Source organism: Adiantum capillus-veneris, chromosome 5 (assembly GCF_014529385.1).
Source record: "Adiantum capillus-veneris isolate H3 chromosome 5, ASM1452938v2, whole genome shotgun sequence".
Classification (NCBI taxonomy): Eukaryota; Viridiplantae; Streptophyta; class Polypodiopsida; order Polypodiales; family Pteridaceae; genus Adiantum; species Adiantum capillus-veneris.
The window spans coordinates 55500232-55572320 of NC_140935.1; positions in this window are offsets into that span (position 1 = coordinate 55500232).

The following is a 72089-nucleotide window of genomic DNA, read 5'->3' on the forward strand; positions in this document are numbered from 1 at the left end:
ATGTTTAACCTTACCACCATATCTTATTGAAGTATTAGCGAGAACCACGATTAATTTGTCAAACCATGGGACGAAGCTGACTCGACTAGTGCATAGAGGCTACAAGAGGTTGTCAATCTCTCGAAAAACAACTAACAACTCGCATCTAACTCAGGCTACACTCAAGTGACTGAAATCACCAAAAGCCAATCGCTCATCGGCAAGCAAATCACATCCGTTACAGTATCAAATGGCATCCAAACATAACGAAACTTCTAGGACAAGTTTATAAGAACAAAGCACACAAGCTTATGGTCTCAAACCCATCTTTAGGTCAAGTTCCAAAATCGCGATTATTAATAGCAGGGTGAAAGCGTGTTAACCTGTCATGATTTTTCATGTCTCGGACAATGCTAACTAGCACAATTTTTGCATATGCTAACTAGTACAATAACTTGAGCTACATCTCCAAGATCTATGACATATGATATATTAGTAGAAAGCACTTGAAACAAGGAATCCAAATGTACAACCTCCGAAATTTTTTTATATTATTTGTAATAAATTTACCGGATGCCCAACTTTTCGAAGATGTGCTAACTTGAAACTGCTAACTAGCACAAAAAGCGCGACAGGTTAACATGCTTTCACCCAGCATTGGATTTTTGACCTAGTCTTTTTCGACCTAGAATGCATCTAAATGCTTAGCAATGATGCCCCAATACCCCGCATATGCTTAGTTTTTGATTTAAAAGTGTAAATTCCTAGTTATGATGAAATTATCGACGACGCCAAAAGCTATGAAATACTATGAATGGATTACATCAATGCGTAGAGCTCTGACCTACGATTGCAATGCAACAAACACAATCGCAATGTGACAACCGGAGAGGGATTAGGGAGCGCGAGAAGGAGAGAAGTGAGCGTTGTTAGGTCACGTTGTGTATTTCTTATCCAAAAACTACACAAAATTGGCCTTTATATCTTAGCCAAGGTTTTTGGGTGGTCAAAACTAATAACCTGGAGTTCTACCAAAGCTGGGAAATGATTGGCTGATACAATATGGAAGCTTGTAGCCCCGGCTCATTAGTTACAAAGTTTATCTGAGAAAATAGGAGTTATAATATTCTCGATTTATCAAAATAATAAATGTTTTACAAAGAGAGCTCTAAAAAATGATATACATGCTAGCTTGCTGCTAACAGAGAGCTAGAACACCTCCAGCGTACGTAAGCCAGACATAAGCTGAGGCCGCATCGCCTCCCTCCATGAACCCAAGCTCTAAAAGGATCCCAAGTACCAGTAGGTGGTAGGGTTTCAGCAACAACCGCACCAGTTTAGGTGCCACGCTTCTTCGATACCCAGCACTGGGTGTTTAGGGAAAGCCAAGGCAAAATACCTGATGCGTTAGCCGTGTACATCATTCAACCCTGTTACACTAACCATATAGATGAGCCTAACAAAAAGAAGAAGACCTATGCAACACCCCTGATCCAGCAAAACCCCAGGTCAATGACCCATTAGTCTAAGGCTAAGCGATGTAGGTGATCCTAGTCTTGTAGCAACACTTCCATGAGAAACACAATACATGAGTACAATCACACTCGCACTTCCCATATGCACAAATAATCTTTTCCAAGCAGTTAGACTGTACAGGGTCTCTACCCTTATACGTCTACCATAAACCATCTAGATCACTTCATGATCCAATCCCAAAACCATAGATCATAATCCAATCATATCACATGGGTGAGCACTCCACCCAACTTGGGTGAGGCACAACCAATCTTGCATATCCACTTTAGAACATAACATGGCCGCAAAAATTTTGGCAGCATAACCATATCCAAAAAAAAAACCACTATCCACACCAGCTTACACCATCAAAGCACAACCATAATCCATGAGGAAATCTCAGCCCTTAACCACCAATCATAATCACACTAAACCAAATCCCACACTTGGAGTTTTACATAACCCCTACAATCAATCGGAGTCCATACACATGTGACTCTTAGAGCATGATTCTTTCATGCATAAAAAGAGTTCGACCAAAAGCTAATCATGATATAAAAATCCAATTTTGATAACATCCAACCATGCAAAGTTGATGCATCACATCTGCATTTCACGTCCCTAGCACATAGAGCTAGATTTTTACCTAGAAAGGTGGAAAGCAATCATAACCATGCATATAGGGCATCCACATCAATCCATAAGGTTTCATACATCATATTTTAACATTCCATCACCATAAACATGATGCAAAACAGCTCTGACCCTAAGGTCAACACACACACATATGCAAAAAGCAACTTTTTGGCATTTTTGAGAGCATGCAAAACTTGAAAATGAAATTATTTGGCCTCAAAACAATGCATTAGCTCATATCCATAATATAGACTAGCCCTCTATTACATCACTTCACCCATATGGTACTCACACAGCAAACGGTAACCCAAAAAGAAGCAACTTTAATCATATCTGCCTATGCGGTTCGCGATGTCTAACCATATACTGTCACATAAGTTTATGGGCATCTATCAGCTGAAATCAAATCACCAAAACAAACCATAAATCATCCATAAACGGCTTGGTTAACTCACGACATCGTATGGTACTTCCCCTCGGTAGCACCCCTACACGTACGTGTAGGTAAAACTAGTTATGGAACGATTTATAACTCTCATTCTCAGGTGATAACAGACACCTAAATAAATTTATTATCAAGTTTCATCAATATTTTCAATGGGTTAAGTGGGTTTGCCCATCTAGTGAATCTATATAGTGGTTCTTCAAGGAGCCTCAAGTCAAAAAAATTGGTTGTGCAGTGGGCAGTAAGCTATTTTTTGACCATATCTCTTAGCTCGTGCATGATTCTTACATGACACGAAAGAGAGAAAATTTTCTAAATAATGTGTTTTATCTTTGGTATAAAGGGTTTAGGCTGATTCATAATGGTTTGTGAGTTATGACCAAAACAATGTTTCTACCGCCTCTATGACGTGAAACGAAAAGCGCTTTTTATGCACGCACGTGATCATAAACGCATCATGTGCATAAATCAGCGTGTTAAACATGATGAAATATTAATGGGAAACTTCATACGTACTCGATTAATCCATACATGCACTCACATATACAAAAGAACAATCACCGAGAGGGTGACTACTCAGAAAAATGACATACAGAGAGAGATGATGATGGCTATGGAGTTTAGAGCTTCTCATTGTGCTTTATAATCGATTAGAGACTGTCAAAAGGCTTCTTTCTTTGCCGCAAGAGAGCGGTGATGAGAGCTACGTAGAGGTATCCCCTACGAGAGCTTCCGAAGAGCGCGTACACCGTGAAACGAGAGAGGAGATAGTAAGCAAGTAGAGACAGAATATCCTTCTTCTTCTTCTTCTCCTTGAGAGAAGAGCTTATGGAGATGGTGATGACGCTCTTGCACCACTACGTATAATAGATATGTATAGCCTTGTTGTAGTAGATACAACAAAGGGCACTGAAAATTGAGCACTAATTGGCAATTTATAGGCAAGTGCAGCAGGTGAGAGTGATGTCTAAGCAAAAAACTAGCGCTAGTTTTTGGCCCAAGAATAGCTTCGTGCTTTTGGGAACTTTGCTAAAAACATGCCTTTGCTTTTGGTGGTCAACTTTCTCACCTACCATTCAATGTTTACAGCAAAATTGGCCAATTGAACAATATCTGGCTAACTAATGGAAATCATAGCCAGACAATGCCGCACAGTAATGTCCCGACATAATTATGACTTTCCCCTATTGCCCCGACGTATCTACGATACCGCTTTTCATAAAAATAATTCCCGTAAAATCTCGTTTGGTCCCGTTTTTGCTCCGGGTGATCATTTTTAAATCCCACGGAGACTAAGATTAATATTTTTATGTTTAGGTCATCACAAAAAGCACATTGCTTTTCAAAAACACAAAAAAGCTAAAAATAGTGTAAAAAGAAAAAAAAAATCTAAAATTGAACCACGGGCTCCCCTCGTCCACTGGAATAAGAAAGCAGACTCGTTTTTCACTAAAAAGCTCTAAAAATCAAGAAAAGCTAAAAATAGCATGAAAAGCACTGAAAAAGCAATTTTTTACAAAATTGAGCCATAGCTTTTCTAGAACACGTAGATCAAGGATCCGACCTTACGTTTTTCAAAAAAGCACCTAAAAGCATAAAAAGCTAAAAATAGCTAAAAATAGCGCATTTTTCCAAAATTGAACCAAACATCGGTCTAACCTACTGGAACATGGAAACGGCCTTGCTTTTTAGTTTAGAACCTTCCAACACTGTCAATCAAGCATCTTAAGTCAAAATTTGGTAAAACATATATTGAAAGCTATTTTTCTTATTTTTATAAGAGACCCAAAAATTGGGGATCATATAGAGAGGGACAAATTAAAGAGAGTTTGATACTTGGTGATGGTTGTTGGAAAACCATCATATCACTCACGAAAAATTCAATTGAGCTATCAGGCTACTACAAGCGGTAAGTGTAGACAATGAATACTATATTAAAAGCTTATTTGGGTTATTGATTTATCTAATTTGTTTTTGGTTGGTGTGAAGTCAAAGTAATCCTATGTATACAACTTAGGACGAGGACAAGGATGAATGCGAGGACGAGGAAGATTAGGATAGATAAAAATTTGTTATGTACTCCTCTTTTACAAGTGTAGATGTGGCACAAAACACCATCATATTTTGTATATAGAACTCATTTAAAAAATTTGTTTTAATTGTAATTTTTTAAAAGTATTGTTCTTTTTTGCCTCAATTTATGAAGGTAAGGTATGAGTTCTAAGTTTAAAGTTTATTACTATTATTTTTACACTTTTCCAAATACAATTGATATTTCATATATTTTATGTTGGTCAAAAATAAAGATGCTCATTTGGGTCACCCAATTTTGGGTGGCCCAAATGAGCATCTTTATTTTTCAAAAGACGTATAGCGATAATAACCGGGGCAAAATATGCACGGTAATAAATGTGATAATAGTTGTGGATATATTGCCTCATCTATTATTGTGCATATTACAAATAGGCCATTATTGCGTGCATTACCTCACACAAAAGAAATCATCTCTCTATTCCTTTGTTAAACCGCTGCAATGCTTGCGAAACTGGAGTTTTACTCTTATGGTGGTGGCGGTGACTACAATGGTCATTATGCCATATTTCTAGTCAAGTGGTTGTTGTTGCAACAAGCTTCAACCAGAGAGAGGCTTGTGAGCAACAAAGATGAGCAAATAGATCTCCTTATACATGATTTGGACTCATGTGATAAGAGTTCAGGTTATTGGTGTTTGAACTCGTGGGTTGGAGTTCAAGCCACATGCATCTCACAAGGAACCAACATGATGTATATTAAACACTACGGATGTGATGCAGACAATCCATTGTTGTTGGCCCAATTATGGACAGGATGTGTTCCAAAAGTTCAGTCTCGGGGGGATCACTTAACTTATTAGGTGATTGTCATGTGAGTGCAGCATAAGGGTTTATTAAATTTTATTTTTTCTCATAGTTTCACACAGAGAAAGGTACTATAAAAGGAGACAAATTTTTACAAATTGCACAAGAAAAGGGTGTTCTTTATTTGTCAAAAAAATCAAAGATAAGGAGTTTTATAAATAGTCCTGGAATGCATGTGATATACCCAATTTATATACAATGACCCCTTCGAAAGTTCACTCTTGAGGAGATTTTTTACATTGTTAGCGTGCAAACGGTAAGGAAAATGAGTGCCTCTATAGCATTGCACGAATCACATCGTCGGAAGGAAGAACTATGATGCTGCCGAAAACACCTGTGGTAAACTTCTGTAAAGATTAATGAAAAACCCTTCAAGGACGGGACACACTCAAAATCAGGAGAATTTGAGGACATCATGACAAAGCTCCTCTTGGGAAGATGTCCATAGAGTATCCATAGACAAAAAATAGATGAAGGATGAAAGAGTTATGGCCGCCCGAACATAGGGGTGTACTCTTTCTTGCTAAAAAATGAGCTCTCAGGAAGTTGTGTAGGTGTTGCAGATATTAAAATGGGGATTTATTATCTTTTATCCCCAAGGATTTTCTCACCCTTCTTAGCCGACAATGCTCTCTATCAAGACACCTTTTAATTAGTTCAATTTTGGCCTTTTTTGGGCAAAAAATGACCTGTCGGTGACCCTTTGATGAAGGAATGGGGTGGGGGCAAGTGGCGGAGGACCAAAAACTTGTGCCATGCACTTGTCTAGCTGATTAAACTCCCAAAATTCACCCCCACTTCCCCATGATCCCACGAGCCCCTTCATGGTGGCAAGCCTTGAGAGCCTCTCACCAAGTGACACGCCCATAATGGGCTCCCCCTTTAAGCTATATACCCCCCACCTTCCACTTTTTCCTTCCCATGTGGGATAATCCCCCCACAACATGGAAACTTCCCCCCTCAATCCTCCCAAACCCCTTGTGCCCACAAATTTCCAGATTTCCCCCAAAGCAGGAGCACTTCTCAGACAAACTTCCCCCAAGCATAACTTGCTGCTCCAGTCACCGAATGACTTCCCGTACCCACACGGCTCGAAGCCCATCATCTTGGCTACATCTAAAATTCTTAAACCTTAGTATTTCTAGTTCCGATTGTCAAGTTGGCCCAATTGCTCTTGTTGCATGCACCTGCAATCACCTTCTAAGTTGAGACTGCCCACTTTGAATGCCCATAACTCATGATGTATAAGTTCGATTCACAAGCTATAAAGAATGGCTGAAAATAAACCATAAAAACCATGTTTTGGAGACTCGAATAGCTAAAAACATCAGCACCCAAGGCTGGGAAAATATTACCTTTGTACATGAAGTTTTACAGATCCACTTCCAAAACTTGCAGGGCTACGTAAACAATTTTACATGAGGCTAGTGGGCAAGCTTTTTTGGCATGACTTAGTGACTTTATGCTCATCCAAAAAATGCATGACATAGCTTGCCAACCCCCCCTAACCTGCTTGATCATTCATGACAAGCAGAGGTTCCTAGGGTGAACAAATGCTGCAGCTCATTCCCAGAAACCTCATTTACATTTTCAAATGTCTCCACACTATCTTCCTCTATTGATATCATCTCATTTGTCACAATCATCATCAAACGTGCCAGATATTTCTTCAATCTCTAACCATTAACATGATATTTATGCTGTGCACCACTCAAATCTGCCAGCTGATATGTGTCATTATCAAACTTCTTGACAACAATAAAAGGACATTCCCATTTGATTGTATTGCAATACCAGATCACCCTTTTTATATTCCTTTATCCTCTACGCATTCATTCGCCTTCTTTTTCACTTCTTCATAGTAGTTCAAAGCTAATATTATGTCCAATTGCAAACATTGTAGATCCAACAACCTTTTTTGCGAAGCATTTGTTTGCTCTTCATCTCCCAATGACAACAATTTGAGTGCAATAATTTCCACTTCAATTGGCAATAAAGCTTCCTTTCCATAAACCAAGTGATAAGGTGCAAATCCTGTCCTCATTTTGATAGCCATTTTGTAGCCCCATAATGCACAGGGCAACTCTGAATCCCAAATCTTCCCATGTGTTTGGGTCATCTTCGTTAAGATCTTTGCTAACTCTCCATTGAACCTCTCATTGAGACCATTGCATTGTGGATAATAAGAAGAATTGTACCTATGCTGTAAATTGAGCTTCTCGCATAGGAAATTGAACAGCTCCCCTCTAAATTGATGAGCGCGTGTAGCGCGTACGGAGTGTGTGCAAGAGAGGGTAAGAAGAGAAATGGGGAAGGGGGATATGCACAGGCAGCCACTGTGTGAGTTAGTGGAGAAGAAAGAGAAGATTCAGTGCGCATGAGTGGTGTCGATGTCGATGTCGCCTTCCGCCGCCGGGCGGAAGTGGCTAGCCGAATAACCGTAAAACGCCAACACTCGAGTGGTCAATATCGAGTCGGATCGTGTTAAGTATGGAGCCTGATTTACCCTTGTAATTTTCTGTGGTAAAAGCGCACATTTGTAAGGCCCCCATTATGAGGAGAAGCCATCGTGTGTGAAGGAAAATCACTCACCGGAAACCAAAATTTTCACGGACAAGAATCAGGGGCAACTTTAAAGGCCTCGGGGGCGGAGGCCCCCGAGACCTTTTTTCGCCGGAATATTCCTTTTCGCCGGAATATTATGGCCGGACGGCGGTCGGAAAGTGGTCGGAAAACAACCGGTCGGTTGGCCGGTGGCCGGTGGTCGGAAGTCAATGGCCGGTGGCCGGTGGTCGGAAGTCAATGGCCGGTGGCCGAATTCAAAAGCGGACTTGTCTTCTCAAGGGCGGCCACACATGGGCGGATTGGAGGGTCCGATTTGGACTTATTCGCACAAGGGCGGCTACACATGGCTGTCTCTCATAAGAGAGGGCAGCCCTTTTGGCCTATAAAAGGAGGCCATTTCTACACACATTTCATAGTGTGAAGTTGATGCAACAAGGTGAGTGTGAGGTGGTGAGAGTGAAGCAAGGCGGGAGCTCCATTAAGGGTATAATCCCTTTGTAAACTACTTTTTGTTTTGAAGTACCAAAGCCATTGAGTGGCTGCTTTCCCGTGGACGTAGCCCACATTGGGTGAACCACGTATATCGTGTGTACTCTCTCTCTCTCTCTCTACACTATAATCTCGTGTATATAAATTTGTCTCTCTCCATTAAGTAATCTACTCAATTATCTATTTAGCTACGTCTTATTTCCTAACAACTGGTATCAGAGCAAGGTTTGCTCGTAGCTAAATTATCTCAAGGAAAGGATTCCTTGAATTGAGTGGGAGTTATGGCGGAGGAGGGGAAGCTCAAGATTGAGAAGTTCAACGGCAAAAACTACCAACATTGGAAGATGCAGATTGAAGACTATCTCTACCAGAAGGACCTCTATTTGCCACTAGGCGGTCTTGCGAAGAAGCCCGCAACAATGGCAGATGAAGCATGGATTGTCCTTGATCGAAAGGCACTGGGAACAATCCGGTTAAGCTTGGCGTCAACGGTGGCCTTCAATGTTTCGGAGATGAAGACCACGGAGGACTTGATGAAGTCACTTGACGACTTCTACGAGAAACCATCGGCATCCAATAAGGTATTTCTTATGAAGCGCTTGTTCAATCTAAAGATGGCAGAGAATGGTTCAGTTGCAGAACACCTAAATGACTTTAACACAAACATAAGTCAACTTCGATCAGTGAAAATCAATTTCGATGACGAAGTGCGAGCTCTCCTTATACTATCATCTCTACCGGATAGTTGGGACAGCCTTGTGATGGCTGTAAGTAATTCTATCTCTGGCACAAATACTCTTAAGTTTGATGATGTTGTGGGTGTTCTTCTAAGCGAGGAAATGCGAAGGAGAAGCACAGGAGAATCATCAAGTGCTGCACTATCAGTGGAAACAAGAGGAAGGCATAAGGAGAGGTTCAAAAACCAAAAGGGTCGTGATCGCTCAAGACGGAGCAAATCACGAACAAAGTCAGTTCTTGAATGTTGGAACTGCGGCAAGTAGGGCCACGTCAAGAAGGATTGCTTGTCCAAGAAGAAGAAGGAGACAGAGTCTCAAGACAACAAGCCAACATCGGAGGCCAATGTGGCAGGTAAAGTAGAGCAAGATGCTCTAATTCTCTCATTAGACAATGTGTCTAATTCCTGGATAGTAGATTCCGGGGCTTCATTCCATGCAACACCACACAAGCAACATTTCCAAGACTACACCAAAGGTAATTTTGGGTATGTATACTTGGGAGATGATGAAGCTTGTGAGATTGTCGGCAAAGGTACAGTTTCTATCAAAACTGCTAACGGAAATGAATGGAAGCTGAAAGATGTTAGGCATGTTCCTTCTCTTCGCAAAAATTTGATCTCTACAGGACAATTGGACGATGAAGGTCACAACATTGCATTCGGAAACAAACGGTGGAAGATCTCAAAGGGATCTTTGGTGGTTGCCAAGGGTGAAAAAGTCAGTACACTTTACTTGTGTGCTGTTAGCACGCAACCTTCAGCTTGTGCAGCAACTACAGAAGTTGACAGTGCGGTGTGGCACTACCGACTTGGGCATATGAGTGCCAAAGGAATGCAAATCCTTCAAACAAAGAAGCTTCTACCAGGTTTGAAAGAAGTGGACTTAGAGTTCTGTGAAGATTGTGTTTATGGTAAACAAAAGAGGGTAAAATTTCAAAAATCAGGAAATGAAAGAAAAAATAAAAAACTTGAGTTGGTTCATTCTGATGTTTGGGGTCCTGCAAGTACACCATCACTTGGTGGCTCATTGTACTATGTAACATTCATAGACGATGCGACTAGAAAAACATGGGTTTATGTCATGAAGAATAAATCCGATGTATTTTCCATATTTCAAAGGTGGAAAGCCTTTGTGGAGAATGAAACAGGTACCAAGGTTAAATGCCTCAGATCCGACAATGGAGGTGAATATTGCAGCCAAGCTTTTGAAAGCTTTTGTGCTAGCAATGGAATTCGGAGGCAAAGGACAACCCCAAGGACACCTCAACAAAATGGGATTTCGGAAAGGATGAACAGGACAATTATGGAACGAGCACGAAGCATGCGGCTACATGCAGGCCTACCGCTTGAACTTTGGGCGGAAGCTGTAAGTACGTCTGTGTACTTAATCAATCGGTCACCCTCAACGGCATTGGATGGGGGAGTTCCAGAAGAGGCATGGACAGGTAAACCGGTGAATTATGCATTTGTCAAAGTGTTTGGGTGTGAGGCTTTCATGCACATAGATAGAAGCCTAAGATCAAAGTTAGATGCAAAGTCCAAAAAGTGTTTCTTCATTGGCTATGGAGAAGGAGACTTTGGGTATCGCCTATGGAATCCTGAAGATGGTAAAATCTTAAGGAGTAGGGATGTAATTTTTAATGAACAAAATATGTACAAAGATTACTTGGAAAGAAAACAAACAAAAGAAACAGGTGATGAGTACATGGAGCTTGAGGACGGTGAAGACTCAAGGACTGCAAACGGTGACAATGTGCAACAACATCAACCAAATGAGGAGCCTCAACCTATTCCCCGAAGATCTACAAGAGCAAGTAGACCTCCAGAAAATGTTTGTTCCTTCCTTCAACCATCTCTTGATCTCAGATTCTGGAGAGCCGGAATCATATGAAGAAGCTATGCAACATGAATCCAAAGAAGAATGGACGAAGAGCATGCAAGTGGAGATGGACTCACTACATCAGAACCAAACATGGGAGTTGGTTGAGTTGCCTAAAGGTAAGCGGGCACTTCAAAACAAATGGGTGTACAAGATAAAGGAAGAAGAAGGTGGAAAGAAAAGGTACAAATCTAGGCTTGTGGTAAAAGGTTTTTCTCAAAAGAAAGGTATTGACTTCAATGAAATATTTTCTCCTGTTGTAAAAATGAACTCAATTAGGCTTGTCTTAAGCCTTGTGGCTGCTCATGATCTAAATCTCGAGCAAATGGATGTAAATACGGCATTCCCTCACGGTGACTTAGAGGAGGAAATCTACATGCTTCAACCAAAGGGGTATGAAGTAAAAGGTAAGGAGAAAATGGTTTGCAGATTAAAGAAGAGCTTGTATGGTTTAAAGCAAGCATCAAGACAATGGTACTTGAAGTTTGATCGATGGATGTTGGATCATGGATTCACAAGATGCAACTCGGATCACTGCGTCCACACGAAGAATTTGGGAGATGGGAAATTCATCATCCTAATGTTGTATGTTGATGACATGTTGATTGCAAGTGCTAACATGCAGGACATCAAAGACCTAAAAGAGGAGCTGTCCAAATCTTTTTCAATGAAAGATTTAGGTGCTGCAAAGAGGATACTTGGTATGAAAATATCAAGGGACAGGACGAAGAAGACAATAAAGCTATCTCAAGAAGATTACATCAAGAAGGTACTAGAAAGGTTTGCAATGCAAAATGCAAAACCAGTTTCTACACCTTTGGCTGGTCATTTTAAACTAACGAAGGATATGTGTCCAAAGACACAAGAGGAGATAGCCTATATGTCTAAAGTTCCATATGCTGTAGCGGTAGGTTCTCTAATGTATGCTATGGTCTGGACAAGGCCAGACATTGCACATGCAGTGGGAGTTGTGAGTAGGTTCATGGACAACCCAGGTAAAGAGCATTGGCAAGCTGTGAAGTGGATACTTAGGTATCTAAAAGGGACAACAACAAATGCTTTGTATTTTGGAGGAACTGATATTTTTCTAGAAGGGTATGCTGATGCAGATATGGCAGGTGACAAAGATACTCGAAGGAGCACTACTGGCTATGTGTTCACGGTTGGAGGCACAGCAGTAAGCTGGGCTTCAAAGCTGCAGAAAGTGGTTTCACTTTCTACCACGGAAGCAGAGTATGTAGCAATGACGGAGGCAAGCAAAGAAATTCTGTGGCTTCACAGATTCTTAGAAGAGCTTGGATTCAAACAAGACAATTGTGTCTTGTACAGTGATAGCCAAAGCGCTATCCATCTTGCGAAGAACTCAGCCTTTCATTCAAGGACAAAGCACATTGAGGTGAGATATCACTTCATACGCACTCTTTTGGAAGAGGGACAACTAAAGCTAGGAAAGGTGCATACAAGTGAAAATCCTGCAGACATGTTTACAAAGGTGGTCAACAAGGAGAAGTTGAGCTTTTGCTCATCTTCAATCGGCATTCAAGGATAAAAAGCCAGAATGGAAAGCAGTCACAGGTTTGGTTTGGAGATCAGTCTCCAAGTGGGAGATTGTTAAGTATGGAGCCTGATTTACCCTTGTAATTTTCTGTGGTAAAAGCGCACATTTGTAAGGCCCCCATTATGAGGAGAAGCCATCGTGCGTGAAGGAAAATCACTCACCGGAAACCAAAATTTTCACGGACAAGAATCAGGGGCAACTTTAAAGGCCTTTTTTTTTCGCCGGAATATTCCTTTTCGCCGGAATATTATGGCCGGACGGCGGTCGGAAAGTGGTCGGAAAACAACCGGTCGGTTGGCCGGTGGCCGGTGGTCGGAAGTCAATGGCCGGTGGCCGAATTCAAAAGCGGACTTGTCTTCTCAAGGGCGGCCACACATGGGCGGATTGGAGGGTCCGATTTGGACTTATTCGCACAAGGGCGGATACACATGGCTGTCTCTCATAAGAGAGGGCAGCCCTTTTGGCCTATAAAAGGAGGCCATTTCTACACACATTTCATAGTGTGAAGTTGATGCAACAAGGTGAGTGTGAGGTGGTGAGAGTGAAGCAAGGCGGGAGCTCCATTAAGGGTATAATCCCTTTGTAAACTACTTTTTGTTTTGAAGTACCAAAGCCATTGAGTGGCTGCTTTCCCGTGGACGTAGCCCACATTGGGTGAACCACGTATATCGTGTGTACTCTCTCTCTCTCTCTCTCTACACTATAATCTCGTGTATATAAATTTGTCTCTCTCCATTAAGTAATCTACTCAATTATCTATTTAGCTACGTCTTATTTCCTAACAGATCGGTATTGATTGCAGATTTTGCTCGATCTACGAAGATTGCCTCAAATATGTCGGACTCGGTCGCTTGTGCTCGCTCGCAAGCATGGTGTCAAGCTCTCTGTCTGTCTCTCTCACTCTCTCTCAAGCTATTGTCTCCAAGGTGGCTGAAAAGAGTGCTTCTTGTGGCTGTCAGCTGTGTTTCAAGCGGGATCAAGGAGTCCGGGCGGGGGGGGGCTCGTGGACTTAACTACGAGGTGATTAGGGGAGGTTGTTTGAGGTCTCGCATGGGAGAGAGCCCTTGCACACAAAGAAGTTTTATGGATTTTTAAAGAAAAATTGATTTCTCAGTCAAATCTGACGAGCTGCAGGGGGTTATGGGTGTGTGTGTGTGTGTGTGTGTGTGTGTGTGTGTTTGTACCACCACCATCACAAGCTCGCTGCCTTGTGGCATTGTGTGTGTGTGTGTGTGTACGTCTTGCTCGGCCCTGGTCAGCGCTGCCTGAATACACACACATAGGCTCCTCTGCTCACGGCATTGCTGCCCGAATTACTGCATTGCTTGGCCTCGACTGCTTGCACAATGCTATTTTTCCTGGCTTGTTTGCCGAACTTCACCTACTCATGGCCCGAGATCACTTGCAAGCCTTCTCCTGCTCTGTTTTACCCGGTTGCAGCTCTCTCAAACCTTGTTTTCTTGAGTCATTGTGTGTGTGTGGCTACTGCAATCCAAATCCCCCCAATTGTGCTCGATTGCATGAGTTTCCTACTTCAATCCCCCCAAGCTCTGTCGACCTACCTGCTCACGGCTCTTATTGCCCAATACAAGCTGCCCAAAATCCCATGCTTGGATTTGCACCAGTCTCCTACACACAATGTGTGTGTGTGTGTGTGTGTGTTCAACACAACCACACAACTAATTCCCTCCTTTTCTCAGCTGCCTTCAACTTGCTTTTGAATGCCTTCAAAAGATGCTGGTAATGCTAGAGCGTTGCCAAATGTACTTGCTCCTGCTGCTTGAATTCAATCCCTTGCTGGAAAGGAACCCCTGCCTTGGCTGCATACCCCAATGCTGCGACTACAACCGAATCAGGTGTCGCAATCACAACATCACACTCTACTAGAGGCTCCTCTACCAAGATCTTGCCAAAGGTGTGCAAATTGGAAATCTTGAGCTTCACCCCAAAGTCTCTAATCTTCTGAGATGGCTCGATTCTTCAATCCCTTGCAAGCTCCTCTGCTCTCGGCTCTGTCCACTCTTTGGTCTGCTCACTACTACTACCTGATTGCAATGCCAATTCCATGGCTGGGGGGTTTAATTTTCTTGCAGAGTCTTGCAAAGCTCCCCAAATCCCAATAGGGGTTGCTGCATGCGCGATGAGCCGAGGCTCGGGGTCGGATGCCCTGAGCTCTGATACCAATTGATGAGCGCGTGTAGCGCGTACGGAGTGTGTGCAAGAGAGGGGAAGAAGAGAAATGGGGAAGGGGGAGATGCACAGGCAGCCACTGTGTGGGTTAGTGGAGAAGAAAGAGAAGAGTCAACTCTACCTCTTTTTCTCCCTATATTGATTAGGTGAGAATCAAGTGTACAGGAGTGGTTTCCCACGGCCACCTTGCCTACACCCCAACATAAATTATGGTCCTCTATCAGAAAGTAGCTCTAGGGGCTCACCAAATTTGCAGCATATATGCTCATAAACAAACTTTCCCATTTCTTTACTGGTAATCTTTTTGACAGCCTTGGCTTCTATCCATCGTGAAAAATAATCCACTGCTATCAAAATGTAAGCATTTCTTTTGATAGTCATAGGTAAGGGTCCAATAGCATCAAGACCCCATTTTTAAAACACACCAAAAGCTATAACTGTTTGTCGTAATTTGGGCTTCAAAATTCTCTTTCCCATCTTTTGGCAAGGCACACACGACTTGCACCAATGGTTAACATCCCACTGAATGCTTGGCCATACATAGCCTTCTTGCAAAATTTTATGCAACATGATCTTCATGGTGGCAAAATGCCCTCCACAAGGACCCTCATGATTTTCTTCTTGGATCTTGTAGATTTCCTCTTTTCAAGGCACATGACGTAAAACCAAATCACTTCCTTTCATGTAAAGCACATCATCAACCATTTTGTATTTCTTGGCTTTTCTTATGAAGACATACTTTTTGGAGGGTGGTAAACCTTCAAGTAGGACACATGTCAATAGAAAATCCATCTCCTTTGATAAGACTTCTCTCCCATGATATAAAGGGGCATTTGCCTTCAGCATAAACACACAAGTGATCATTTCTTGGGTAGCATCATGAGCTTCTTCATTTTGAGACCTTTCAATATACTACAAACTTCATGCTTCGAACTTTTTAAGCAATGATTTCACCTTGAAGCATAAATTCTTCAGTTTAGGATTCTTATTCTTCCATACTCCCAATACTTGCTTCACGACCAGCAAGGAATCTTCTTTGATCTGCAAGCATCTAATTCCCAATTGTAAGAAAACGTGCAAATCACCTTCAAGAGCCATGTGCTCTTCTTCATTGTTACTTTTTGCATCAAGTTTCAGACCTTGTTTCCTTACAAGTTTTCCTTGTGCATCATAAATGACGATGCCTCCAGAAGCAGCATCATGACTTCTTTGATAAGAACCGTCAAAGTATAATATTTGGCATCAGAGATGGCAAGAGTCTCAAATTTAGGCCTTCCCTCTCTCTTTTGCCTACGGCCCATATCTGCTTTTTTCTTTTCAACCCGCACAATACCCACATGACCACCAGAGGTTGAGACCTGATTTTCTTGTTGAGTACCTTGATCTCCTCGTATATTCAATGCATAATCATTAGCCTCGTTAGGAATCTATTGGGGGAGTGGGAATGTCATAATACCTAGTATCTAATTCTTTTAAATGGTTTTCTCATGTTAAACTGGTCATTTAATATGGGGAAGCATCAGGAGAGAAAAAGCTACAATATTGGTAAGGCTACCAGACGGTCTCAGTTAAATGAAATGTTCAATGGTCAAGCCGTAGGGAAATTTGGATGCTTGTGGAAGACTCAAAAGCCTTCCCACATCCCTATCAAGGAGGGGGCAAGCCATTTCTGTAGGGGATGAGAGAGAAACACACACGCACACTCTTCCAAGATTCCTTTACACAAAAGGGCATAGTGGACACATGTCAGGTTCCTAGACCAGCTGCCCCCAAAGTGCATTCAAATCCTATTGGATGGCCATAGAGGTGCATCGATGAGAATTAGGCTAGAGTAAATTTAGTTTAAATCATTTAAAAACACTTAATAAAAAAATCAATGAAAATTAAGCTCTCTAGAAGACTACCATGGTAGACTATTGGACAGTCTACCATGGGGTCCAATGAGCATTCAACAGCCCAATGGCTTGCCCGATTTCTATTGGCCAGAAGACTAACAGTTCCAATGAGAGTTTAATCAAATTATTTAAATACCTAAAGATCTCACTAAAGGGGAAAGAGGGAAACTTGTCACAAGGCTCTCCATTTGATCTCTATTTTCCTATTGGCTAAGCTTGGCATGAGCCAATGAGGGACCAACAAGAGGAAATAGCAAGAGGGGTTGACCAAGAGAGAGAGGGGGCTGATTTTTGCAAGGAAATACTCCACACACACTCACACAAACTCATGTGTGAAGTAAAGAAGACTATCTGCTTCTCAAGCTTTAACGAAAAGCTCATCATCTATTCCAAGCTTGTGAGAATGGAGGGTGACACCAACAATTGTTGGCTTTGTGATGCAAATCCAACCAAGAGCCAAGCTCCAATGCATGCTCATATCCTCTACCATGCTAATTACTAAGCTATGCTAAGCTATTATGAGTGATTATGTGAGGAGAAATACTACTTTCTCGTAGGAATACTTCTTCTTCCTCTATATCTACTCTCATACCCCACTAACTCTCACCATCTTCAAAGGTGTGTGAGGTTTTGGGTCTGAGACCATGAGGGAATTGATGTTGTGTTGTCAAGTGTAAGCTTGGTGCTTGAAGCTTCCATCTTCATTGCACTAGCAAGTTATTGAAGAAATACAAAGTATTGTATTGTAAAATGTCTCCCTTGATGGTGGAAAACTATAATACAAAGCCTTTTGGAGGGGGTACTGGCTCCATGTAAATCCAGTCCTCAACTATTGTCAATAGCTTAATTTCTCTCTCTTTTTGAAGTATTGTTTATGCCTATCTAACTAGGTGTTATGATTTTGTTGCTCTCTCCATCCAAGAACTCTTGCTATGCTCATAAGGAGTTTATTATTAATAAAATGCTTAGTATGTCTATGCTATTTCCACTAGACAAAAATTACTAGACCATTCAATTCTACATTGGTATAGAGCACAAATTTCTCTTTTCTTGCTCAAGGCGAGAGGTCCTCAAGCTGACTTCAAATGGTTGGTATTGTTAATTGCAGCTGAGTTAGTTTAGTAGGAATTTTTCAGCCTTGTAGTGCGCCTACTTCGTGCAAAGAACGGGGCATCACTGTCAATATCTATGGTCTTAATAGTGGACTCCTACGGGGCTTGCATACGGCTTAACCACTATTGAGCTATTAGAATCTTGATAGGAGCCGATGCTGTTTTGGTGGTGAAAGACCCTCTTGTCTAATCCTTGCAATCAATGATATTCAAGCCACGGGTATAGGAACTTGAGTGCTTTTCTAAAGGGTTAAGAGGAGTAGAAACTAGGGCTTGAAGTGCCAAAGTACACTTACAAATTTTACAGCTAAAATTTGTTTAAACGAAGAGGCCGTAGAAAATCCTTTGCCACATGGAAGAGGTTGTCCAAGCTCAAAAAGTTCAAAAAGGGAGGAAAGAACATCTCTTTCCTTACCTACAATGGCACCTTTGGTGCTACGGACAAAGTCTTGGCCTTTCATCCAACAATTCGATGGGGCGTTTTGAGATGAGGGCTTCATGGAGTCCTCTAAGCTATGCCATGTAGCTATGCATTTTCAAAAGTCTGCCAGGCAATGGTGGTTTAGCCTAGTAGCAAACGGTGAAGCTTCATGAACATGGAAAGCTTTAAGAGCTTCCATCATGAAGCAATTTTGGGCTACCGATGCCAAAGACAAAGTACTAACCGAATGGTAAAGCTTGAAGCTCTCTCTCTACGAATCTATTCACAAATATGTAGACCAAGTTTGGGATTTACATCTCAAATCCACTCTCTTCAAAAAGATGGATTTTGGAGAGAAAAAACAACAATTTTGTGCAGGTTTAATTGAAGATATGGTGGAGTATGTCAACTTCCAAAGGCCACGCACCACATCTGTGGTCATACACCATACCATGGTGGCTTCACGAATTAATTTCCAACAAGGGGCTAAGAGAAATCCTAAGCCCATGGAAAACAAGGACCGTAACCCTAAAGAGAAGGATAATGTCCAAAAGTCTCCTAAAGGCAATGCCAATAGCAACAAAGCTAAGGATAAGGGAGTTTATAAAGGAAAAAACAAACTCTCTCCTGAAGTGCTAGAATATCGTAAAGATAACTGTTGTTTCAAGTGCGGGGAGCAAGGGCATGCCTATCATGCTTGTCCCCACAAGAATACATGAAATGAGCCTCCTAGAGCTACCTTGGTCAAAATCCAAGAAGAGGATGCTCACCACAAAGGATCTCCTCTATGCCATGCTTGGGGAAAGGTAAGAGAATATGATGCTTTCATTCTCTTTGACCCTCGTTCTACTCATAATTTCATGTCCACAGAGTTGGCCACCAAGCTAGGCATCCAAGCCTATGAGATGGAGATGTCCTACTTGCCGATGGTTCTTTCAAGGGGCAAGAAGCCTCAGACACTCCCTAATTTGGGAAATTGAGGCTCCATGTCCAAAGCTATGTGGACAAGAAGGGCTTATTTATCTCTCCTCTCAAGAACGAGGATGTTATCCTAGGGGAACCATGGTTTAATTGCATGGCTGTCAATGTTAAATTCCTTGAAAGGCAAATCTAGTTTAGGTTCACGGAAAAAGATATGTACATAGATGCTAATGAGTTGGATAGAACCATACCCATTGTACATAAGACAGCTTTCAATAGTCATTAAAGAGATCTATTTCCATGTACATGATTTTTGTTAAAGATTCTCAAAATTAACCTAATGCTTTAGCAAAAGAAAATATAAAAAATCAAAAGGAACTAGAGTTGTCCAATTTTCTCAAGGGATTTCAAGATGTTTTTATTGACGACATCCCTTGTGAACTACCTCCTAAATGAGGCAATGGTGACCATGTAGTTGAACTTCTTCCAAGAATTTCACCACCAATAAACCTCCTTATAGAGTTTCCCAAGCTCAACAAGAGAAGATTATGCGGCAAGTGCATGAGTTAGTTGAGAAGGGCATGGTTAGGCCTAGCTCATCTCCATTTTGTTCACTAGTGTTATTAGTGCAAAAGTAAGACGACACATATCGTATGTGTGTTGACTATAGAGCACTAAATAGTATCACTATCAAAAATAGATTTCCCGTTCCACGGGTAGAAGACCTATTTGATAAGCTACAAGGGTTGAACTACTTCAGTAGGATTGACCTAAAAAGTGGCTACCATCAAAAAAAAAAGTTGATCAAGACATTGTAAAGACCGCATTTTGCACTACATTTGGTCTTTATGAGTACATTGTCATGCCTTTGGCTTGACCAATGCACCAGCCACATTTAACCGCTTGATGGAGAAGCTATTCAGGCCCCACCGAACCTTTACTGGAGTGTTCTTTGATGATATAATCATCTTCTCTAACTCACTAGACAAACACAAGAAACACCTCTAGGTAATATTTCAAGTTTTACGAGAGAATAAACTTTGTATAAATTGAAAGAAAAGTGAGTTTTTCTTACAAGAGATTCAGTATTTAGGCCACATTATCTCTCAAGGTGGCATCCAAATGGATCCATCAAAGTTAGAGGTAATAAAAGGATGGCCTAATCCAAGAAATCTACATGAACTAAGAAGCTTTATAGGTATGTGTGAACACTATAGAGGCTTCATAAAAAAGTTCTCACAAATCACGAGACCAAGAGGGGTAGGTTGAGCGGGCATAGGTTGGAGGGGAGAGGTTTTGGGTTTTTTAAAGGGTTGTCCAAAGAATTCTTCCTGGGAGCTTTTGGACAAAAGAAGGGTTTTTTTAAAGGTAGGGGAATTTTTGAAGGGAGGGGTATTTTTTAAGATTGGAGGGGATTCATTCGAGAAATCTCTCTCTCAAATTTTATCGCTATCCGAAACCTCTTCTTTGCTAGGCTAACGGAAAAAGGCTACCCAACCCCTTTGTTGGAAGCCTGCTTCCTCTTTATCTCCTACAACTCTCAATCTTTTCTCCTGCAAAGAATTCACCAAACCAAATTATGGAAACCACTCTCCCACCCTCTCCCACTCCCTTAGTCCCTATTCCCACTGCCATGGTAATCGAGGGAACCTCCAATGCTCCACTGATGAGTCTTCCCTCCACCATCCTTGTAACTAACCCTCCAAGCACCCCAACCCCCCTTGCATCCTTCTTTGCTCCCTAGAAGAAGGAATGAATATCCTCTCCTCTCCTTCTCTTCTCTACTTCAAAAGATTCGTGGATGATGCTTTTGATGTTTGGGATGGTCCTTCTTCTAGTCTAAACAAGCTTCTTCACAACTATGGGCACCATCTCTAAAATAATATCAAAATCTCCTCCATCATCTCCATGCAAGAAGCCACTATTCTGGACATCAATTCTTTCAAAGGAGGCTCTTTTCTCACCCATGGGATACTTGATTCTAAATTTCATTAAAAAAGTCTCAACTCTTACAATTATATCCCTTGGCAGTCCTAGCACCCTACCCACCAAAATATTTCCTTCATTCTTTTAGAGCTTAAAAGATACATCATTTGAGAAATCTCTCTCTCAGGTTTTATCGCTATCCGAAACCTCTTCTTTGCTAGGCTAAGGGAAAAAGGCTACCCAACCCCTCTGTTGGAAGCCTGCTTTCGCTTTGTCTCCTACAAATCTCGATCTTTTCTCCTGCAAAGAATCCACCAAACCAAACCGCCACCTACTGTTTTAAAAGTCCCCTTCTCACCCCTCACTCACACTCTAAACCCCTCCTTCTCCCACCTTGTGCACTCAAATGAGCCCACACTTCACTCAGAGTATCTAATTGCTATATATTTCAAGCCTATCATGTCAAAAATGCAAAAAATTGGAAAAAATTCCCAACTGTAAATAATCACGATTATTTATTTTAGTTACAAATTTTTTTTTATACATTATGATTTTGATCTTTACATGATTTTATGCATCTAAGCATGTTCAAAACTTGATATGAAGCAAATTGGATTCAATTTTTCATCAATTTAGACTCAAGGGCATTTCAAAGCGGATATTGCATAAATTTTCTAACTTTGGCACTGACTTCCCCTAAGAGGAGCAATGCAAGCTGCAAGGAAGGCCAAGAAAAGGGTATCCCAAAAAGAGAAGTGGCAATAGATGCCATCCTACCAACTAGATCCAAGTGCAATAAAGAATGCCACTGTAACATACTTGTCCAGAGAACAGCTTGAAGAAAACAACACCACAATTTTCATAGGCAGGTTCAAGAGTGAAGAAGGACACTAAGTAGAGTTGCCATTACTACCAAAAGAGATCTATGATGTCACAACAAATCCAGACACAAAAGAATCCAATAGAATGTTGGGCCTCATGGACTTCTATGACCGGGAACCATGAGGTGTAGATTTCGAGAAAGCATATGAACTACTATTTACAATTAAAGAGGATGGATCATGCCAAATCACCGACCATTAAGGGTAGAAAGTAGAAGTGGTGATTACAAACGAAATAGTGGCCAAGGCACTGAAGTTGCCTACTATTGAAAGGAAGACAATGAGGGCCCGAGACAGGAAGACAGCAGGCACCTTCACCAAGGAGACTGCTGCTGCAACCTTTGTCGACCTCATCCAAAAGAAAGTGGAAGAATCAACACATTTGTATCATTAGCATTTCCATTTTCTAGCAAAGAGACCACCAAGGTACACAACACCTAATCATGCAGTTGCGACTACATTTACTTACGTGTTGAAGTTGACAACCAGGCAACTGATTGACCACGCTTAATATGTGCTATCAACACTAAAGGGCACCAAGAAAGAAGGTAAAATCATGTATCTGGGTGCACCTGAGGTACTGACAAGAATAGCATACCATGCTATTGGCATGGCAGACAATTTACCACCTGCCACATATCAGAACACATGGATTGTGTTTGCACAACCATCTCCCAGAACTGAACGGTCGTCAAAGAGAGTTTACAAGTTACATGAAGAATCTGTTGAAAGCTCCCACGAACCTCATAATAGTGAGAGCTCAATCAATAAAGAGAGGAGAGACAAAATAGAAGAGATGAAGAAAAAAGTAGTGGCTGCACACCAAGAGGAAACTCAACAGAAGAAGGCGAGGTTTGAAAGAGAGAAACATACTTACAAAAGAAACTGCCAAGCTGCAGGTGAGGACCCGGCAAGGTGGGTTCCAAGCGATATAAGAGGACCCCAAACCAAGAATCCTACTAGGAGAGAACCAACATATCCCAAGGATTCTCTTGAACACATGTACGCAAAATTAGAATCCTTAAAGCTAAAAGAAGCTCAAGAAGCTAAAAGAAAAGCAAAGGAATATGTGGTGGAGTAGTAGAGACAAGATGAAGTAGCCCAACAAAGTGAATCCCAGCATGAACATGTCTCCGAGACCATCATCACCATATACGGAACAAGAATACCAACCAATGCCAAGCCCTCCACCTTCACCAACGGTTAGATCCACTAAGGGCAAGGAAGCCAAAGAAAAAGAGAGGAGGCAGTAAATTTTGAGCAACCAAGGAAACCTGAACAAAGAGAGGCCAGGAGATGGCCAAGGCATCCACGAAGCCTCAAGAAGACAAAGGAGCCGAGGCAACTGCACAGCCTCAAGGAGAGGGAGAACCCCCACCACAACCACAAGCCACCATAGCCCCACCCAAGGAGCCACACACAGAGAGTGCTAAAACATTGAGGCAGCCTACAGAGCATGAAGCATGGGAGAGTAATGATGAAGTCATCCTCCAAGTTAATGAATATGCCAAGCATATGTAGAAGATGACTGAAAAATGCAAAGAGCAGCACTTAGCCGCAGTGGTAAGGCTAGAGAGTTGGATATGGTCATCGACACTCTCCAAGGAGAGCTAGAGGATAGAATGGATGCCATCTTAGATCTGCAGAGAGACAAATCCAAGAGCTGAGATCTGAAGCTGAACAACACCAGCTAGCCAAAGAGAAGCAACTAAAAGAAATGGAGGAGCTGGGTGAACTTCTCAACAAGTTAACAGATGCCTTCAAGATCAAAGACCAACAACTGACAGATATAACAAATGGACTCTTAACCATGAATTTGTCAGTGAAAAAGATCCAAGTGCAGCTTGACATAGCAAACACATCACTGCAATACTCAGAAAAAAGGATCAATGATCACGAAACCTTCTTGTGACAGATAAGGAAAAATCCTGCAATTGCCTCGATCAAAGGTACCATTGAAGTATATAAGGCATTGGAAAATAAGAATAAAGATCTCGAACTTGAGCTAAAGCTAGAGAAATCCCAAATAAGAGACCTTGCACTGATGGGGATACAGAGAGAAGAAGAGATGCTCAAGGAGATAGCCAAGCTAAAGAGAGTCAATCAGCTGCTGTGAGAGGGACAGCCAGAGACATGAGAAGAAGAGGGTACCTTAGAGCAACCAAATGTTGAAATTCCATCAATCACAACTGACAAAAGGTCTAGGAGAAGAAGAGGAATTTCAGGTACCACTAACAAATGTTGAGCAAGTGCCCATGGTCCAACTGTCTAAAGCTGAAGAAGATGCACTTAAGGAACAAGTTTCCCAAGAGACACACGCCGAATGGAAAGTAGTGATGGATTTGGAGATGAGGATTCTCCATTCAGTCAATGTCACTCAGCTCAGTCCCAACCAAATCAATGCACAATGGCATCAACAATCATTTCCATATCCCTTGATCAAGGTAGAGCTTTGACATGTCAAAGAAAGGTTATATAAAGATATGCAGGAAGAAGGAACAAAGGATGTCCACCCAAGTGGAGAAAGAGTTGGTTGAACAAGAATCCCAGATTTTTGATTCTATTCACAAGAGCACCTGCAGCCCTTCAGAAAGTCCAAACCTTTGCCCTGTACCAAGGGTAAAGACATGGCAAGCACATGAAGCACTAAATAAGAAGCACCCTACATGGCTCAACTATCCAAGATTGCCAGCACTAGAGCAGGGAACACTGATGGAGGAATACATGATCCCTAACAAGCACCATGACATTCTTCAAAAGTCTCCCCGATCTCTCAGGTGCCATGCTCTAAAATTTTTTCAAATGTTGCTCACATGCATTGAAGCTTTTCACGAGCCAGAGCAAGTAGGAGCACCGTGGATGTCATTCCTCAAAGGCAATAAGGGTCTATGCTACAACCTAAGTGGCCACCATTCCAAAGAAGTTCGTTATGGATTCTATGCATGATGCATGTTCTTGCCATCCATCAATATGTTGGCGTTTGAGGAAGCATTTTACACAGGTTTCTTCACTTGGCGAACGAAGATATTTGGGCCAGTGATAAGAGACCTAACCTCCAGATTTGTTGGCTATTCATACACTAAGCTCAAAAATAGGGTCACCATGTAGTTCTTGTAGGTTCCTAACAAAGAAAGAAGACTGAGATATGAGAAAGCAGTCCATGCACTTAAAGACCGCCTCGCTAGCCATCAACCCGAAGATTACTTCAGCCCATAAAGCTCTGTCAAGGGACGACACAGCGAGGAGGGGGGAATGTTACCAGCAAGCTAACTTGGATCACATTTTTCGGAGCTTTCATTGTAAAAAAAATTATTATTTTGATGAATCAAGAATATTATAACTCTTATTTTCTAGATAAACTTTGTAATTGATGGGTTGGGCTACAAGCTTTCAGATCGTATCAACCTGTGTTTAGTTAGAGCTCCCAGATTATTAGTTTTGACCACTAATAACCTTGGCTAAGGTATAAAAGCCAATTTTTGTAAGCTTTTTTAGGTTTTGGATAATAGAAACACATCATGAGCTAACGGCGCTCACTTCTATTCTTCTCGTGCTTCCTACACCCTTCAGGGTTGACACATTGTAGTCGTGTCTATTGCGTTGCAACCGCAGGTAAGAGCTCTACGCATTGATGTAAGCATTTCACGATATTTTGTAGCTTTTGGCGTCATCACGACCTGCAGCCTAATTTCACCATGAGTAGGAATATACACTTCAAAATCAAAAACTAAGTATAGGTGGGGTATTGGGGCATCATTGCTAAGCATTTATATGCATTCTGGGTGGAAAACAACTAGGTCAAAAACTCACTGATGTTAATCGTCACGATTTTTACACGACCTAAAAGTGAGATTTGAGACCATAATCATGTGTGCTTACGTCTTATAAAGATTTCCTAGAAGTTTCGTGATTTTTGGATGCCGTTTGATGCTGTAACGGATGTGATTTGTTTGCCGATGAGCGGTTAGCTTTTGGTGATTTCAGTCATTTGAGTGTATCTTTAGTTAGATGCGAGTTGTTTGTTGTTTTCCAAGACATTTACAACCTCTTGTCGCCTCTATGCACTAGTTGAGTCAACTTCATCCCATGGATTGACAATTATATTCGTGGTTCTCTCTATGTCTGCAATAAGATAGGAGTGAGGTTAGACACCCATCCCACAATCCAAGAGCCAAGAGAGACTCTGAGCTCATATCAGCATCATGTCATTTGTGTTGATCCATCATAACCACTCATTTCTACGTGAACAGATTTAACAAAATGAAGTGGTTATTACTTCATTTTAAACTAACGAAGGATATGTGTCCAAAGACACAAGAGGAGATAGCCTATATGTCTAAAGTTCCATATGCTGTAGCGGTAGGTTCTCTAATGTATGCTATGGTCTGGACAAGGCTAGACATTGCACATGCAGTGGGAGTTGTGAGTAGGTTCATGGACAACCCAGGTAAAGAGCATTGGCAAGCTGTGAAGTGGATACTTAGGTATCTAAAAGGGACAACAACAAATGCTTTGTATTTTGGAGGAACTGATATTTTTCTAGAAGGGTATGCTGATGCAGATATGGTAGGTGACAAAGATACTTGAAGGAGCACTACTGGCTATGTGTTCACGGTTGGAGGCACAACAGTAAGCTGGGCTTCAAAGCTGCAGAAAGTGGTTTCACTTTCTACCACGGAAGCAGAGTATGTAGCAATGACGGAGGCAAGCAAAGAAATTCTGTGGCTTCACAGATTCTTAGAAGAGATTGGATTCAAACAAGACAATTGTGTCTTGTACAGTGATAGCCAAAGCGCTATCCATCTTGCGAAGAACTCAGCCTTTCATTCAAGGACAAAGCACATTGAGGTGAGATATCACTTCATACGCACTCTTTTGGAAGAGGGACAACTAAAGCTAGGAAAGGTGCATACAAGTGAAAATATTGCAGACATGTTTACAAAGGTGGTCAACAAGGAGAAGTTGAGCTTTTGCTCATCTTCAATTGGCATTCAAGGATAACAAGCCAGAATGGAAAGCACTCACAGGTTTGGTTTGGAGATCAGTCTCCAAGTGGGAGATTGTTAAGTATGGAGCCTGATTTACCCTTGTAATTTTTTGTGGTAAAAGCGCACATTTGTAAGGCCCCCATTATGAGGAGAATCCATCGTGCGTGAAAGAAAATCACTCACCGGAAACCAAAATTTTCACGGACAAGAATCAGGGGAAACTTTAAAGGCCGGAATGGGGTTTTTCGTCGGAATATTATGGCCGGACGGCGGCCGAAAAGTGGTCGGAAAACAACCGATCGGTTGGCCGGTGGCCGGTAGTCAATGGCCGATGGCCGGTGGCCGGTGGTCGAATTCAAAAGCGGACTTGTCTTCTCAAGGGCGGCCACACATGGGCGGATTGGAGAGTCCGATTTGGACTTATTCGCACAACGGCGGCTACACATGGCTGTCTCTCATAAGAGAGGGCAGCCCTTTTGGCCTATAAAAGGAAGCCATTTCTACACACATTTCATAGTGTGAAGTTGATGCAACAAGGTGAGTGTGAGGTGGTGAGAGTGAAGCAAGGCGGGAGCTCCATTAAGGGTATAATCCCTTGGTAAACTACTTCTTGTTTTGAAGTACTAAAGCCATTGAGTGGCTGCTTTCCCGTGGACGTAGCCCACATTGGGTGAACCACGTATATCGTGTGTACTCTCTCTCTCTCTCTCTCTCTCTACTCTATAATCTCGTGTATATAAATCTGTCTCTCTCCATTAAGTAATCTACTCAATTATCTATTTAGCTACGTCTTATTTCCTAACAGGATATATTCCCTTACACCCCCCCCCCCCCCCATTGACTTATTTTCCCTTCGTCCTCAAGCTCCCATGCAAGACAACACCCCCCCCCCCCCCCCCCCCTCTCCATCTCACCCACACATCTCCCATACCCCTCCATACCCCCTCTCCCCTCACTCTCCCTCACACACTCTCTCTATCTCTTATCCCCTCCCCCTCTCCCTCACTCTCCCTCTCACGCCAATGCGCAAGTCTCTCTCTCTCATCCGGATACCGGCAGCACGCCAAGGCTCTCTCTCTCACACATGGGCAACGCTGCAATCCAACACACACACACTCCCTCTCACTCACACACACCCCACAACACCCTCCCCCCCTCTCCTCTCCCTCCCCATGCGCTGTGCGCCGCAGCTTGCATCCCCACACACACACACACCCGCTCACCCTCTCTCGCACGCAGTCCGTAATCAATGCACACACACCCACACGCCCTCGCGGGCAGCAGCGCAACACGCCAACACAACACACACACACACTCACTCACCCACCCACCCACACTCAGACCCCCTATCCTACCCCCCCCCCCCCCCCCCTCTCCCTTTCCACCTTGCGCAGAAGAACAGGCTACCGGCCATCCGCAGAAGAAAATAAAAAATAAATAAATAATTATATAAAATTAATATATATATATATAGCCCCCCTTCCCACGCACGCTTTTGCACACACATGCCTATACAAAGCACACACACACCTGCCCCATGCACAACTACATACACACACGCATATACGCACCGCACCGCAATACGAAGGAAAAGGCTACGAAATCAACAAACAAAAAGAAGAAGGATCCAAAGCACGTGCCGCCAACAACAAAAAAAGAAAATGCGCCGAAGGCATGCCCCGGCCGACTTCGAAAAGAAGTACGCTCGACATCGAAGCACCGGCAGCCCGCCATTCGTCGGCAACACGCAACCACGACGCCAGCCCAGTAATTTTTAGGTTATTTTACCATTATCTTCAGTTTTTCACCCGAGCCATTGTAAATTTCCATTTTGTAAATATCCTCTCTTTAGGTGATGGTGACGGTGACAAAGGCTCACCTAGAGATTCCCATCTTTTAATAACCGTCCCCAAAACAAAGCAAGGGTCAACCACACCGGGCCCACCACTTGCTTTGTCTCCCCGATTAAGATTACCCTAACCATACTGGGATTACCATAATCCAAGCAGCCAACACCTATAAATTGGCACTGAGAGATCACTATCGGGGGGGGGGGGGGGGCAACTTATGTGGAACCAAGCATTGGGTAGAGTGTAGTAGGAGGGATTGACACCATCACCATCACGGGGAAGGGGGTCTTGTGTGTTGGGTTTGCCTTGGAAATTGCACCATGCGAAGGGAACCACATCCACCTCTCGACTCCAATGGTCAATGCACACACGTATGCACGCTCTTGGCAATGAGTATTCACCGTCATTGAGTCGCCCTAGAGAACGCACCAAGTAGGTTGCACCATCTCCTCTCCCTACCTCTCTACCATCACGGCATGCCACCTTGTAAATATTGCAGAAATAACTCACCTTCACACCCCCGAGGTTGTTTTCATCAATTGCAAGTATTCTGTCTCTCTCTCTCTCTCTCTCTCTCTCTCTCTCTCTCCTTTCCTCTCTCTCGGTGTGTAGGCTTGCGGTGTTCATATCATCGTGGCCTTTGCGTCCTAGCCGCTCAAAGCTAGGTGGTGCCCCCTGTTCGCTTTACCGTGCCAGGCTCGAGGCGAGCCATTCGGCCCCCGGCGTTTTAGAGGCCATCGGGGTTCGAGGTCCGCTTTGCGTCCGTCAACAGTATGCGATTTGGAATGCACTCTTGTCAATCCACATATCGACCACATATGTTGTGAGAAAACATACACATTGCAATGCAATTATAAATATGAGGATCAGTTATACTTCCTCTGCAATTTGCAAACAATAAGACACATCTATTTTCACATGCTACAAAGGATAATCAACTTCTACATTGAAACAGTGACAATTCTTTACTAAACACAAACAAAAGAAATAATATCTATTATTGGTCATCTCATTCTCTTAGTGTGGTCTACAGGTTGGTCTATGTGGCTCCTCAAGCAAAGTTATGGTGTGAAGGTTATGGTAGCTTGGAGTTCAAGGTGTTATGAAGATTTGTACCGGATTGGAGAGTTGCAAATGATCATTCACAGCCAAAGTGAATGCATGGGCCTGAAGTGCTCATGCTATGGTGTACATCGGCCTTCTCGGATCTGTAATCAAAGCTCAAACGTCCAAGATATGATCAGTTAAAGTCTCATCGGGGCTACTTTTGTGTCATTTTGGTTTCCTCCGTCCATGTGCCATATGGGCCTTTTTCATCCTTGCTAGAATTTGGGTGGAATCTATGTGGTATGTAAAGACCATAGGAGTTGAAAGTGCTACAAGCGGAAGGTGTGGTTGCCCTGCAAGATACGTAAATAACATGTTGCAATCCATGAAATCACGAATCGATATACCTGGCACAAACCCATAGCGCATATGCAACGCCATACTCGAACAGATAGAGAGACATAGAGCGGTAGAGAGATAAAAGAAGCCTGCAGGCGCACCTCCTAAAGGGGAGTGCTACGCTGACATGGCGAGAGATAAGAGAAAAGGAGAGAAGAACAGACACGAGCACTGGGTGCAATCTCCCCCTGTGCAAGAATGAGCATGTCCCTCTTGCACGTATTTAATTTATAGAGAAGTTCATGCTCAAAATTGAGTTACATCCAATTCACACTTGGGCATAAAATAGACGTGGCTCATAAAGAGCTCAATGTAGCATTTAATAGCTGACTACATCTCAACTTATAACTAAACCATAAATAATAAGGATTGCCACAGAAAATCCACTAGTGGCAGTTTTATTCCGAATAACTGCTATCGCTTTATTGTCCAACACGTGCCAATCACTGATCTGCTCACACAACACCCAACAAGTGATCATATTTCCACAATTCAAATCAACATTGCAATGCTTCATCAGAATATCAAATATTTCACAAATATATCATCAAAATATCAATTCCATTACATACCCCGGGGTTGAAAGACAATTGTCCTCGATTGTTACCGAAACCAAACTAGCGACACTGGTGGCCAGCCACTGGTAGAGTGGTCTAGTAATTTGGTGTTGCCTAGATCGGCGAATCTACACCAATGGTCGTACTGCCTAAATCGGCGGATTTGCATTTTGATTTCGTGTTGCCTAGATCGGCGAATCTACACTAGTGTTGCCTAAATCGGCGGATCTGCACGTTTAAAATTCGTGTTGCCTAAATCGGCGAATCTACACTGGAAGAAAAGCACTGCCTAAATCGGTGAATCTGTGTCTCTAGGTGTGTGATATGCAAGTATCAAGTGACGGTAGTGTAGACTTAGCGATTGCTCAGAGATCCATTGACACTCTTCCAAGGAATGGTTTTTGTATTTTACCAAATATCTTCTGTATTGGTTTCCTCTGCGGGTAGTGGTCATGTCATGATCTAAAATTATGTCGGGAGTCAGAATTTCTTCATCGTCCTCAATGAAGGGGGGGTCAGCTGTGGTAGGGGTGTCGGGAATAGGTCCCTTGTGTGGTCTCAACAAACTGACATGGAAGGAGTTGTGTATTTTCCAATGTGAGGGAATGCCCAAGAGGAACGCATTGTCATTTATTTTATGAAGAATTTTGAATGGGCCATAAAATCTAGGGGCCAATTTCACTTTAGGATGTTTTCCTATACTTTTTAAGCGTCGTTTTTCTATTCTAAGCCAAACAAGGTCGTTTTCTTTAAAAGGTGCAGGTCTTCGTTTCTTATTGGCTTGTGCAGTGTATCGTTCTTGTGCTTGTTTAATGCAAGTCAAACAAGGTCGTTTTCTTTAAAAGGTGCAGGTCTTCGTTTCTTATTCGCTTGTGCAGTGTATCGTTCTTATGCTCGTTTAATGCAAGTTGTGGCTTATTGTAAAATGTGTGTGTGATCTCTTGCTAAAGTGTCAGCCAAAGGGACATCAGTGCTAATCGTGGATACTAGGACAGGGAGTTTCTTGCCATAGAAAATTTCAAAGGGTGCACGGTTTGTGGAGGAGTGAGGGGTGTTATTGTAAGCAAATTGAAGCATAGGGAGGTGTTGGTCCCAGTTTGCAGTATTTTCAATGGTATACGATCGAAGAAGATCCATAATAGTACTGTTTGTGGCTTCTGTTTGACCATTACTTTCAGGGTGAAACGCCGATGTGAAATCCATTTTAGAGACTAAGTTTTTGGCTAGGGCGACCCAAAAATGATTGCAAAAGTGTCCATCACGGTCGGAGAGAATGACCTTGGGGAAGGCATGGTATGGAAAGATGGTTTTGAGAAAGAGGTTTGCAGCCTTTGGTGCAGATAATGTCTTTTTGCAGGGTACAAAGTATGCTTGTTTGCTAAAACGGTCAACTATGGTCCATATCATATCATTGTGTGAGGATGTGGTGGGAAGTCCTGTGATGAAATCCATGGAGATTTGTTCCCAAGGGCCAGCAGGGATGGGGAGAGGCATTAAAAGACCATAAGACTTACCATGATGACGTTTAACTCTTTGACATATCAAACATTCTGAAACAAATTTTGTGATATCGTGCTTCATTCCAGGCCAAAAAAATTGATCTTGACATGCAGCGAGTGTGGATTGAATTCCTGGGTGACCCATATATGGTGGTGCATGCATTTCGGTCATTGCTAGTTCCTTGAAGGGTGTTGTGATGCATAGCTTTTGCTGAAAATAAAGATAACCATTTGCTAATGTGTAGTGTTCATAGGGAAGACCATTATTGTGAGTTATTTCAAACGAAGAACGTGAAAAATGTGGATCGTGAGCATATGTGTTAGGCATAGAATGAAAAGATTGCACATCACTCACAGAAATGTGATTCAAATAAACATGCTTGATTTTATCGAAGACACATGAACGAGTAACAGAGAGTACATTTACTTCAGGTTTTCTACTTAATGCGTCTGCTACTACATTCGCTTTTCCTGGTTGTTATTGTATCATAGGATGGAAGTTTTGAATGACACCGGCCCATTGGATATGACGGTTAGAAATGGTGGATTGAGTCAGAGGAAGTTTAATGGCCTGTTGGTCAGTCTTGATTAGAACTTCGGAGCCCATAAGATAGTGTTTCCACATGTCTAGAGCGTGGACCACTGCTAGAAATTCTTTATCGTATGTGCTGTATTTGGTTTCTGATGGTTTGAGTTTTCGACTTTCGTAGGCAAGTGGGTGATCATTTTACATTAAGACGGCGCCTATGCCTGAGCCACTGGCATCTGTAACAACTACAAAGAAGGGTTGTGTGAAGTCGGGTAACTGCAGGATGGGGGCATGTGTAAGGAGATATTTGAGAGTGTCAAATGATTTTTGTTGTGTGGGACCCCAATTGAATGGTACTTTTTAACGAAGTAAAGTGATCATAGGTGACGCAATGTGTGAGAAGTTTTTGACAAATTTTTGATAAAAGCCTGCTAAACCTAAGAAGGATTTTATATCATGCACGGATTTGGGGATAGGCCATGTTTTAATAGTGTCAATCTTTCGAGGGTCAACCGATATTCCTTTTTCTGAGACTATGTGGCCTAAATAGTCAATGTGGGTTTGAAAAAATGTACTTTTGTCGGGATTTGCAAACAATTGGTGGTCACGCAATAACTCAAAGACGATATGCAGGTGATTTTTGTGTTCGTGCTCATCACGACTAAAAATCAAAATGTCATCAAAGAACACAATAACAAAATCTTGATAATCAAGAAATATTTTGTTCATCATCCTAGCAAATGTGGCAGGTGCATTTGTGAGACCAAACGGTAAGACAATAAACTCATAATGACCAGATTGGGTGTGAAATGCAGTTTTAAAACTATCATTAGGGTGCATACGGATCTGATGGTATCCTGATTTCAAGTCAATCTTGCTAAATAGTTTCGCTCCTCGTAAGCGATCTAGAAGATCGTCTATACGTGGGATGGGATAGCAGTTTTTGATAGTAACCTTGTTTAATGCACGGTAGTCTATACACACGTGAAAAGTTTTGTTTTTCTTTTGGACTAGAAGAACTGGGGCACCAAAAGGGGATGCGCTAGGACGGATGAGGCCCTTATCTAGTAGTTCGGTGATTTGTTTTTGGATTTCTTGTTGGTGCAAGGGACTATGTCTATATGGTGCTCTGTGTGGAGGTTGAGAGCCTGGGAAAATGTCAATTTTATGATCTAATTCACCACGAGAGGCTGGGAGGTGAGGGGGGTAATCTTCCACAAAGCAATCATTATACTGTGAGAGGAAATCATTATGTGTGTGAGAGAGAGACGATTGTGTGTGCTCCACTTCAATAACAAATATCATGTATACATTGTCATCCTTTCGTAGTGCACGTTTTGCTTGTGTGTGTGATATCAAGGGAAACATAGCAAGTGATGCATCAGCAGAAAGTGAAATAGATTTGCCATTGAAAATGAAATTCATTGTGTGTGTGCGATAGTCAATTTGTGGATTATGTTGGTGTCGAAAAGGCATGCCCAAAATGATATCGATGGCTTGCAATGGTGCAATTAAAAAATCCCGTTGTTCTGTGTAATCACCAATGGTAATTGTGAGAGATTTAATTTCACGTGTGCCATTGTACCTAGTTCCTTGAAAAGCACATTTAACTTTGTATGCAGATGGTGTTGTGGTTAAATTCAATTTTCTTACCAATTTTTTAAAAAATAAAGTGGTGTGAACTACCGTCATCATGTAAAATAGACATGCTTGAATCTAGAATTTTTCTTGTTTGACGGAGCACGGCATGAATTGAAATTGGCTTACCTGGTAGGTGAGGTGGTGTTGCAGTTGTCCAATCAGTCATGTCATCGTCTAGGGGTTCTGATTCATCTTCGATGTTGTGTATGCGAGCTGTGGGTCGGCGAGGTCCGGGTGGACGAGTGTTGGTGCAGTTGGCTTCAACATGGCCATATTGGCGGAATTTGAAGCACCGAACACCATTACGACGTGCAGGGGGAGTGGGATATGTGTTTGAAATTTGAGGTGCAATGTGTGTGGGTGGAGTGGTGGGGTTGTGTTGTGGGCGATGAGTATTTTGGTGACTATGAGGAAAGGGGGGTGGACGGTTTTGTGTGTAATTATTTGCGCGAGGGTTTGAAGTATACATGTTGAAATTATTACCGTTACGATTGCGGTTGCGATTGTTGTTACCCCACTGATTGCGAGGTTGAAAATTAGGACGATTGGGGTTATGCGTGTTGCGCACTTCATGAACGATAGAGTTTATTTCTTTCTCAGCATCGTAGGCCAAGGATATAGCTTCATAAAGAGACGCTGGTTTGAGGGAATTGAGTTTTGACTGTATACCATTGGGAAGACCATCTTCATATTTGCGTTGGAGAGACTCTGCAGGTACTTCTTCTACCATACGGAGGAGTAGAAGACGTTCCCAGAAGCGGTCAGTGTAACGAGAAATGGTGTCTTCTTGCATCCAAGAGAATTTGGCCCAAGCATGTCGAGCGTCAAGACCAAACTGAGGGGGTACGAATGAATCTTTGACCCACTGTTGAAAACCGTCCCAAGTTCATGGTCGTTCTGCCGTTTTGCGAAGCACGCTCCACCAGAGTGAAGCTTGACCAGAAAGGTGATTAGTAGCACATTTAATTTTATCTTTTTCAGTGAAAGATTCGCCAGCAAAATAATCGTCGAATTGAGTTAACCAAGATAGCACCGTTTTACCAATTTTGCGTCCATCAAACTTGAAAAACGTGAAAGATTTTTTACTTATCTTTGCCTCTTTGCTGGATTGTTGAGCTTTGAACGCGGCCTTCAAAATTTTGATCATACGTTCATCTTCGTTGTCGTCTTCGTGTGCTCGTTTCTGATCGTTTGCGGCGAGGCATTGATTCGCAATGTCTAATTCCTGTTGTAGTAAGAATACTTGTTGCTCCAAGGTCGGTGCCGAGAGAGGTGAATCACTGGTCTAGTCGGAGGGGGCGTTGGCACCGTTTGTCTCCATGATGATGGGGAAAGTTGGTAATTACGTTGATTTGCTATAAATCCCTAGCCGGGGTAGAAGGTTTGCGGTGAATAAATTCGAAAAACCTGATTCCATGCTGTTGAATAGAGTAAAAGAGTTCATAAGCCCAACGCCAGGTAGTGCGAAGCTCCCGATGGTGCAGAGTAGTTGCAAGGTTTTTGACGTAGAAGCGATGCAGACGAGTAGGTTGTTGATGATGTAGCGGTGCGCAATCAACGTGTCGTTGGTTGTGAATGCGACATAGCAGAGGAGGAATATATTTGAAGAAGAGCGACGAGAATTACCACCTTGTTTGATAGGTTCGACAAGCTCGGTCTACGCGAAAAAAAATGGTGATGGCTATCTTGCGGCTTATTTTGCAAGAAAGATCGACATGTCCTGAGTGTGTCTGCTTGGGTAGCGAGACGCGGTCCGTACCGTCGACATGTCAAAGAGGAAGGGGATGTATATTGGTGTGGAATCTTGTTTCGCTATGGTAAAAAAAACTCTCTGCAACTGGGGGGGGGGGGGGGGGGGGGGTGGGAGAAGTAAGAGCGCAATGAGCTGGGGGGGGTGGAAGAAAAGGTCTCTGCCGCAGGGGTAGTGGGCGGTGGTTGCGGGCTAAAAGGCCGAACGTTGGTTGGTTTTCGACAATGTGTACGGCTAGCAGGGCCTGCTGCGTCCTCTGCAGGTGGAGTGGCGCCCCTTAGCAACCTGTGAGGCTGGCGCAACACAGAGACAGAGAGGTAGAGGAGGCGACAAAAACAGAAAAAAAAAACGGCTTTTTGCTTTTGACAGCCCTGCGCTCATGCTCGAAAGCCGCATATCTTGCATGCTTTATTGTTTGAAGATTAAAAAAATCCATTATTAACACTTTTTTCCTTAGGGGATGTTTCCCGTGATGTTAATGAGAAGATTGTTCAGATGTCTCGCCTTCTCCAACTCGTGAGATGGTTCCTAGAGCACTAAAATTCATTGATAATGGCTCTTCTTCTATGCTCCCGTCTTTTATTCCTTCAAACTCAGTCAATTATTTATACAGATCTCTAGGGATTATTCGTGCAACATTGAAAATTATATGATTCTTACACATATGTACTTCCAGCTAAGTACCATATCTTCTACTCTAACAATAGCCTATGTCGAAAAATCAAAATAGTACACATAGGCTCTATTCAACCTCTATATACAACAACCATTCGATACTTGCATGAAGGCTTTCAATAATAATAATAAAAAAAAAGACCTCTTCCTATCCCAGAGCAGAGAAGAGTCGTGGAATATAATTAGAGATAGTCATCAAAGAGAAAACTTATCTTCATGTTAATTGTGCATAGAGATTCTTGTTGCCATGATTCGTGTACACCAGGAGCAATGATCTATGCTCTGATACCACTGCTACAAGCGGAAGGTGTGGTTGCCCTGTAAGATACGTAAATAACATGTTGCAATCCATGAAATCACTAATCGATATACCTGGCACAAACCCATAGCGCGTATGCAACGCCGTACTCGAACAGATAGAGAGACATAGAGCGGTAGAGAGAGAAAAGAAGCCTGCAGGCACACCTCCTAAAAGGGAGTGCTACACCGGCACGGCGAGAGATAAGAGAAGAGGAGAGAAGAACAGACACGAGCACTGGGTGCAATCTCCCCCCGTGCAAGAATGAGCATGTCCCTCTTGCACGTATTTAATTTATAGAGAAGTTCATGCTCAAAATTGAGTTACATCCAATTCACACTTGGGCATAAAATAGACGTGGCTCATAAAGAGCTCAATGTAACATTTAATAGCTGACTACATCTCAACTTATAACTAAACCATAAATACTAAAGATTGCCACAGAAAATCCACTGGTGGCAGTTTTATTCCGAATAACTGCTATCGTTCTATTGTCCAGCACGTGCCAATCGCTGATCTGCTCACACAACACCCAACAAGTGATCATATTTCCACAATTCAAATCAACATTGCAATGCTTCATCAGAATATCAAATATTTCACAAATATATCATCAAAATATCAATTCCATTAGAGAAAGCAGTCCATCAAAGATCTGAGTGCCAAGTTAGTGAAGGTTGAAGTTTGGGGCAATTGCCGGTGGTGAGGTTCCAGATGTTTTTTTCCCATTATTGGGGTGGTCTCCGTTGGTGGGGGTGGCAATGTCAAAGAGCATTGGGATCTGCAGGGATTGAAGTCAAGGGTTGGAGCTTTTGTTGGGATTTTATGGCTTGGTCACTAGTGCCCCGAGAGTCAAATGGCAAAGCACTAGAGTGGGTAAAATGAGTTATTTTGATAAATTTTCATGGTGGCTTTAGAGATTTGGGAGGCAATGCATAGTGGTGCTACCGCGTGGAGGCTCTATGAGCCCACATGCAAAAGACAAGGCCGGAAGTCGATGGTATGTAATAGGCCTTGAGTCCCCATTAGGTATCACAAGGGGATGAGGAGCCTTGGAGCTCCCTTTGCCATGGTGCCCCATTGGGTGCCACTTCGTAGGCATTGCCTGTGGGCGGTGTCAACATCACAATGGCTATGCAATGTTGGATGGCTACCATCGGAAAAATTGCAAAGAAGATGATAATGTGGCATTCCCCACGGGGCTTGTTCACACCTGCCCGAGGGGCCAATGTTTTTGAGTGTCAAGTAACCCCCTCCATTGAGCAACAACGGTGCCGTTCGTGCTCTAGAAAGAAGAGGGATCACATGTAAGGTTTGAGCTCCAAGGAAGCCAAAAATAGGAGTGGCAGTTGACATGCAAAGTAGGCAAAATAAAGATTGGTTGATTAAAGTAGAAAAATGGGTAAAAAAAGAGGAATTCCTATAAGGAAACATTCATTTTTTTCATTTTTGGGGAATTGGCCCAAAGTTTGGAGGAAGAAGAAGATCCTGCATAGAGGAACAGTCATATTCAAGCTTGGACCATCAAAGCTCATTTTCTTGGATTGATGTCAATATCCCCACCCTCCTCTTTTCTCTACTCTATTATTTTCCTTGTGTTCGCCAATGTCAGTCTAGTTGTGTAATGCCATGATCCATGTGTAGTGTGGTGCAAACAGAGAGAGAGAGAGAGAGAGAGAGAGAGAGAGAGAGAGAGAGAGAGAGAGAGAGAGAGAGAGAGAGAGAGAGAGAGAGAGAGAGAGAGAGAGTTGTGGGGTTGTGATGCCTATAATAAAAGTAGTGAGAGCATGGTGCAATCGAAGCAGTGAGAGCACCATGTGATTTTGATTTCTCCAAGGTGTGAGTGTGTGTGTTGTCGTACTGTGGCAAGAATTTTTGGGTGAAATTATGATGGCTGGATGGTGATTTCTAGTGGATAGGGGTGTGGTGAGTACATTGAGCTATAGAGAGGCATCTGTGTGTGTTTTTGTATGTGTTCCCATCCCCCCTCTTCATCTTTTGGTGCCCCCATAGAGGAGTATCTGATTGAAGGTGAAGTTGTTGTTTAGAGCTCCTAGAGGTGCAGATTTTGAAGAGCAAGTGATGTTAAAGATGACATGGTAAGTTTTTTCACTTTTCGCTAGGGTGGAAGATGTTGAAACTTGGTTGCAGGATTATGGTCTGTTTGTGCTAGAAAGCAGGCTATTGAGAGGAGAAGGAACGGTTCAAATTCCTCCTCTCCTAGTTTGTGGTAAAGCTAAAATATGGTGCAATGGATTCTGAGATGAAGGAAAGGCAGCCTATATGAATTTGGAAGCGGCTTTTTGACCACAATTTGTGCTAGATGTTCAATTTCATGAAGTAAAGAAAAAGTTGGACGGCCTGAAGCAAATATTGAACAGAGATTTTCAAGCATTTGAATGGGAACTTGAAGCCCTCTAGAGAAATCTTATAGAGGTAATTGTTGTAGAAAAGATTGATTATTTGAAATTGAGCAAGTTTATGGATTTATTGCATGAGGATGCTTCAGGTAAAGTCAAAGAAGATGGGCCTATGACGTATGAAGAAGCGGTAAATTTGGCAAGAAGTCAAACCAAGAAGATCTTGAAAAATCGGCAAGCTAGACATGGTTTGTCAAATGTGATGGTTCCTAGGCAGGTTGAAGCGATGGAAGTGAAGACGAGATCGATGCAAAGTGATATGCAAGTACAAGAGGAACCAAGGGTTCTATGGCTGAAAAGAGATGGAGAGGTTTCTATGCCAAAAAGCGAGTTAGGGAGGCTCTAATAGTGGAAAAAGTGCAAAGGGTTTCAGTCTGGGTAGAAGATGCACATGCAAACTTAGGTATGGTTGATCAACTCAGATCTTGAGACAAAAGGTGAAGTGGAAGCACAAGATAACAATTCTATGGATGCAAATACAACATGGGAAACCAATTCATCCCACTCAAGGTATGAGAAATTTGATTTGCATGTGGATAGATATGTTGTAAATGTATGTGAGGAGCAAGAAAAAGTGCAAATTGATGTGCTAGACAATAGCCAAGTGGATGAGTCTGGGCCTACATGAGTGGACATGCAGGTGAAGATGCTATGTGGTTCCAAGCTGATGGCTATGCTTGTTAAAGTTGCGGTGAAATATGCTATAGTGGTAGAACAGGTACTTGACTAGTAGGTAAGTGGAGTTGGGAAGGACTTGGCCAAGCTCATGTGCGGATTTATCTTAAAGGTCCGATTGATAAAGAAGGGTTTGATGATGCTAGCATTGAGTTTAGTGCAAATGTAAAGGAGAGCATGGAGCTAAAGGTAAAAGAGTTTCTAGCGCAATATGTATGTTCCATTGTGCATGATGGGGATTCCCATGCTATTTCCAAGCTTTCAAAGGAAGTATGTGAGTTATGGTTGAAAGGTATGCTTGTAAGTGCAACTATGCAGTGTGTTATCCATCAAATACATGTTTCTCTTGAGGGGATCTCCACTTTACATGGATGGGCAGGAGGTCCGATACGGTTCTTTCATGTATTGACACACAAGATTAAATTGCGGCTAAAGACAACTAGAGAGAGAAATGTGGTGGTTGGGTGAGGCCCTATGGAAGGGTGTTTCAAGTGAAGGGTGAGGACCAAGGTTTCCTCTTTGACCCAGGAGACGTTAGTGCACGGTGAGTGGTTAGCCATTTGACCCAAGTGGGAGCTATGCTGTGATGTCGGGGGTGGGGCAACCACTTTAGCATTTGTGGCAGAAAGTAGAACTAGGACTTTGTACATATGGTAGTGGTGTTGTTTTGTTTGCTCACAATGTTTATCGATTTTGCAGTCTACTACTTCCAATAATTATGTTTTCTGGTTGAACATGAATCTTCAACAAGGGAGTTGAGCAATGATGGTGCAACTAAAATTGGTAGATGCTACAAAGAGTGCAAGGTAGGGTTATGTGGGCTCTCAAGGGCTTGCCAAAGTTTTTTAGTGGCTCTGGAGATCAAGAGCAAGCAAGGAGTAGTGGATGTGTATGCCTTATGTGGTTATGAAGGCCATAATGCTATGTTGGGGTTCTTGTCAAAGGTGCATGGTTAAAGGGTGCTAAGTGAGGAAATAGGAGTGACAATGGTGGCCCTTAGTGTGGTCTACATGCTGGTCCAAGAAGCTCCTCAAACGAAGTTATGGTGTGAAAGTTATGGTAGCTTGAAGTTCAAGGCGGTTTGCAAACATGTGCCAGATTGGACACTTACAGATGATGGGTTAGAGCTGAAGTGAATGCATGGGCCTAAGCTAAGTTGCATTATACATTATACATAAAACATATCATACGCCATATATGGGCACATTTTACCTTACCCATATTATAGGGGTGTTTTATACGGTGACACATCATCAAAAACAAGTAACAAATGTTTTTCCCAAATTTTTGATCGAAGGATGTTTAGTACAAATTTTCTTTCGATCGAAAGATGTAATGTTTTAAAAAAAAGCTATATATATTGGCAAGCACCTATTGAGACTAGTGTTCCCCTCAAAAGGTACTCCTTGTCAACAAAAGACAAAAAATTTGAATTTTGTGATATTTTAGAAAATGAAAATTCAAAAAAAATTAATTTTTTTATAAATTCAACTTTTATGTTTTTCTTAGATAATTTTTTAATTATTCATTTTCAAATCAAATTATCTAAGCTTTGTATGTTGTGTAGAGCTCAAACTCTCACTTATACAAGGTTTTTGTTTTTTAAGAATCATGTGCTACGTTGTCAAGAGTTTTTTGGAGCAAGGGATTGCGCATATGTACATACACATGCATGGTGCATCAAATAAATAATTGCCCATTTTCGAGAGCCAGGTGGTTATGTGGGGCCCACATGTGTACAGGTAGGACAGGGTGTACATAGTGTATCGATTTTCATTATTACCAGTATCAGTGTGTTTTTTCTACAATAATGAGGAGTTGGTAGCACGTAAAACTTCTCGAGGAAGCTATCAGCAGGCCCACGACATGAGGTAAGCGAGTGCGTCAGATGGCATCTAGTGGCGTCACGAGGTCGAATGGGTCAATACTTGCACGTGGAGAAGTACGGACACAACGTGGGTGTTTTCTTGTGATAATTATGCAGAAAGGTCATCATTAGGACCACTTTTTGGGGCCACTTCACGTGGTGAAGGGATGCATTATTGAAAAGAAATGAGTGCCAGGTGTGCGGATGATGCAAAAAAGGTGACAACTATGCACTGCGAGGTCAGTTTTTGGCCTGTTCGGGGTCCGTTTGAAGTCATCTAAAAGGCCAAGGGTGCCCAAGTAATAAAGCTAAGTGTGGAAGCTGAAAAAACAGAGAGAAGACTAGAAAAACGTGGAGAAGAGAGGAGGAACAGCCGCAGATGTGTTTTTGGGGTTTTTGGAGCCTGTTTTGGCCGTAAACTGCTCATCCGAGGTCCGATTTGAGCACTTTGACATTGTAGACCGGGGTTTTGGGCCGTTCCGGACGCGATGGCGCTGTCCATTTTTCCAAATTCCTCACTATTTTTCTGCTGTTTTTGCTGTGTAAGTTTCTCCTATGAGCAAAGCTTCTGCTCCAATTTGTGATTGTATCTGGTATCTTTTACCCATATTGTGTGAGCTGTTTGCCCCATTGGTGTTGGCCCAAGCTCATTTGTATCTAAACATCAGAAATTCTCCTCTTTTGAGCTGAATTTTTGGGTGTGTGTGTGTATGTGTGTGTCTCTGTGTGGAGTGGGTAAACAGACAATCTCTCTCCTCACACTCCATAGGTGTGTTCCCTGTCTCGGCCAGGTGTGTTGTGTAATCCGAGTGGTGCCCCATAGTTTGTGTGTGTATCTTCCCAAGAGTGTGTGTCGGGTCGTTATAGAGGCCTTCTGTGTGTTTATATCATGCCACATTCTTTTGGCGCCCCCACGGAGGATCTTCTTCCAGTACCTTCTGCTTCGAGCTTCAAGCTTCGAGATTTGGGATTACAGGTTGCAGGTTGCAGATTACATGTTACAGGTTACAGGTTACAGGGATAGGTACAGGTACAGGTGATTCACACAGGTACAGGTAGCTGGAGTACAGTAATATATTAGTAGTGGTGTCACTTGCAGTGGTTGTGGGTATGCATCACTTGGCGCCTATTTGAGCGCATTGTCTGCTGGATTGTACGTTACTTGTGGAAACTGCCATTGTACACATTTGTGGAGCCATACTTGGTTGTATTTGGCAGTCCGAACCATTTCTGAGATTTGGTCTGGAAGATAGTCATTTCTGAGACTTGACTATACGTGATTTGCATTAGCCTTCATGTGAGGGTCGATAGCGTGAGGTTTTATTGAGCTGGGGGATTCTCAAATGTGGAGATCCTTTCGGTGATACAGGTAGCTGGAGCACCCTTTTCGTGACCTCGCCATAGGCTATGTATTAGTGATTCCTATTTGATGCTCGGGTTCTATTGTTGGCAGTTTATGCATACATCTACAGTCTATATTTTGGGTTCTCACTGCTCTACTTCTTGGGAAACTCTGTCAAAATTTTTTCAAGTTATGATGGCTGGTTTTTTGGTATTTTGAGCCATTTATGCGGTTATGCTGCTGAAATTTTGGCAAAATCAGAGGATAAGTCAGGTGTGCCTTCTTGGGAGCTGCATGGTTGGCTTTAATGGATGATCAAAATGGCCCTCAATTCACTCCTTTTCATTTAACTCAAAGAATCCAGATAAATGTTCATGTGTCCAGGAAGATTTTTTTCCAACAGCGCATAGTCTTTATGTTCGGGCCAAGAAGATTACGAGAGATCTTGGAATGTCCTTTGCCTGTTGTAATTACGATGATCAACTATGAAAACTCATTTGATGTGCATGTGTTTGTCCTTATCTAGAGTTGAGCTCCATTGAAGTTTCTGGGGATTGGGTAGTCAAAAGTTTTGGGTTCTTGCATGTGTGTTCAAAGGGTTTCTCAAAGCATTGAAACTTGGGTAGCCATGGCTTTCTCTTATCCGGAGTTTCATGGAAGAAGTGATGAAGATGTGGAAGAATTTTTGGAAAAGATGGAGGTTGCCTGCATTAGCAACCAGATTCATGACCCTGCGCAGATGTTACGCCTTCTCCAAATTTGTTTGAAGAGTGATGCACGAGTTTGGTCTAAAGCATTTGAAGACGAGTTGCGTGTGGCTGATCCACCTGTAAGGTTGAGTTGAGACAATCTACGACATGGATTGGAAGTGGAGTTTGTGAAGATAGAAGACCCTGACAAAGTGTGGCAAGAAGTACAGGCTTTAGTGCAAAAGGAAGGTGAGCCAGTAGATGCGTATATACGAAAGTTTTCATTGGCATTGGAGCGGATGTGCAAGGCTTTAGCACCACAGGTACCCCCGCCTGACATGATGAAGAAGGACAGGTTCTTAGCTGGTCTTTGGGAGAATATACATTGGAGAGTGGAGCTAAAGAAGCCTAGGACATATGAAGATGCACTAGAGGTAGCAAGGAACAAAGAGTGGAAGCTGAGGAAAATGAGCCAGTTAGGGGTGGAGTCTTTGCCCATGAGGTCTGAATTTCAGCCTATGGATTCTTTACAAGGTCGCATGCCAATGGTTCATCATGAACCAGTGGTTCCTATTACTACTCAGGTTATGCCAGCAGTGGTCACTACAGCAGTGCAAGATGATGGCCTAAGGCAAGACATGAGGCAAGTGGTAGATTTGATGAAGAATCTCAGTCTAAACATGCTAGGTCAAGTGGGAAAAAATCGAGGTTGAGGGAGGTTTGCAAATCAGCTAGGAGGTGAAGAAAGACCTAGGAATAGTGCTGGACAAAGTAATGGTAGGTTTTGGAGGCAGACGCCCACATGTTATAATTGTGGAGAGTTGGGTCACATCAGCCCGTAATGTGATAAGCCACCAAGGATGGGGGGAGACATGTATCCATTGCCAAAACAGGTGCTAACTAGGTCCAATGATTATGGCATCGAAATTAAGGGAGATGAAGGAACCAGTGGATTAACGCAAGAGGAAAAGGGAAAGACAAAAGTGCTAAGTGTAGTCACCTTGGAGAAGGCATCAAAGCTAGAGGATACATTAGTGATGCCTATTGGGAAGAGGACGACAGAGGACAAGGAAGGAAGAAGTGCCCTAGGTCTTAGTAAGAAGAAGGGAAAGAGTCATAAAGGCGAGGATGTCAAGGCCAAGAGGAAAAGGAGAGCTCGTCGAAAGTTTCATGTTTCAGATTTTCCACTAGGGGATGGGCAATTAAGCTATGACTTAAAGGAGGATCCGACAAGCAGGAAGGCAGATGTTACTTTTGGGCAGCTCATAGAGATGGTTCCTAAACTAAAGTGACAGTGGAAGAGGATGGTTAACCCAATGGAGAAAGAGCCAGAGAGAGGTTCAGTGAAGGTGTTGGCAATGGATGAGCTACCCGACATTTGTCCAATAGTAGATGTGTGGCATAAAAGGAAAAATTTGAGACAAGGTTATGTGGATGGCGGAGCCCAAATATGTGTCATAACACACTCATGTGTTGAGAAGATGGGTCTTACAGTGACTGGGGTGTCAAGCTTCCAGATCAGATTGGCAAACCATCAAAAAGTAAAATGTTTGGGTGTTGTAAAGAGCTTAGAAGTGGAGGCATATGATGCAAAGGCGGTGGTTGATTTTCATATGATGCCAGCGGGGTTGGGAGCATATCCTATTATACTGGGTAGACCATGGTTACGTGCAGTGGGAGCAGTTCAAAATTGGAGACGTGGTACGATCAGCCTCTATGGAAAGACAGGTTCCAAGAAGCTTTATAATATGGACACAAGGAAACGATTGGAGGAGATTTATGAAGATGAGGATGAGTCTAGTGATGAAGACTATTCCACGGTGACAGATGAGGACAGTGATAGTACTACCAGCAGTGATGAGGATGCTGATGTTGCATTTCTTTTGATGGACAAAGGAATCCAAGATTTTGGTGTAGTCGCATTTTCAAATGAGGTCGAAGATGAAAGTGAAGGGCCTTATGAAGTGATTCAAGGGCTAATGCAAACCAAGGTTGAGTTGTCAAAGAAGCAGGAATTAATGACGCAAATGATTAGTGGAGACCTCTCAACTATGGAGAAGGAGATATATTTGCACATGCTGGCTAGTTTTCCTGATTTGTTCATTACTTCATATGAAGAGATCAGAGGATTCAAGGGCGAAGAGATGCATATAGAGCTAAAAGAAGGTGCTAAGCCAGTGCGGAAAAGGCTAAGAAGGATGGGTGGAGACCACAGCATGGGTGAGTCTAGTAGTAGTCAGTCCAAAGAAGGATGGAAAGTGGAGAATTTGTGTAGATTTTAAACCCTTAAACGCAGCCACTAAGAAGAACCCATATCCTCTTCCATTCATCGATCAGATCTTGGATTCAATGGCAGGTTATGAGAGGTACAGTGTGTGTGATGGTTTTTCAGGCTATTTTCAATTGAAGATTGCTCTTAAAGACTGCACAAAGAACTGTCACTCTATCCAAACCATTTGTAGATCTTTTGCGATTAGTCAACAAAGATTCCTTTGTGTTTAGTCGAGTCTATTGGTATATGTCAGAGGTATTGTGAAAGTAAGAGAGCATGTTGGCTTTGGTGAAAAGGACAAAGCTTTCATAATTACAATTTCCAACAAGCAATGGTGCAATTGCATATGCCGTTGCATGGTGTTGCATTTGTATTAGGTCCCAAATTTCAAATACACCAACAATTAGCCAATAAAGAAGTCATGAATGACTTCAAAACAGTGTGCTCTCAACTATTAGAACAAGAGAATGGGAAGAGTTCTTTTCATCAATGAGTTGATTATGCTAATAGAATTGGCATGTTCCACGATCCATGGAATATAGATGCCATTGCACACAAAAGTGCATCTCTATGGTCGAAGGAGTAAGGTGGGGAGAAAGTGGAGCTGCAACACATTGTTGTGAGGGTTCTATCTATTGCAGCATCAAGTGGAAGTTGTGAGAGGAACTAGTCGACTTTTGACTTTATGCATACTAAGAAACGAAACTTGATTCATGCTCAATGTGCTGCTGATTTGGTTTATGTTTTTTGCAACATGATACTCATTCATAATCCGGTGAACATTGCGACAAGAGAAGCACAAAAGTACTATGGTGTTTTTCAAACCCATGAAGCTATAGCTGCAAAAGTAGACGATGACGATTATATGGAATGGAAGATAGCTTCAGAATGCTCTGATATGGATGAAATAGAAGATATGGTTGGTGTGTTTGATGGAGACGAAGATGTATGACTTAAGGTCTATAAGTTTTTCTAGTAGTGAGTGTGAAAATTATGACACTACAATAAGAGTCATAATTATAGTTAGATATAATACAATACAATTTTTGTCAATCGAGAATACAAAAATGGCCAGATGAGGGGATAAATGACGAGCTGTGATTACAAAAAATGTAGCCCTTTTCCTAAATAGATAGGGGTAAAGTGAGAAAAGTGCTCAACCCAAAGATTGATTCAGCTCATTGAGTAGTTTTTCTATGTCAAACTCAACACTTATAGGCATAGGAGATGGGCCTGGAGGCCCTTGCTGCGAAGAACCAGCCTAATCTGGAAATGGACCGTAGAGTTCTACATACTGTTGCAGCTTGTCTTGGGCCTCTCATAGATCTATCTCAAGCTCAAGGATTCTGCCGTGCAAAGTATTAGGTATATCTCCTTGGCTTGCAAGATCTTGCCCTTGGCTTGCCAATGCAACGAGTGTGTCTGAATCTTCAGGAAGTAGAACTATGGGATGTTTGTGTAGAGGCATTGGATTATTCGAATGACTTGCAACCACTTTCTATGCAATTCGGCCATGCCCAACACTAGAGTTCTTTGGGCAGTCTGACCAATTCATGCCTCTCCTAAGGATGTCGTAAACATAACATTGTTGTATAAAGTAGAGTGCCATTTGGTTGTTGTTTGGCATAACTCTCTCTCGTATTATGAATCTTTGTAGCAACACTTGTGCGAGTCCTTTGTGCTGCAAATCAGATAGATTTACAAGTACTGATTCCTTGGCATTGCTGCTAATTCAAAATAAATGTTGGCGCACAAAGTGGCTTGCAAGTTGTGGAGAGGAGGAAAGGATGTGGTTGCTTTGGTCTTTGTACACGACCCCCAATCCACAATGCCTGCATAGACCCTCTTCTGTCCAATGTGAAGCATCATGTTGCGGGAGTGAAGATCATTGTGGAGATAGTCGTGCGCATGTAGATACTTCAGGGTCTGAAGAAGAGCGTTGATTATTTGCAAAATGTTATTTTGGAGCAACTTTATTGTTCCTTCTGTGGTTACATAATTGTGAATGGCAGATTGACTACCATCTGTAGTGTGGACTCTCTTATCCACTGCTCTATATGTCCGCCATTCCAAAAACGTGAACTGAGCATTGGACGCTCTATGTGGTGGGGCATGGCAAGTGGATAAATAATGCTGCAATGAGTGATGTCCAAAGCTATGGCTTCGTCCTTGACCTGCTGATCCACTGTGGGTCCATGAAAGTTGACTTTGAAGATTTTCTCCGCATACATTGGCTTTTGAAAGGCAGGGTGTGTGACACCTACATGCTTCATGTTTTCCCATCTCCCTTCTCCCAGTTCTAGAGCCTGTATGTTGAAGACTGTAGTTTCAGGCAAGTGATATAACACAGGGGGGAGATGAGACTAATCAAGTGCGAGAGTGGCACTAGCAGGGGTCTCTACTCTAGCCGTAGTCTTTGGCTCTCTAGTAGCATTTTAAGAGCTCACCTCCACTCATGTGCTTTGCTGCTCTTTCTAGCTTTCCCTTGCTCTTGAGCTTAGTATACAACTGTTGCACACAAGTTGTATGTGAGTAGCAACGCCTAGCAAAATAGTTATTTTAGGGTTTTTTAGATCCTTAAAAATCTTGGAAATCTTTCCACTTGACCATGCTCAATAATGAGCTTGAGTTCATTAAGATATGTCAAATGCATTCTGGGACGTAAATGTGTGCTAAAGCTGCTCAAAGAAAGACTTCGATAAAGCCTCTGAGGATTGGTAATACAGTTCTGGAGCTGATGGGTTTAGGAAACGATGAAGCTCAAGCTCTGACATGCGATGAAAGTGACATATTATCACTTTGAAAATGATTTTTGGTGATTTTTTTTCATCTTAATATCCACTATAGCTGCAAGATATAATTCTATAACATAAATGTTCTCAGAGAAGAGGAAAAACTATCAAACTCATGTCATGTTTGTTAATCCAAATATTATACACAATTTGACTTAATTCATAGCAAACTACAATATATTATGATTGCAATACGTACATTGGACAATAGAGAGGAGAATACACAAAGAGAGATGGAGAGAGGTGAACAGGCAAGGAGTGTCAGGTACACTCATCACAAGAACTGGACCCTGTTATGTGCACTATATAATACACATAAACGATTGGAGCATGAATGTGAACAACCCAACTGGTGTGAGGTACACTCAACACAAGTCTTGGATGTTGTTGTAATGTTGATTGATAATTTAATCAATCTAATCCTTGATGAAGTGTGTGGAACACACAACACAACCATCAGCGGACAATCTAAAAATCTTGGATTCTGGTCAAACATTGTACATATTTACATCCAAAAGAACACCAAGTCATCTATTGATAAGTGGCGTATCTACGTATCAAAAAATACAAGGCGTGTCCTGCTAAGATGAAGAGGGTATAGGTATGCATCTCCACTCTTAGGTATACAAACATATCCTTGATATTTCAATGTAGTGAGAACGATGATGTGACTTAATCCAATCTCTGATGAAGTGTGCGAAACTCACAACACAAACATTAGCGGACAACTTAACACTCTCAGATGCAGGCCAAATATTGTATGTATCTACATCCAAGACAACACCAAGTCATCTAGTGATTAACAATGACGTGTCTTTGGAGTTCAAAACACAAGACTAACGAGTGCGTCAGACAAAGATGAACAAGGCATAAACTATGCATCTCTCCACTCTCTATTTGACGAACAGAAACTCTCGTGTGTATGTTAAACAAACGATAATTTGAGTTGATCTAAAATTGAGCAACCTATAGACCACTCTTGAGTGAGAGGTGTAGCATCATTCCTAGTGCACACCACGAGTCGACCACTAAACCCTAAACGCAGCCCTATGGTGAGAGATAGGCAACTGCACCACATGAATGAGAGTCTAAGTCTATCCTAAAACCCTTCTCTGCAATGAGCCAAGTGGATGCACATCACAAGAAAAGTGATTAATATCTACACACTTCTAGAGTGAGCCGGATGGCTACACACCATGAAGTGGCCTATAACCTGCAAGCCAACTCTGTGGTGAGAGTAAAACAACTGCATTACGCAAGTCTCGCACAACACCCAAAATCAAGTTAGAAAAGAGTTGTACAAGTTGAAAATTTCACCTCAAGCTCTGGCTATCCCAAACTCCTCCTCAAACTCCGGCAATCTCAAGCTCTGTCTGTCTTAACAATCTCCTAAAGCTCTAGGACTTCTTTTGATTGAAACTGGCGACAATTTCTTATATAAGATATTTTTTTATCGAAAGATCTTTCGATCGAAAATACTTTCGATCAAAAAAGTAAAATGGCAATATGGTGATTATACGAGATTTTGGCGTATAATAACATTTTGTACGTATAATTATTTTGCTATGGGCGTATAAATGCAATGCAGGGCTTAAGTGCTCATTTTAAGTGCATGATGGTGTTCTCAAATGGGCAATCAAAAATCAAACGGCTAAGATATGATCAATTGAAGTTTCACAGAGGGCCAATTTTGACTTAGTTTGGTTTCCTTGATCAATATTTCATATGGGGTTTTTGAAGCCTCACCCAAATTTGTATAGAATCTATGTGGTATGTGGAGGCCATAGGAGTTGATAGCATGTCAGGTCGAATTTTGGGGCAATTATTGACAATGGGGTGCCAAATGTTTTTTCCCAGTTTTAGTGGGCCCCAACAAAGTCAAAACGCATTGGGATCTGCACGAATTGAGGTGGGGGGCTAGAGCTTCCATTGGGATTTTCCGACTCGATCACTAAAGCCCCGTGTATCAAATGGCAAAGCACTGCATGGAGTGGGGGAGAAAATGACTTCTTTTGATTATAACTTTTGATGGGGTTTTTGGAGCTTTGGGAGGCAGTGCACCGTGGTGCTGCCATGTGGAGGCTCTATAAGCCCACATTCAAAAGACAAGGGCGGAGGTCGGGGGTATATGTAATAGGTTGTCCCAAGGGGTCCACCTTTCAAAAATACACGTTCAACACGTATTTTGTAAATCCATCTACACACACACACACACACACACACACTTCATCATGAATTAAAAGATCTCTCTTCCTTCATAAAACTGTAATTTTTTTCCAATTTTCCATTTCTAAACCCCTCTCGTACATGTTATTTTGTAACTCTTTTGTATTTTAAAAACCCCTATGGGTGAACTCGCATGCTACACTTACATATTTTTAGGTGGACCCCTTGGGTAGGGTGTGAGGATGGAGCCTTGGAGCTCCCTTGGCCATAATGCCCTGTTGGGTCTGTTGTGTTGCGCTACCTATGGGGTTTCAACATTGTGGTGGTGATGCCGTGTTGGATGGCTATCATTGTTGGTGTTGCGGAGTAGATGATGATGTGGCATGCTCCGTGGGCTTGTTCACATGCACCAAAGGGGCCAATGTTTTTTTAGGGTGAAGTAACCCCTCCTTTGAGCAACAGTGGTCTCATCCATGCTCTAGAAAGGAGAGGGATCACACATGAGGCTTGATCTCCAAGGAAGTCAAAAATAGTAGTGGCAGTTCACCTGCAAAGTGGGCTAAAGAAAGAGTGGCCAATAAAAATAGAAAAATGGGCTAGAAAAAGAGGACGCCCTATAAGGGCAACATTGTTTTTGAGAAGGTGGCCCAAAGTTTGAAGGAATAAGAAAAGCCTGCATAGAGGAACAATTATATTCAAGCTTGGAACTATCAAAGCTTTCTTTCTTGGATTGTTGTCGGCATCCCCACCCCCCTCTTTTCTTTTCTCTATTGTTTTGCTTGTGTTCTTCGATGTCAACATGGTTGTGTGGTGCCCTGAGAAATGTACGGTGTGGTCCAAAGAGAGAGAGAGGGAGGGAAGAGGGGAGAGAGAGAGAGAGAGAGAGAGAGAGAGAGAGAGAGAGAGAGAGAGAGAGAGAGAGAGAGAGAGAGAGAGAAGGTGGGGGCGAGGGGGAGTTGTTGTGCGGTTGTGGTTCCAGTAATCAAAGCAGTGAGAGTGTGGTGTGATTTTGATTTCTCCAAGGTGTGTGTGTTCATATTGTTATACTGTGGCGAGCATTTTTGGGTGAAATTGTGTCGATTGGATTGTGATTTCTAGTGGACAAAGGTGTTGTGAGTAACTTGGGCTGTAGAGAGGCATGTGTGTGTGTGTGTGTGTGTGTGTGTGTGCATTTGGGTGTGTTCCCATTCTCCCTCTCCAACGTGATGGTAAAGATAATCAGTTAGGAGTGGGCCACAACAAAAAGGTAAATGGAATCATAACCTAGTGGTTACCATGCATGTGTGTGTGCGTAAAGACCAAGGTTTGATACTCAGTAGCATCTTTCAAATTTCAGTAGTATGTCTGTTAGGGTAAAGTCCTCATCGAAACCATGATCTCTTCCCTATGACACATAATGTATGAGGCATGCATGCATGCATACATCCATGACCCACGAAGATTTCTTTAACTAAATCCCAAAGACTGCATTAAAGTAGGTCCATGATTTTTATGCATTTATCATCGTCGCATGGGCTATAAAAGTGCTATGTGCTTTTTTCATTTAGAAATGGAATGTGTTGACTTTTTATTGTGAAAAATTGAGTCTACTTGGTAATGTGAATTGGATTACTGTACATCATGCTTAATATCCATGAATGCAACTAGCACTAATCCACCCCAGCACACTAGGTCCTATCATGTGGTCAATGATTTCATTGACGTAATCACGATCGTGTGATTACGTTAATAACTCTAGTACTTACACAAGAAAATCACAAGATCACATTAATTGTTAGCATGACTTTGATTATGACTTGCAAAAACCTAAAGAGCCGGTCAGCCCACCGGAGTTTTATTTTTCCTCGGTGGATCCCGGTGGGCTTTTTCATTTTAGCGACGGGCTCGTCGGGTATAAGGGTGTCCCCGGTGGGAGTAATCATATATAGTAAACAGTGTGCTACCCCCCGTCCTTTAGCTAGGCAAATCCTTGGGGAGTGTAGCCGAGTGTCGGGTATAGTCATCTCCTTGTGAATTGACCTAAGGTTATAGAGTCACAGGTCCTTTTTTTGGGCCGAACATGATTCTTAATTCGGTAACCACTTTTAAAAAAATTTAATTCCTTCACTGAACATAAAGGTACGAAACCAAAACATTTGAAAATTTGGAGAGTTGTGCTCATTGTGATGAAGCAATTGGTCCAAATGAGGGCTATAATTGGTTTTAGAAGGTGAGCATATGTAAATGAATAGTCAAGGGTTGGATGTCCTATACTAGTGTACTCAGCATATAAAGATCCTTGAAGTCTTGCATTTTTCACCATCATAGATTTGAGTTGCAATACACTGTCACTCCACAATATAAGAGTTATAATCCTTAATTGGGTGAAAAAAGCTGTTATATATTGAATTGGTTGCATAAGGGGGCTACAATTCTTCACTGGGTACAAGTAGTCTACAGTTGTGTGATTATATTGAAGCTTTGTTTGCATTAGTTCATGCATTGGTTTATATAGAGAGTGCATTATGTACTATGATATATTATTAGTGCATGAAATACCCTATCATATATTTTTATTTTGTACACAACTGACATCGTTCAGTGTAGAAGTTGATTATTCTTTGTAGCATTTGAAATATATGTGTCTTATTGTTTGTGAATCAAAGTGGACATATAAATAATCATAATAATAATTGCATTGAAAAATTCATAGCATTGTTGTAGTTATTATGCCGTGCATAGAGTGTATTGCAATGTGTATGTTTTCTCACAACATAGGTGATCGATATGTGGATTGACTAGCGTGCATTGAGCGTGCATTGAAAATCTCATATTGTGCTTTTTGGTTACTTTCATGGTGAATGGTTTTTTAATATATATTGAAAATAAGGAAAATGATTCATTTTTCTTCAGTTTTATTTTTAACGCAATGGAGCAAAATGTGGGCACAAGTGGTACGAAGAAGCTAAAGAATAAAAAAGCTCCTGGCAAAGAGTGGGATTATGCTCACAACATATGCGGATGATATATGGAGTGGCAATGTAATTTTTTTCTCACAACAAAATCAGGAGGTGCACCACGTATTAGGGATCATTTCTTGGGCAGCGTTAAAAAGAGTTTTAAGAAATGTGAACATCCTTAGGCACCTACAATTGCAAAGAGTTTGAGAGAAGAGATCGCCCAAAAGGGTGGCAAGAGACAATAGATATATAGCTCTGTGACTGCAAGTCAAGAGACAACAGATATATAGCTCTTGACTGCAAGTCAAGAGTTGTCAGAGTCAAATATTAATTCCGCAGATCATGTGCTCAATTTGTATAGAATGCGCGTATCAGTTGAGATTCGGTTTTACACGCACTTTTATACATTGAAATCACTTCTCTGCAATAAGTGCGCTGTGATTGAAACATTCAATTGCATGAATGGCAGCTTGAGCAGAAAGAAAAAGTGAAAGATAAAATTACATGTCTACATGGCGACGTAAGCAAGGCTGCTTGGTGGAGGAGTGTAATGGATGCATACCATGTAATGATGTCCATTATGTTTGCGATTCGCAACCTTGATCAAAGGGTGCCAAATTTGGGCAAAGTGTGGATGACATGGTGGTCAGTCCAATAGAGTCTTGAAAATCCCGAAGAGCTGAAAGAGTCTGTAGTAGACAAGGAGTGGCGACTACCATTCTCTGGCAAACAACCCAAATTTTGGCCAAGTATTTACATGCAAGGTGGAAGAGCGCTCATAGTCTATTCCATAGCGTTGCTTACATGCTCGATCCAGAGTATTGAAATTTAGATCTGATGACCAATACAGAGGTGGTCAACGATTTGTATCACTTGGTCAACACGTTCTACTCCAACGTGTGAGACCAAATTTATTGTATCAAAGAAATGAGTGCACTTAGATTAAAAGAAGGTCCTTTTGCAAATGACTTTGTACAGGTAATGGCAAAAGAGCAACCTGCATGGAAGTGGTGGATGATGAATTATGGAGAGCATTACTCTACCTTACCTCCCCTTAGCTAGCACAATGTACAGCAAATTCAAGTTCAGAGAGAAATTGGAGTATGTATAAGTATGTTCACAACACTATTCGCAATAGACTATTGGCACACAGAGCGAAAAAATTAGTGTATATGTTTTGCAACAAAAAGATATTGAATAACATCAAAAGTGCTGGGTACAAGGAGGAAATGCCAACCTGGTTGTATGCTTGCCAAAACGAAGACAAAGAACAGGTCAATGTTGGTGTCTCTCAATGCATTATAGAGGAAACAGAAGAGAATCTGATAATAGATGTGGAGATTGAATTACAAGGAGATCCACAATACTCAGATTTAGAACCAAGTAACAACTTCACAGACTCAATATAGCTTGAGAGTACAATGAAGATCGTGTCAAAAATCATTGTAAAGGACCTTGTATTCAATGTGTTTTATACAAAGCTTCATATTTGCAATTATACATAGTTTGTCGATCTCAATTGTGTTGCTCTAAAGCAGCATCTTGTTCACCAAACAAATTTCTAATTGTGCTAGGGGTATCTTTGCGGGCTTGCTTAAATTTATACTCATTTTCCATGCCAAACATAATATATATTCCTTGTGGAATATCTTGTGAACAGATTGCGTATTAGCTCCTATTTTGCATTAAACGGATAAAACAAACGAAATAATAATAATGACCACATGCCAATGTATAATATCCACTCCATCCATCAAAATTCTTGTAGCAGACTAGACATTGGGAAGATGAGAATGCATCTGAAGTAGATGAGGGGACCAAATTTGGATGCAGGACAAGGTGGATTATGTGTGTCCCTTGTACAGGCAGAGGATTCACTCGTTGTGTCAGATTTTGAACGTGCTGGATTAAGCAGTGAATGCTTTTCTCCATCCGGACCTGTGATGGTTGGGGTGTTTGGGTGGCTATAGAAAGCCCTGTTATTTTTTCATCTTTCTCTTTTAGCTGTGTTGTGTAATATCCTTCTCTCTCTCTTAAGCTGTGGATCGGTGTTAGCTGAGTCAACGTCAGTTAGCAAAAGCTGCTAAAGACCGAAGACGTACGAATGCACATCAAAGATCAAAGTAAAGAAGCAGTAAAGATTGGAGTTACACTCTTTAGCTGCTAAAGACCAAAGACGTACAAATGCACATCAAAGATCAAAACTTGAAGAAGCAGTAAAGATTAGAGTTACACACTTTTTACAATTTTTCAAAATGGCCCTGTATTGTAATTTCTCGATTTATTTAGCCATTATGATAATTGTAACATGTTACGGGCTCAATAAGAGTTCCAAGATGTAAAGCATAGGTCACTTAGTGTACCTAGGTTGTAGATACAATGAGTGTGGAGCCTTAAAGGTCTTGGGCACCGGACATTACATATTTTAGACCTTGGCTAAAGTATAAAAGCCAACTTTGTAAAGATTTTGTTAAGCTTTTTGGATAAGAAATACACAGCCTAAGCTAATGACGCTCACTTCTCTCCTTCTCGCGCTTCCTACTCCCTCTCCGGTTGTCACATTGCGAATGCGTTTGTTGCATTGCAACCGCAGGTAAGAGCTCTACGCATTGACGTAAGCCATTCACCGTATTTCGTAGCTTTTTTCGTTGCCGACCCGCATCCTAATTTCATCATAACTAGGAATTTACATGTTCAAATAAAAAACTAAGCATAGGCGGGCTATTGGGGCATCATTGCTAAGCATTTAGATGCATTCTGGGTCGAAAATGACTAGGTCAAAAATCCCCTGCTGTTAATAATCGCAATTTTGGAACTTGACCTAAAGTGGGGTTTGAAGCCATAGGCATCTATGCTTAGGTCTTATAAACTTGTCCTAGAAGGTCGTTACATTTGGATATCATTTGATGCTGTAATGGATGTGATTTGCTTGCTGATGAGTGATTGGCCTTTGGTGATTTGAGTCACTTGAGTGTAGCTTGAGTTAGATTCAAGCTGTTAGTTGTTTTCTAAGATATTGACAACCTCTTGTAGCCTCTATGCACTAGTTCAGTCAGCTTCGTCCCATGGTTTGACAAATTAATCGTGGTTCTCGCTAATACTGCAATAAGATAGGATGGTGAGGTTAGACATGCGTCCCACATTTGGCGTGGCTGTCGGGGACAAATAGACCTAAACTAGAGAAAACACGAGCGTCTTGTGTAGTTGTTCATTAACTTCCTCTAGGTTCACCTAGAGTAAAACTTTCTTTTAGAAACCGCATAGCTTAAGATTGTAGTCTTTTGCTGTGTAGAGGTGCCTTGGAAGTAATCGTACTTGCTGAGTGCCTTTAGGATTGTAGGATTGTAGATCTAGATAAGAATTTGGAGAATGATTGAAAGGCGAGACAAGTCTTAAGATCAAGGCTCTAAAAACCGTAAAAAACAAGAAAACGAGTGTTTGTGGACACTTTCCACAACCCCATTGCATGAGAATCTAGGAGTAGGGTAAGTAGAATCCGAAGTGGATTTCAGAACATTGCTCACTCCAAACGAATCATTTGTGAGTTGTTTATGTGAAGTTGCCGAGTTTTAGGTCTACGGAACCACTCAATCTAACTGGAGAGTAAGCCTAAAAGTTGTATGACCCAGTGGGTGAGCTCAAGGACATTTTGAGGTAAAATTTTCAAGAGTTGGCCAAACCTTAGATTATTTACTTTTTCTTGACATTTTAGGCCAAATTAAGTTTTGACTTGATTTATAGGCTCAAAATAGATTATGAAAAGACTGTCTAGTGAAAAAGTCAAAAAAGTGTCAGTTTTGGGCCTAAAGTTAATAATCGTGATTATTAACTTTCAGCTTAGATTTTACCAAGGTTCATACCATTGACTTATTGCATGTGTACAAACAACTTTTGTAAAGGCACATTCGATTTGGATAACCAAACTGGCAAAAAATGGCTAAAAGCTAAAGTTTGTACTGACTTTTTGAAACTTGAGAGGAAATTGGAAAAATGTTTGTCCAAACTTGATGAAATTTGATTCATAGGCTTATATTGATGTGATAAAATTGTGTACATGATCACTTGATCAAAAAGATGAAAAAATTTATCAGTTAAATAATCGTGATTATTTGCATTTGTCCCATTTTTCAACTTTTTTGACCAAGTCAGCATACCACTAGTTTTACCATGTTGTAAAAAGCCTACAAACCAAATTTGGTAAGATTTGGATCATTGAATTGAAGATTATGATCAATTTTGCAAAGTCAATCTGCGGACAGAAAATTGATGACCATTTGATCAAAACTTGTCCAAACTTGATGAAACTTGGCTAGAGACCTTACCTTGAGATGCTTAACAGATTTGTGTCAAGATTGGAACAAAAACTTGCAAAAATTTAGCAGAAGTTAATAATCACGATTATTTACATCTGCTCCAAAAAATGACAATCTTGCATATTTGGGCATACCACAAGGTCAAGCACATCAACTAGACCTCACAAATCCATTCTGGTGAAATTTAGATCACAAAAGTGAGACTTAAGCCAGATTCTTGAAATCAGAGTCTGTGGACACGAAACAGTTGATAAACTTGATGAATCTTGCCCAAATTAAGTTTTAACTTGATTCATAGGCTTAAAATAGGTCATAAAAAAACTATTTAGTAAAAAAGTTTTTAAAAATTGTTCATTTTAGGTCAAAAGTTAATAATCACAATTATTAACTTTTGGTTCAAAGTTGATCAAGGTTGATACCATAGATCTATGCATGATTGCAAACATCTTTTGTGAAGGCTGATAGAGTTTGGATTACAAAACATGCTAAAAACTTGGTAAAAACTAAAATCTGTACTGATTGTCGAGAAATTGAGTCTGACTTTATGAATCTTGTTTAAATTAAGTTTTAACTTGATTCATAGGCTCAAAATAGATCATGAAAAGACTGTCTAGTGCAAAAGTTAAAAAAATTGTTCATTTTAGGTCAAAACTTAATAATCGTGATTATTAACTTTTGGCTCAAACTTGATCAAGGTTGACACCATAGACTCTAAGGATTATTGCAAACATCTTTTGTGAAGGCTCATAAAATTTGGATCACAAAACAGACCAAAACCTTGATAAAAACTGAAATCTGTACTGAATGTTGAGAACTTGAGTGTGACTTGGTAAATCTTGTTCAAATTCAATGAAACTTGACTCATAGGATTATCTTGATGACCAAAAATTATCAAAAGTAAATAATCGCAATTATTTACTTTGGAAAGAAAAATGTTCCAAAAAAAAAAAACTGATGTAAATAATTGTGATTATTTACATTTTCTCCACAATTGAGAAATTTTGCACAACTGAGTATACCACAGGGTCAAGTACATCAAGTAGACTCCACAAATCAAATTTGGTGATATTTGGATCACAAATTTGAGACTTAAGCTAGATTCTTGGAATCAGAGCCTGCGGATACTAAACATTTGATAACTTGGACAAATCTTGATCAAACTCAACCAAACTTGTCCAGAGACCACAACAAAGTAATTACTTGGCAAAACAAGCCTAAAAAGTGTAGAAACTGAGAAAAGTAAATAATCGGGATTCTTTACTTTTGAGCCCCAGAAACAAGATTTTGGACTTTTCGAGCTTGTATAGTGTTAGAACAACATGATACAAGGCCACTGGTCAATTTTGGGTTCCATGGGATCCAAATTGGTACCTGTTAGCTCAGTTTCAAGTTGCAGATTAGTCCTTTAGCTCCTTACAAGGATAGAATTTGAAAATCTCATGTGCTGACTTACTTAGCTCAGATTGAAGAACCAAGTTGCAGGCAAAGAATTGGGAGCTTGACAAGAGTGAAATTCAAGTCGTTTCGAGCTAGAGTTAATCAACTCTTATGAGTTTAAGAGAAATCAACTGCCAAAAGTACTTTGGCAAAATCATTCTTATCAAACCCGAGCATAAATGTTTTTGCTAATCAGTACCAAAATCTGCTCGGAGACAGTTTTTTATAGAGCAAGTCGACATGGACTCATCTCGAGCTGAGAGTTCAAGTACAGCAACGCAAGCGAGTAGTAGTGGTAACACAACTACAAGTGCAACAAAGCAAATTTTACAGCTTTATGGCTACAATGGGGATAAAGTCTTGTATACAGATTCAAAAGGCCATCGATACTTGATGAACAACAAAAGCAACACAGGAGCCAAGATCTTATTGATCAGAGTAAAGCCAGATTCAGAAAACTCCCAGATGTTCACTGACTTCAGTGGAGATAGGTATTGCAAGCTCAAAGACGAAGTGCAGATAGAAGTGCAAAAAATCAACCCGAGTGTTTATCTAGAAAACTGTACAAGTCCGCAAAACATACATTTAGTGCATATGCAATTAGGGTCATTGTACATGGATTACAGTGGTCATATCTATAATCGAGAGTGAGAGATGGAAGATCCAACAGATCAACCAATAGAAGCCAATCTAATTGGAGAATCAAGCCAAAGATGGTACAAAGGTCAAGATGGAGCAGTCTACAACTTGATGCTAAGTGTTTTGAAAGAAGATGCGAACAACTTGTTCAACATAGAAATAGAAACTTCTTAGCTAGAGCTTGTCATGCCAAAACCAAATAAAATACCACGAGTCATGGAATATTGCTCAAATTGTGGATAAAAAGGTGGACATTTTCCTGAAGATTGTCCAAGAAATCCAGCCAATAGGGATACATCAACCGCCAAGCAAGGTATAGAGCAAATTGGAAATGCGAATCTTGATGTAAGTGCAATTAACCTGTCATTTGTAATGCAATCAGATGATTCTGCATTACCATTAGAAGCACCAGTAAAAGCATTGCAAGTTCAAAATCATCATAAGGATGCACAGGCACCTGAAAAGCTTAAAATTGATTCTTTGAACAACAAATTCTTGCATGAATTTAGTAAAGGTGTCGATATATCACCAAAGGTTGAAAAGACTATTAGGTTTGAAAATGATTCTGCATCCACTATCACAAGTGTGAAATCATTCACGAGTCTAAGAGACACATCAAACAGAATGATGTTAGCTTTGTATGGTACCCATAATTCATATGCACACTATGTAGACCAAAAAGGGAAACTCTACAAAAAGGATCAACCAGTGTTTGAACGGCCCACATACCAACTCATAGAAGTGCGTCCAATGATAGATCAGAAAGGATGGTTCATTTCAGAGGAAAGAATATATTATAGCCCATCCTCTCTAGAGCTGAAGGATATTACCCAAGTTGTCAGGACAAGGATCCTACGGGGCAACGCCCAACCTAGGGGGTCAGGGACCTAGGCCAAGGGCCTAGACTAGATCAGTGTGGACTGGGGATCCGCTTAGGGCAAGAGCTAGGAGCGAGGCCTATATATAGGGCAGTAGGGAGGAGGATCCTACGTCTCAGTCTTCTAAGTCTTACATTGGTATCAGAGCAAGGTGAGAGGAGGAAGAAGGGAGAGGGTAGATGGAGATCTATGCTCTCTCTCTCTCTCTCTCTCTCTCTCTCTCTCTCTCTCTCTCTCTCTCTCTCTCTCTCTCTCTCTCTCTCTCTCTCTCTCTCTCTCTCTCTCTCTCTCTCTCTCTCTCTCTCTCTCTCTCTCTCTCTCTCTCGTTCGGGATGATTCGCATGTCAAAGGAGGCAAGCAAGGTGGTCTCTTTCTCAGCTTGTATCGCTCGTCGAGGTCCATGGCAGTAAGGCGTGCATGGTTATCTCAAAAGGTTAGCAGGGCGTGGAAGTTATGACTCTCTAGCTCGGCCACAGGAAACTACCCTTGCAAAACCGAGGAGGAGATCACGCGGGAAGGAGGCCAGCGACAGCCGTGCGGGAACAAACCTATCAAGCAGGGAGGTTGTGTTTTCGACATGCATGAAACAAGAAATTCTTTCCCTCTTTGGTTTTGCCTTGGCATGCTGCCAGTTTCTCATCACATGGACCTCGGCAACGTGCTCTGGGCGGTTCTTTCCTGTGCAGCAGCGACTGCGACCACCATGGCTGTAGAAGGAAATTCAATTTTTTTAAAATTGGGCACCCTAATTTGGGGTACCCACACCCAGTTAAGGGTCAAATCCCATGGCAGGGCCATACACAGCGGGTGAACGACTTGGTTTGGGGTTTTGGGCGGCAAGTTTCCCATCTCCCTCCACTTCCACAACCCGTGAGCACCGCTTGAGACTCGGCAGCAAGGAACATCTGCACAGACATGAAGAGTTTAGCATGCATGCTCATGCATCATGCAAAACTTCGACGGCGCGGCAAGTCGAGTCTCATGATTAACAAGGTATGCATAGATTTTATGTTTGATCGGTCAATTTTTTGAATGCTGCATAGTTATATCATGCAACAAAAGTGAGCACACATCAAGCACTCCAAGCAAGCACAACTTCTGACAGTTATTTGAAGCATTCAAATATTGTTGCCCTACATTATTGGCAAGGGCCAATTATTAGTTGCAAGCCTGCATCAAGCACGGCTTGAATACCCACAGTCTCAATCAGAAGCATGGCTTCTACTGAGTGCATGGATAGAGCATGCCCATCAACGGTTCAAGTTTTCTTCAAAGACAAGGTATGCCTTCTTGTTTCAGTAAATCATGTTTTTTAAGATATATAAACAATAGTTTGTACGATATACCCTTTCATGGTATAGTTGCTGACATGTACAACATGTTATGCACTACTTTGATCTTGGAGTACATGCCACTATTTTATGATGATGCGACCTAGACGGTGAGCACGTCGGGCAACATGTAAGACATGTAACAATAGCTTGTCTACATGCCACTAGGCTATGAGTCTATGTCTACAACTTTAATACCGCATCACATCTACGGATTACATTATCCTACAAGGATTACAAACAAATTTTTATGTTGCTGCTTGAGTCGATATGACAAGCTCTCTCAAGGAGATTCAAGAATGCATGGCATGTTATTTTGAAGCGCTTGTAGTGACTTACGGTGCAATGATGGTTGTTGCTCATGGTAAAGTCATCTAGTGCTTGAGACTATCCTACGGGCACCTATCCATCTTTATTCTATATGTATATGATGGTTAGGAAGCAGTGGCTTTCATGTCGTGGTATGCTTCTCAGTTATCAAATCGGAGTCATACAGAAGAGGTGTATGAGCTGATTGCACATCCTACGAAGTTTGTGAGCAGCTTACGTTCTTTTATCTATCCAGAGTACTTTGAACTTACTGCCATGGATGCCATGTCTTTGTGCACATATGCACACTCCCAGTTGTGAGGTCTTATGAAGACTACAAGTAGGTTCTCGCATGTAAAGTATGTTTTGTTTGTATCTACGAGACATACCCTATGAATTAAAGCATACATACTCTTCGTCACAAGGAGGGAAGAGTGGTCACACAAGGTGTATGATCTATTGGAGTACTAGTAGACCATCATATGTAACATGTTTCTTGGGACTTTCTTGCTTGCATGAATTGGTATCCCTCCTACTTGCATGACAAGGCATACTCTATGAATTGGGAATGACCTCGTATGTTGAGTAAGGGTACATCCTTTTTGATGCATGAAGATGCTAGCTCGCCTGTGATTACATCTATTATGGTTTAATTGATTCAGAGCTACATGACACACTGCTATGAGCATGTGTTAGAGATTTCAATAGGGAATATGCAAGGCATAATTCCAGTGGTTGTCCAGTTGAGACTTTTTAATACTTGGTGAGACATGGTTTCTCCTTTGTGTGGGAAAAAAGAGTTGTGTTCAACTCTCTTGTCTTTGAGATAACCTCTCATCAAGCAAAGTTTGTATGCTATGTATGCACCACATATAAGGCATGTGGGGAGTTGTAAGATGCAACACTAGAGCTACTTGAGTTGTTGTTATTTCTTGACTCGTGCAAGACACAACTAGGATTTGGTAAGCAAGGCTTGTCCTACTTCAAGCTAGGCTAGGAGCCATGAACTTCTCTTGTGAAAATCTAGTTGTTTCACTACAGTGTTGGTATTTAAAGAATGTCTACACTCATTATGCACAAAGTTGCAAGTGTAGTATACACTTGAGGTGTTTTGTCCTTACATGCAAGGCATGAGGATTAGTTTCAATAGATGGATGACACTTTGTCTTGGTGGTTCTTTTACCATAGTTTTGACTACGAGTTACACTGTTGTACGTCACTTGGATATGAGTCTCATGACTATGAGTCATTCTTGTTTTCTTGTGAGGTGTTTCTCTTCTCAATGCCTCAGAGATAGTGTCATTTTTCTATACAAGAGTTCAAGGCGAGTAAGACTCTTTATTAAGATTTTTTTTATGTGTAAAAAATCTATACGACTTACCACTCTCTTGTAGGTAGTCCTAGTCTGCAGATCAAGGTCACGGCATCTTGTCTATAGCATTCTATAGCCTCAGGTGGTTATGATGCTTTGTGGTCACGGTACCACCTACGTTCTTAGAAGGATTAGTTTGCTTTCCTATTTTTCTGTTATGGTGGCACAAATTTGGGTTTGCCATAAGCTAATATTCTGGAAAAGTACACATGGTTGTTTTCATAATGTGCAATCATGCACTAACAGAAGATTATTGTGTTCATCAGTTAAGAAACTTTTGGAACCATATTCTTCCAATGTGTTAACCTACGATGGTTAGTATACGGTTTATTCTTCACTTTTACCTCGGGTAATATTACCTTCATAAGGGGCAAAGGATATTGTATCCAAACTCAAGATGGTATATACCATTCCTAGTTAAGTTACCTCGATATTACGATTATCCTATGCGCTATGTTGGAAATACAACTCCAACTTAAGTGCTATGTTGATAATATGATTCTCACCTAAGTAGGCATAACATCTTTGGAGAGAAGTCCTTAGTTGTTAAGTCGAAGCGCATCAAAATCCTTGGCTTATGAGATATAGTTTCTCAGCTAAGTCATGGTTTTTAGTTGTCTATATTTCTAACTAATGTTTAATTTTAGTGCTTAGTTCACAGGTTCATGCATTGGTTGAGGTAACACCCTTTACTTCTATGGCCTATTTCGTCAAGGTAAGTATGAGGTACTTTTCCTCTTCATGGTAAGCGTTTCTTTTACGCTATGCTTTATATGTAAACTATATGCTAGTTAGTAATTTTTTTATGCACATGAAATGGTCATGTTTTTTGGCCTAGATTAGAGGTTTTGTATGCAGTACCTACCTTTCCTTTCCACATATCAGATTTCCATACGATGGACAAGAAGTTGCCCCACAGACATTACCTGTCTTTTGCGTCAACATGTTTAAGACGATCACATGACTACAGCTGTAGAGATCGTTCTTTTGGCACATGTTTACGTTACGTGGACGTTCAACATGGTCTAGGAACTCACATAGGTTCAGTTTAGCCACGATGTGGAGTAGGTTTAATGAGGGTCCTTCTCACTCATATCACTAGGTGTTTTATGTTTCCTCCACACACAAGTGACATTTTGTACTTGACGGATGTTACATTTCTAACATCCCTATGTGAGACATATTCCACATGAGGAGAATATGCGTTCTCAAGGAATGACACTAGCACCATTCCTTAATTATGTGTCGTGACAAAGTCCCAAGGTGCTGGTCAATTCCATTCCCCAAGACCATTCTAACACAAGTACTGGGAACAATTTTAGTGGCCAGAAATTTTCGGTACTAGGTAGGGACTGCTTACGTTAGCAAGTTATGACTACAAGATGGTAGCGCTTGCTTATGGTAGCAAGTTATGACTACCAAATGCAACTTTAATGGATAGTTTCTTAACAACAAGTTTCTATGGATGCACAAGTGCATTTTAGTTACACACTTTAGATTGGAACATGTGCTTTCTGTTATGATCTAATGTGTTACCTAAGTAAATGAATTCTATCAATCTATGTTGATTCATGCATTCTTGTATTCTACAGGCTACAATAAAAGTTTGTTATTGCATGCACACTAGGTGTTATGGGCCCTAGTGTTTAACACTCTTTTGTTTGAGGCGGCATGAGACTACATCTCCAGTTGTTTCAAGGATGAAACCTCTGTTTCGAATGGAGGGAGTAAATCATCAATCATTCCTGTAACTTAAGTTACGAGCATGTTATAAACAAAGGTTTATATTCTACAACTTAAGAAAGGACAATAGACGAGCTAAGAGCATAAACTTGCTACGAGCATAGACATACAAGGAGCATAGACATGCTACAAGGCATAGCCAATGAATGGATCATCTAAAGAGTGTTTAATGCGGTAAGCTAGAAGCAATCCATAAAGTGTATGAGTAGTGCCATGTACAAAACCTAAGTGTTGTGCTACGAGCATAAACTATAGGTGACTACACCATTCAGAGGTGCTAAGAGCATACATTTAGGATATGCTAAATAGCATATTCACATTACAACTCTTGATATGATTCTTATGGTATGGTTTTAAGATGATTTGACTAGTCTACAATCAAGTCTATTGCTATATGACTTTTGTGAAAACTTAGGTCTTACACGAGTGAACCCAGAAATTTGTTCAGAGCCAAACTCTCCCTCCATTGGAAATTAAGCTTCGATGTTGTGACCAAACGAACATATACTTTGACCAAAACAATCGTAGATATAGACAAGAGTCTAGCATCTATGATGCATTGGGTCCTAAAACCACAGAAGCTCATATCATAGGAGACCCATGGGATAGACAATATCAGGGCAAAGATAATCCTATGTACAGCTTGACTTGGGGAATAATTTGTCATGTTTCACAGAGATACATAGGAAACTATGCAGAGGGTTTACAGATGCCAAACATTAACAGTGCTACCCAAAGTGTACCTTCACAATCCCAAAAGGTGAGACTAAACCAGAGCCAAATAGTTTTGAGCTCTCACAATGAAGCAGGCTATAGTGATCACCCTAGGAAGCGGGGAGCTGAAAATTCATCAAGCTCAGCTCTAGTACCAAAAAATGCTACACCAGTTAGAAGCCCAAGAACTTCTAGACAACAAAGCCCTTCAAAGCAAAAACCATTGGAAGACCATAATATGGTTGTTGGAAGTTTTCCATTGACCCAGAAACCATCAAAATCTTCACAAAAACACTTCTATGAAGATCATTAGGGACAAAAGTTTCAGTTGATCTCCACAAGTCAAAGTCAAAAACCGACAAATCCCATAGTGTTCAAACGATTGCATGAGACCAAGCTCGCATATGCATATCAAGATGCAAATGGCAATGATTCTCAACAGGTTCATGACCTTATACAAGCCCCTACAGATGCTAAACCTGAAGTCAAGGACTATCTAAAGATAATGCAAAGCCTCAAGCTACCAGAACAGGTGATAAAAAAGACAAAATCAATGAAAGCTAAAGTCCAAAAGGCCACACAAAGGTTACCATCAAAATCTCCTCCAAAGAGCTGAGATTCTGCCAGAAAGCACAGTGGATCTTCTAAGATCAATAGTTACTTAAATGAAGGAACACAATGCTCAACAGTTGCAAGAAAAAGGTGTAGTATTACAACAAAATGAGCCAACATCAACGGAAGCAAGTGGTCAAAGAAAATAAAATGGAGATAAAGTTCAACCAAGTTCAATCGAGTGCAACATTGTTGGTGAAAACAAAGAAAAACTCTCAAGCGAAGTAAAGCTAGATTTCCAGTTAAAAGAACCTCATGTCTTTTCGCACTTGGAAAAGATGTAGCCAACCACAGCTGGAAGATGCTCCTGAATCCGTGAGCATATCAGGAGACAAACGAGCAGAATGCTAGGGAATCATCTCCAACACCATCGAAGTAAGTTCACAGATCATCAAAGCTCAATTCCACGTGATCATAGAAAAGGATATGCCAGAAGACATCATAATGGGAATGCCAATGGCCCATAAGATGTTAGAGATACACAATTCAATGAAGATGTTAGAGATACACAATTCAATGAAGATGCAATGTTCAGAGGAAACAAAGAATGAAGACCAAGACTGGTCACCCACGGACGACAGCACAAGGTCCTCAAGTACAGCTAGAATGGAGGTTGATGCCAAAGCAAAGCTTATTGAAGATGATTCATCTCCATCAAACAGAACGTCAGAAGAGCTTAAAGCAAAGCAGGCAATATCAAGTGCAAATCAAATAGAGCAAAGAGAAACCATGGAAGCTATTGAGCAGAGAATGCCACCAAAGCTAGAAGTTAAGAAGAAAAAAGTTGCAGACAACCAGGAAGAAACAGGAAGCCCAAAGAATCAGACATTGCCAACTAAATCAGCTGATGTAAGTCAAATTGGAAAACAGAGTCTCAAGCCACCCTCCATAGAGACACAGCTAGATCAGGATGAGACCATGGCAAAACCAAGACAAAGATCTTCAATGGAACCAAAAATGCCAGATTCAGAGTTTCAAAAGTCACAAGAATCAAAGACAAATCTATAGACAAAGGTAAGGCCAAACTGGACCCTCCATCGATTAGCAAAGAAGATGTGGCATTATATGCCTCTACATCAAAGAAACCTTATAGATGAGCTGCTTCTAGCAAGTCAGGCTTTCAAATCTTCAAGTCGATTGCTGACACAATTGAAACCTCTAAGGAGACACCCAAAAAAGCAAAGATATATCAGCCAAATAAAGCAAAGGAAATTCAATCAAGTGTTTGTTCTGAGCAGTTTAGTTAAATTCAATGGTCCAGTTTGAATTAAGGACAGGAAATCAACACATGAAGACAAACACATGGGATGGATAGCATCACAATGGAGCTTAAAATAACAAGAATACTATGGAGATAACAGACAGATGTGGGTGCCAAAACCACAAGTTAGGGCATATGAAGTAACGTCAAGTCCCTCCCAAGACAGAAGGCCCACAAGGTATCAACCATGACAATATCCTAGGATACCTAAGCATCAAGTATACAAAAAAATCACATTGAAAGATGCTAAAGTCTACCACAACTCACAAGAGGATACAGAACAAAGATGGATCTCAAAGAATGTTCTTCTCGGACAAGGATTATACACAAGGTATACAAAGGTTTGGCTACCAGTCAACCACAAGACAACTGCGACTACACCAGACTTGCATTAAGATCTCAACAGGACCTAAAGCTCAACAAAGTCAACATAGGAGTTACAAAGGTCATCAAGAGGTTTGGATTCCTAAGCCTTTCCAATGCTCCTAGTCAAAAGCCAGATGCCAAAAGTGAACAAAGGCCTCCAACAACATCAAATAATTATATCAACAGGCCTAATTGGAGAATCAAACAACCAATGGAGTTTTCACAGTCAAAGAAGGAAAAGATGATAAAACAGGTATGGCAAAAGAAACCTTCAATGCCAACTTGGTCCTTCACTCATCCTCTTTTTGAGGATTTGAGCTTACTTTTACCTGAAGAAATGTTTGTAGTAAACACAAGAATGTAAAAAGTCAAGTCCCCAGGGTGCAAAAACACTCTTTGGCATAGTCAGAGTCGAGTTGCTGAGTCATACAATGAGAAAAGCATTAGTCCCAACGCTTCAAGTCATATTAAACTTTGTGCTAAGAGTCATAGTTATTAGGCTTACACTCAAGCTGGAAGAGTTGAGCATATCTAAAGTCGTGTCGCTCATGTTGGACGAGATGAGCATAAGTGTCAAAGTCTACTAACTTACAATTGGTGGAGTGTCGTTGAGTCGAACACTCATGCACAGTGCACAATAAGATGAGAGCACATATCCTCGTCAACAAAAACAACTCTTAAAGGGGTGCCAGCTTGCAAAGCTATGTCATATGCTTTTATAGATACACCATCTTTTTGAAGAATCCCTCAAATCTTTCTTGCACAGCATATTGTTTCATATGCATTTTTGTGTATGCATAAATATGATGTCCCACCATTGGACATATGCATTAGACACTCTTTTTTGCTTCCACCTATGCACCTTGAGTGGACTACAACAGGAAAACCAATGTTCCATCATGCTACATCTCATATTTGCTACCTTTTTATTTCCATATCTATCAACAAATAATCCCTTGGACACTTTATTAATATTTTCCATGCTAATAAGTACTCCAATGATGCGCGTATACCAAAGGCACTTTTAGTTCCACTGGGTTTTTTCTCTTTGGTCATCCAGGTGTTAGAACCTAATTTAGAACCTCATCATTCTATTTCCCTTTTACATACTTTTCATAAATAAACAGCAACCTCATCATGATGCTATTGCAACAAACAAATGCAACATCATCTCTCAAAATCGACTATTCAGACCAATGAAAATGCTACAGCAAATTGAACCTCATCAAAAAATCCAATGACAAAATGAATATTAGCCCATTAGCAACCAATCAAAACCTTCCACAGCCTCCACGGACACCTTTCAACAGCGCCCAAGGACAGGCACTAAAATAGGAAGGGGGGAATGTTAACTGAGTCAATGTCAGTTAACAAAAGTTGCTAAAGACCAAAGACGTATGAAAGCACATCGAAGATCAAAGTGAAGAACCAATAAAGATTGGAGTTACACACTTTAGTTGCTAAAGACCGAAGACGTACGAATGCACATCAAAGATCAAAGTGAAGAATCAGTAAAGATTGGAGTTACCCACTTTTTACATTTTTCCAAAATGGCCATGTATTGTAATTTCTCGATTTATTTAGCCACTGTGATAATTTTAACGTGTTACAGGCTCAATAAGAGTTCCAACATGTAAAGCAGAGGTCATTTACTGTACCTAGGTTGCAGATACAATAAGTGTGGAGCCTCAAAGGTCTTGGGCACCAGACATTACACATTTTAGACCTTGGCTAACGTATAAAAGCCAACTTTGTAAAGATTTTGTTAAGTTTTTTGGATAAGAAATACACAGCGTGAGCTAACGGCGCTCACTTCTCTCCTTCTCGTGCTTCCTACTCTCTCTCCGGTTGTGTTTGTTGCATTACAACCGCAGGTAAGAGCTCTACGCATTGACGTAAGCCATTTACCATATTTCGTAGCTTTTGGCATCACCGACGCGCGGCCTAATTTCATCATAACTAGAAATTTACATATTCAAATAAAAAACTAAGCATAGGCGGGGTATTGGGGCATCATTGCTAAGCATTTAAATGCATTCTGGGTCAAAGACGACTAGGTCAAAAATCCACTGTTGTTAATAATCGCAATTTTGGAACTTGATCTAAAGTGGGGTTTGAGGCCATAGCCATGTGTGCTTAGGTCTTACAAACTTGTCCTAGAAGTTTCGTTACGTTTGGATGTCATTTGATGCTGTAACGGATGTGATTTGCTTGCTGGTGAGCGATTGGCTTTTGGTGATTTCATCCACTTGAGTGTAGCTTGAGTTAGATGCGAGTTGTTAGTGTTTTTCCAAGATATTGACAACCTCTTGTAGCCTCTATGCACTAGTCGAGTCAGCTTTGTCCCATGGTTTGACAAATTAATCGTGGTTCTCGCTAATACTGCAATAAGATAGGATGGTGACGCTAGACAAGCGTCCCACAATCGGCGCCTTCAACTATCAATGCCAGATCATCTCGAGTAAAAGTGACAATACTCTCCATGATATCATGAGTGAAAACAGTTGTTTCCTTTGACAAAAATTCTATTGTTCGTTGTTGCACAAAGTGAACATATAACATTTTTGCAAAATATAATATACAATCTAGATTGTGCAATGGATGGCCATAAACTTCCATATAGATCCTCTCAGCATTTTCTTTGATCGCATCATGGAGACACTTTGATACCTTC